This window comes from Argiope bruennichi, chromosome 3 (genome assembly GCF_947563725.1).
Source record: "Argiope bruennichi chromosome 3, qqArgBrue1.1, whole genome shotgun sequence".
Classification (NCBI taxonomy): Eukaryota; Metazoa; Arthropoda; class Arachnida; order Araneae; family Araneidae; genus Argiope; species Argiope bruennichi.
Window position 1 is genome coordinate 8812088 of NC_079153.1, and position 63733 is coordinate 8875820.

General features: G+C 26.6%; 2 protein-coding genes across 2 annotated transcripts; both read left to right on the forward strand.

Moving 5' to 3' along the window:
* Positions 1-22524: 22524 nt before the first annotated feature.
* LOC129964171 (uncharacterized) lies at positions 22525-37967 on the forward strand. Its single transcript, XM_056078883.1, has 6 exons — positions 22525-22663; positions 26999-27057; positions 33034-33138; positions 34208-34249; positions 35737-35775; positions 37867-37967. Exons 1-6 carry the CDS (start codon positions 22561-22563, stop codon positions 37912-37914), a joined length of 396 nt encoding a protein of 131 aa, XP_055934858.1. The 5' UTR covers positions 22525-22560; the 3' UTR covers positions 37915-37967.
* Positions 37968-48908: 10941 nt separating this feature from the next.
* Positions 48909-60658, forward strand: LOC129964175 (uncharacterized). The gene is made up of 6 exons (XM_056078888.1): positions 48909-49033; positions 52601-52665; positions 55726-55827; positions 57263-57304; positions 58969-59004; positions 60479-60658. Exons 1-6 carry the CDS (start codon positions 48931-48933, stop codon positions 60512-60514), a joined length of 384 nt encoding a protein of 127 aa, XP_055934863.1. The 5' UTR covers positions 48909-48930; the 3' UTR covers positions 60515-60658.
* Positions 60659-63733: the final 3075 nt, after the last annotated feature.

Below are 63733 nucleotides of genomic sequence, written 5' to 3' on the forward strand. Positions count from 1 at the left end.
CAAAATTAAACACCCAATCTGATTAAATCGATTTTCATTCTGTCTTCTGTATTTTTTAGTGTTGGTTTCAAACCTTTCAGTCCCACGCATTTTTCCCCACAGCATTTAGAATTTTTAAAATTTTTTTAGGAATGTTTATTACTTTCAAATTATTTTGAATTGAAATAATTCAAATATAGTATTTAACTCCGTGAGGTTGCTTATAAAATCCAAGACGGTTTTTTTTATTATTATTGCAATTTTTGCCTAAATGGTAAAATTCAGTAGAAATAGGTTCACAGACAAAGTATTAAAAATATCTAAATTACCAAAGTCATTATCATCTTAAAAAAAATCTGAAGCAAGATTTTAAATTTGAAAGGATACATCGAAACTGAAAACAACGATTCTTTAAAAATCTTAGAGTTGATTTCCCTTCTAACAATATGATGGTCAGGTTATCAATCTAAATGCATCTAAAAAAACATTTTCGATTTGTGATCAAAACAATCTGTTTCATGCGTTTTCCTCTTAATTATTCTCCAATACATAAAATTCTTTTAATTTTAATAAATTATTCCCAGAAAAATATTGCCATATTTAAAACGAAAATTCTCTGCAGTTGCCTATATTAGATTTTATCACGAACTTCGTCAGAAAGGAAACATATTTCTGGTAATTATACTGCAGATGCAATAAAAAATAATACTGTGAAGTTAACGAAGCAATTTTGTTGCAAAAATTCTTTTTATAAACGACAAAACAATTTTATTTTATTCTCTGAAAGAGGATAGTTTTAATTAGGAACTTTAAAAATTTTCCCTAAATCTTCTGAAATACGATATTTTTTTTAACGTCACCCTGTGCATTTTAAGATTAAGAGTACTTTAGGATTTTTAATGGTTGAATTGTCATAATTTATATTTCTTAAGTTTAAAATAAAATAATTTATGTGAACGGTAATATAAGAAAACATTCGTATTAATTTATATTGCCTTTAAAAAACCTCTTCACCAAATGTTTGATCAATATTTTTTTCCGATAATTTATCAATTCTCCAATATAATTTATTTATTTTTTTTAAAAAAAATTACATTAATGTGAAATTAAAATATTTATTGCGATCTTATTTTGAAAGTTGACATAATTTGAGCAATGTACTGTAATTGCTTTAATTTTCTCCTAGGATTTGTTACATTATTGTAGCTACAAGTAAAGGCATATATAATCCTCAAGGCATTTAAAAATAATAAAACTATCAAGTTTCTAAATCCCTTAAATTGGATATTGATTTGAACTTAACTATTAAATAATCTACCTGTAAAACACATTCTAGTTTAATAGCGATAAAAAAATTATTTAGTGAATTTTAGATAACTGAGATTCTTAAGAAAAGCTAATGTTACTTCATAATGATCAGAACAGTTGTTTAAGAATCAATACAATTCATAAACTAAAAAAAAATTAACTAAAATTGAAATTCATGCTTAATTTTTTAAAAAATACATCGAAATATAACCTCGTATTAAATTGCAGGAAATTCACTACTGTCTTTTTTTTTTCACTTTAATCTGCTCAAATCAGTGCATTGTTTTGAAAAATTATGCGTTATCTGAATACATAATTAATCAAATATTACTTTCCTCTTTTATGAGTTAATGAACACGGCTCCTACTTTTTATCTGGTTCTTTCATCTCAGATTACAAACGCTCTGAATTTTTAAGCCAATCCCTCTCTCATTTCTTCCTTTATATTAAACGACGGAATCTTCCTTATGAAAAGGTTACAACAAACATGATGAAGGATATCATGGAAAAATAGTTGCATAGGCGTACCAACTTCTACTTTCAAACATGAGAAAGCGTTCTTTAGAAAGCGTGAAAGAACAAGCTATTATTAGAAGAAAAAAAGAAGAAAAAGAATGTTTTCTGAGTCAAATTTTGAAACAACTTTGTATCTAAATTTTAATTTTTCTTTACCGAATTGTTAAAAAGATAAATATCATATTGCATAAAAAGTAGCAATCTAAACCAAGAAAAGATTGAGCATTTCAAAGAAGTTTTAACTTTAAAACTAGTGTAACTCCAATAGCGATTTACATATGAATGTCCCACAAAATAAGTAATAATTACAAGTCAAGAAGCTTGTTATGATTTTAATTTCTTGAATTCAAAGGAAATGAATTTCTTTTTTAAATAAAATGAATTATAATTTTTGCAATTAAAAATAACATTTTAATTACATATTTCAGATACATTTTATATAATGACATCAGTTACAATTAGAGGCGAAGTAATTTGCAATGAAATTACTGCAACATGAAATGTTATGTTTTAATGAAATACTGATTATTTATTCATTGTATATCTTTTAAAATGAACTGAATTATTTCGGTTCTGTTTTTTTCTATATAATAAATTCACTAAATATTTTTTATGCATCTTTTATGTGTGAACTATGTAAAAATTTCAGACATACAATCTTCTTTAAAATAATAAATTTCTTTCATGTGCCTGAGAAATAAATAAATTTAATTTAATTTAAATAAAAAACTATAATTATTATTGTATACTATTCTTATTACTATTGTGTGTGTATGTTTTTTTATATTCGTAATCCATTTTTACCTAAAAAAACAAACTAAATTAGTGAAAATCATGTGCTTGATTTAATGTAACGAATTATATGTTTGTGTTAGTAAAACTTTTTCTGAATATTAGATGCATCCAAATATATTATCCATATAATGCAGAAAAATGGATAACGTAATTTTAGTTACATACAGAGATACAATATGTTCTTTTTTTTTTACTTCCTGGAGCATAAGCACAAATTAGTGTAATCGACGTCGTATTAAACTTCAATATTTTGATGAATGTTTAATTTCAGATCTTCCTGGATTCAGAAATTTCCTTTTTGGAATAATATCCGTTAGCCAATCTGTATGTAAAAACGGTTGTTGAAAGAAGCTAGGCAGATGAAATTTTGTACATAATCTTCTATCAAACCAAATTATAAGAAAAATTCATTAAACGTTTTACTCTCTGTCAACTATATTCGCCATATGAGTAATCAATATGTCAAAAATGGAACAATTTAAATCAATATTCTCATTTATTTTCTTGCTCAAATATGAATAATATATCAAATTTTGATCAGTCTCCTTAAAATAAAAGTCGATCTATCATGCAGGCATCTTTATTCTGCTATGAAGTACAAAGAGCGAAACTTCTGTGATAATATATGAGAAAGTGATGGGGAAAGCTAAAAACGTATTTTTTCAGTTTGAGAATGTAAGCAATTTTTGTGTTGTGAGTGTTTTGATACTCATATCTTTTATAGAAATATATCTAAAATTGTAATTCTCAACGTTTTAATTAATTACAATGAAAAAAACTTACCATAAAATATTTGCAGCAACAATAAGAGTGATTTATTTTTATAACTCAATTAAAAGTATTCTAAAATATTTTTTAAAGTTTATTAAAATTAAATAATGCACAGAGGATATCACTAAGGATAATATTCTTAAATTTTAAGGTGGTATATGTTATATTTTGTGGTTTTATATATTTCGTAAGTTATTCAAGACAAAAACCATAAAAGTTTTTATTAAATTTGATTACAATTCTGGCTAATTAATTAATTAGTTTAATTTTGTCTATATTAATTATTTAAAATTTTGGTTAAAAGTTTTTTTTAATTACTCTAGGGTACTTAATTCTCCGCTTCAAGATATGTTTATGCCATATTTAGTTATTCTTGATCCAACGATCTGATTTGCAAAGTGCCAAAACGCACAGAGAGGAATTCATTTTCTTTTATTACATTTAAAAATATAAACAACATTTTCATTCAAATGGCAAAAGTAGACAGAATCAAAATAAAAAAAAAATTCAGAAATTCAGAAAATTTATAAAAATTTGAAAGAAAAGGAAACTTTTCTGAAGGAAAGGCAGCCAAGAAGATTTTGCTGATCCTGTTTTGTTATTCACTGACATTAAACTGATGTGGAATTTTGATTACTAAAATAATAAAAATAATTCCTCCCTCCTTTTTTAACTAATATGTAAATCCCCTTTCCCTCTTTTATGTTATTCTGAGTTTATTGCTATTTGGCTATATAAGATAGAACAATCACAATTCTTTTTTTACAATAGGAAGGAAAGAATAAATTCTTTTTTAGATTAAAATTCTCAGATAGATTTCACGTGTTTCGATTTCATAATTTCTTTCAGTTCCACTATTTATGAGTAGAAATGCACTTTGATGATCATGTTGTGGATCATTGAGGAAAATAATTTGTTTGTTTCACGTCAAAAGGAAATAAATAGATTTTGATAAAAATTTTTATCGCGATTGAATAGTTAAAAATATAAATAAATGCTGTAAAAAAGTTAGTATAAATAAAAATAAAAATAACTTTTTGAAATACAATTGTCAGATTAATTTTAGCTCAAGCACATATTTCCTTCATCTGCCTGTAACAATTATTAGTACAAATTGGTAAGAAAACAATTATTAGTACAAGTATTTGATTATTTAAATGGCAAGGCAACAATTATTAGAAAAAGTTCCGACTACTTAAATGGCAAGACTCCCCCCAAAATTTGATAGCATTACTGTATACATGTGTATTTAGGCCTTTGTTGGTCCTTCTCTTCTTAGAAATGAAATTAATTTTGACCGACAACCATTGGTAGGATTTATATTTTTCAGCATAATCATTAATCAAACGGCTTATGAAAACTGGACATGAAACACTAAAATTCAATCTATGTTCATGTGATGATTATGCTTAGTGAAAAATATATAATATTTACTTGATTTTTTGTTTCGTGTACTTTTATTTAAAAAAAATTTCCTAAATAAAAGAGCAACCTGAAATTGCTCATTATTTTGAGATTTTTGTAGTCTAGTCGCGAAAGTCGTAAAAAGATAGGCGCATATAAATATCAAAACTTGCTTTGGTGGTCTCACAAAAAGGTAATAATAATAATAATGAAACGAATGAATGTGCTTTCTTTATATTTTATATATAATAAAAATTTTAACAAATCTTTCGGGAAAGATCAGTTTTTCCGAAGTTTATTAGAGAAATCAATTAATCATTATGTACAGCATTATTTTTGTTTTGCGCTACATGAATCATACTAGAGGATAAAAAAAGTTATCAGATATTGTAAAAGAAAGACATTTGGGGGGTGGGGAATTTAATAATGATCAGTTCAAACAGACGAAAGTAATGATGATCGGTTTATCAGTTAATAAAAGATGCGGTTTTTTGACGGTGTTTATGCCATTTTTATCTTCTCTAAGCAATATCTGACAATATACATATTAGGGCTAAACTTGGTATTGTGATTACCGTTAATGGGAACTAATTGCTTAAAAAAAACTATTTTGTAATGCAAAATGATTTTTAAATGTAATAATTTTTATTTTATAATGCAAAATAATTTTTAAATTATATTTAATATTAAATGGTGAATTCGACTGATTTTTTTATATATATTTCACATTTTTAGCATATATTCCCATCGGAAAATATATTTCTGAATAGTGATGTCCAGAAATCTCCTTTCTAATAAGCCTGATTTGATGCTACTGTTTAACGCTCTTGATGTTTTTATATTTTATAACAATAATTGAAATTTCTACTTTTATTTCGTTAATTTCTCCTAAGTATCTTTCTTTTACAACATGTGATAGTTTTTTTTTTCTTTTTTGTCTTTCAATATTATTCACATTGTGCAAAACGAAAGTAGTGATGATCATAATGATTATAGTAACTCGAAATATCATGTGTTATTGTTTTATTTTATTAGTTTTTACGTTTGATTTTTTGCGATGTTTTATATTGCAAAGTTTTATGTCACACTTCTTTCCATATTTTTCACATATATTTGGTAAATTCTAAAAAAAAAATTATATTAATATTTTTAATTAGATCAAATACATTCTTATCCTGGAGTTAGCAATATTCCGTCAGACTTTTTGCACCTACACACGTAAAAGAAAATATAATTTTGAACTATTCTTGTCAGAAAGATACTATAAAAAAAGTTGCTACTTTTAGTAAATCTTTTTACTAAAAGTAACTAAGTCTACTTTTAAAAATCAATTATCTAAAGAAATCGGAATGTTAAAAGGAATTGCTGTTAGCTGATACATTAAGGAAATTAAAATTTAATTTCAATTAGGTTTTATAAGATTAAATATTAGATTATTTTTTAACATTATTAGTAACTGTCATAATTAATTTTTAATAGTTTGATAAAACTGACAATTATCTGCAACGCCCTCACATATTAATTAAAAATATGATAAGTAACAAAGCAATTTGAGTTTTTTTTATCTAAATCTATCAACATTTTTCTAAAATGGATGGAATTTTTAAGAAAAATATTATCAACTCTCTGTAAGATTGATCTATCTGGGCTCAAAGAAATAATAAAACATGAGTTTTCTGCAAATTATAAAAAAAAGTTATTATTTTTACAGTAAATAAGTCCTTATTTACTACAATTTAGAAGCGCTCGTGATTGACATTTCATTGGCTAATATTTAAAATGATATCCAGTTCTTAAAGTGCAGTTATTTTTTAGTTAGTTCGTTAAATAATGTTTGAACCTAGTTTTTTCCTACAAACTTTATTGTCAGATTCATGTAACAGTGACCAATAATTGTGCATGATTGTGTAAAAGGAATAAATTTATTTGTTACATCCGTGAATTAAATCGATGTCGAAACGACTCGAAAAATAAAAATAGCCATTCTTCCGTCTGTTAATGCTACTATTTTAGGCAGCATTGATAAATTTTCACAGTAATTTCCATCAATTCATCATCAAACATCCCCAACTCTCATGTTCCGCTTTTTATGTGGTGATTAACATTGTCTTGTATTGCAAAATAATGAGTTAACCTTTCATTTTTTCCCTCTATTTTACCTTAAAGGAATTCAAAATAGTTAGAAACATGGGGGACAAATTCCCGTGTTACAAAACACGCTTCTCCTATTATGTCATCTATGGTGAAAGTTCCAGGCTCATCTTTCTACAGGACGTTGCACCTTCATCGCCATCGTTATAATTTAGTTTCATTTTCCGATTGTAAATCACTTTCTGTTAAGGCCTCTGTCCCACATATAATGGAGACCAACCAGGTAGCAATTTTTTTTCTTGACCACCTAGAGAAATTACATCACTATAATTTAGTATTGCAATAAAAAAAAAACTCACATGGATTTTCCAGTGGGGCCCAAAGAGGATATCTGAAGGTCGTTTAGGGGGTACCTTTGAGGGAATCGAGTGGACTTTCACCTACTTAGAGATCAGATTTCCTTTATCTGTGTAGGTAAAATCTGACCCGGTAACGAAAAATTCGAAATCGAGGATTGTTCGAGCTGAAAATTACAGTTAAACGGTATTGACTGAATGGAAAACTAGCAGAATCAAAATAGAGCTTCAGTCAATACTTTTCCTCAAGAATCTTCTTGAATTAAAAGATATCAAAAAGACTGAAGAAAGTTCTTAAAGCTTAGATAGAGTGGGAAAAAAAAAACTGTAAATCATTTAAGATAACGGGGCGAAAAAAAACAGGATGCGTGTGTACGTAAAAAATTATTTTAAGTGAGGGGTTGTTTTTTAAACCTAAATAAAAAAAAAAATCAGTTCATGTTCTTTCTGAGAATTTACGAAAAAAGTTTTGATACAAATCTATGTTCTATTCCCAAAAATCTAATGGAGAGCCTTGTTATTGAATATAAGGTATAAAAAATGAAAAGATCGCTTCTAACGATTGATGTCAGCCGATCTTCTCACAATATATTTTAGATTAAAACTATATTCATAGTAAATATCTACACTTTTGAAGGATAATAAGCCTCACTTCAAATGTTAGAAACACAATATATATATATATATATATATATATATATATATATATATATATATATATATATATATATATATATATATATATATATATATATATATATATATATATATATATATATATATATAATGGGTTTTTAATAATTAAATATCGTTTGAAGCTTTCTATAACTTTAAAGAGAGAAACACGTATTTTTATTACTTCTGTAAGTCTTCAAAAATGCATCAAATGTCACAAATGCATTGAAATAAAATCTTGTTGAATTTAATTGCACTTTATCAAAAAAATTTAGGAAATTGAAAGCAAACAAATTTTATATTTCTTTTCACTATAAACACAGAAAGATAGAAACTGATGAAAACAAACAGTTTTTAAAAGTCATAATTTCAATGAAAAATGATTTCTGGACGATATACAACCGCGGAATTAGAGATGATGAAATTGCCTATTTATTTAAATATGTAGACCACAAACTATAAATTGATGCAATAAATAATTTAAGTTCTAGTAAAAGCAGTGCAGTGGAAATAATAATAAAATAAGTTTTATTGATGGTACTCAGAATGCAAATGGCTAATTATGTAACAAATTCTTCTCAATATCATCTTGTGCTTAAGATGTGTGAATACTTTTTCTCTGGTAAACTTCAAAATAATGTAAGATTAACTGTAAGTATTAATGTTAGAGCAAGTATTAATATAAATGCTTAAATATCCTTATGACGTATTTTAATTAATTAAATTTTCAATTCAAATAAGATGAGTTCTTTTATAGATTGAATTTACCTTTTCTAAAATTATGTTTTCCTGTTTTGGTTTCAAGAAGCATATAAAGCACCAATTAAAATTTTATTTTCAAACCTGTGCTATTTCATTGCAGGAAAGGATGGTTTGATGACTATAAAATGTAAATCGGTTGAATTGATTTATTATTAAATGCTCAGTAAATTATTCTTGACACATAAAGTTTCTACGAAGTTAAATCACTACAATGTGTAAATGAGTAAAAACAGAAAAAGTAATGAAAAAAAAAGATATAGGTATAAAAAATCGTATGTGATATATGAGCTTTAAAAATAAATGTAACCATTATGTACTCTGACAATTGTGCTAGTTTACTATTATAAAGAGTGACTTGATTAGATATTTTTACGTGGAATTATTCGAGAAAAGACAAGAAATATTACAATAAAAAATATTATTTATCAAGATTCTGAAAGCGTTAAATATTTGAAATTAAAAAGGGACTTTCAGATTAAAACTTTCATTATTGTACAGATTTCGTTAAATCTAAAATTAAAGGCAAGTGCAACCTTAAAAATATTTATATTGTTAAAAGCGTTATAATCGCTATCAACATCTGAAAATAATTTTATTTGTAGATATGATTGACATAAAATTTTCCTGAATTAAGAAATGAGAAAACCACCAAATAGTTATTTTAGAACTTAGCAAAAATAATATGAGAAAATATGTATTACAGAGAAATTCTAATCCCTTCTGTGCAACAAAGCTTAGCTTTGTTGGTTTAGTAAATATTTGGATTCTAGTTATACAAAATTTAAATTTCAGTATTGAGAGTACTGTTAGAAAAAAATAGAGCTTAATCCTCTTATTTTTTTTTCTTTCTTACAAACATCAGGTTGGGTTGAAAATAGATATTTTGATTCAAAAGTTCAATTAATTCCGAAAATTAAAAAAAAAGAGTTTAGATAGACTTTTACATATGAACTTAGAAATTCAAGAGATTCAGAAAAGTACAACGAAGTTATTATATCTTGAAAATCATAGTACAGATGATAATCTTTTTCTGAAGATGCGATGTTAAATAAATAATTATACACGATTTATTATGCAAAGGAAATGGATATTTATTTAGGATTCAAAACTAGTCACACATTTTGAATAAAAGATATAAAAGTGATTTTGGCATTAACAGGATTTATAATAAAAAAATAATGAATAAATTTTACGATCTCTCTAAATGCTCTATTTTTACTTCCATAAATATTAGAAATAAGATATTTTTAAATTATCATCATCAAAACAACAAATGAGTGCACCTAATTTTCTCTCCAATTTGCAACACAAAACCACATAACCGTAACTGAATCCAGTAATAAATACAAATAACCTTATAGTTTTTTTCGAATGAGAACATAAAAGTTTGAATTATCTTTAAACGTCACAAGAAACTTATAATTCGATAATACCTGATAGTAATTATTTGATAATTTCTGTTTTTTCATAAACTGACGATGTAAGTAAAATAAAAATCCTTCATTTTACCAATTAATTTTTGTATTGTCCACATTAAAATCATTAAAATTATTTTACACTAAAATGAAATGCTCTATGAGAGTGGACAATCATTATTATCTGAATTATTTCGTACGTTTAATTAAAATAATATTACGTAATAATGTAAAAAAGATTAATAATATTTTTTCTAACATCTAAATGAGTTCACTTACCGGTGTGGATGAAGAATAATAGTACTTAATTTTTTTTAAATATGTCGCTAGCTCTGGATTAAATTTAACATTTTTGTTTTTACTTAGGATCTTTGTTCAATATGAACAAAACTCCTAGGTAGTTATTTTCAAAAGGGAATAAATATTTCAATATTTTTTTATATAATTCCTCCTTTTGCACCGAAAAATGATCCGACTACAGTATGTTTGAATTATTTTTCATTACACTGTATGGTCTACAATGCAACTCTCTCGAACTGTATTTAGATTTTAACTAGGCCATACTGCCTTTTTATTCATTTGCTCTCTTTTAATTCAGCATTAAAAATGATTCGTTCAACATGCGATTTTTATTATAACATTTTACATTTTAAAGTCTTAATAGGATGATTCAAAATATATTTTATTCTTCAAAAAATTTTTAATTAAAAATTAATCTTAAATTTCATTGGACTTTTGAATAAATATACATATATACATGAAAAATGCTTCTTAGCTTATCTGCTACAAGGAATATGTTATAAAATAAAGCTTTCTAAGTTGTTAAATGTTATATTTATAAGCAAACATAAAAGATCTCTCAAGTTTGATGAAGTTGAAACTTTAAACCAAGTGCTTTCTACCAAGTGAAACTTAATGCAGAAATTATTAAATTACTCTAAAGCAAGTTTACTTATATAAGGTATTATTTCCTTCAAGGTATTTTCTTTCTTAAAGAGTTTGATTTTTTGCTCGGGAATAACAAAATATTAAAATATAATTACTAATAAGACAGGAAATAATTCTCACATACTTGCGACTTTGACTAAAAATCAATCAATCACAGAGTATTTAAATTATTATGCAAGATCAGTTATGAATTCCATTTTACGATATATATAATTATTTTTTAAAACATCTTATTATTTTAATTTCTTTCAAGAAAACTTCTTAACTATTTTTAACACTTTCAAAGTTTCGTATATTTTTCTACATAGACTAGAAAATATAAAAATATGCCTGCACTAGAATTATATTTTTAAAAAATCAAGAGGTGAGTGATATTTATTTCGGAATTCTCAACATATCAGTAAAATAATAATAATAACAGTAATAATTTCGAATTTTAAGCCTTAATCTTGAAATTTCTAGTTAATATAATTCCACGTACATTTTGTAATGCATCTCCATGGTAAGTTTTGTCTCAAATATCTGCCACGTTTTGGCGGAAACTACATCATCAAATCGGATGAAAAATTTCCAGAATTGGCAAACCGTTTTCTTACATCTAAGTTCAAAATCATATTTTCTTTTGGTATCTTCAAACACATCAGAACGAATAGTTTGAAGTTTTTTCAGCTAATTTTGCAATTATATGTTAATATCTTTCCATCAACTTTTTACAACGAGTAGCCAAGATAAGATTTTGTTATTTGTAACTGTCACATTTTCGTTGGAAAAGTATATCGAAATCAGACAAAGAACTGGCTAATCCGAAGGTTGGTAACTTTCTAACTTAAACACCGTTCATTAACGTAAAAATATATATATCAAAAATATAGAATCGTCGTTCCAGGAGGGAGGAAAGTGAAGAGAAAGGTGGTATTTCCTTAGATGGATGATTGCACCATCGACTTGGCTCGTCGACCCTCGGGCTACCAGATAAGGTGGGGGTCAGGCGGGGTATGAAATACCATTAGGAAAAGAGAGATGGATCTAGTCAATTATTTCGACACAGGGTGTAGACATTTTTTTATAACCCAGATAAAATCTGTTCACAAAAAATGGCAGGTGATTGCAGACTGGAAGGTATTTCTCACTGCCGAAATGAGAAAGGGTCTTCACCCCAATGACATACTTTTGATCCCCTGGACATGGGGGAAAGCTTTAAAAAAAACAGCTACACGTGAGCTGGCGCAGAAGAAAAATTCCGTCAAATTTGCTGTTCTTTGAAATAAAGATTAATTTTGAATTCTTAAAGAAAAGGTAGAAATTATAGCAAAATCACTAATTTTGATTAATTAATGGGGCCATCATTAATTTTGTGAGAAACGTGGAAGAAAACCTCTGTTATTGGCGAAGTAATCAATCAATTAGAGTACCATAAACTAAATATAATATACAAATGATTAGGACATTTTTTGTCAATGTTAAAACGTGAAGCGAGTAGCGAACGGTCCGACGTTGACAGAAAAAGTGTCTTAATTATTTTGCGCTAAAAGAAATTTGAAAGAAAAAGAATATAAATATTCACTAAATATAAAGGTTCATATTTCAATATTAATGCAGATTAAAATAGCCTAGAAAGAAATTTTATTTTAAAAAGTATCAGAAAAACAACAATATTTATTTGTTGTGTCTTCCTGTTAATAATTATTATACTTTAATTTACGTTTTAATAATTTACTTGTTATCTGAATAAGAACTTTTCTAAAATAATCTAAATTTGTTAATTTATTATATTTATCATTGAGCGTTCACTTTTAATTTCCTGTTCATACTTAAAATACAAAAAAAAAAATGTATTTTTTTAAACTTAATCTAATTTCTAAAGAAATGTTAAAATTAATTTATGTTGCTTTTCATTCTTGTACTTCGAAAAGGATGCTAGCTTAGTTATCTTTTAGTTATATCTTTTATATATTAAAAGTTTTAAAAATTATATCTATATTTCGCCGATGATTATGATTTATTTTTTCGGTGAACCCTATTTATTTTCTCTTGTTAATATGCTGTATCATTATGTATATAGCTTTAAAAAAATTATTGGTCTAATGCGAAATCAATTGTAAAAGAATTTCTTATTATTTAAGCTAAACCAGTTTTAAAAACTTTTCAAGCACAATCGATGAAATTAAGCAATTTTATATGGTAAATTCAAAGCGAAAAGTATAATTACAGAGCAACTTGTTATATAATTTTTTTAAATTTAAGTATTAAATAGATTCATATGGTCCGACATGAAACATTATCTTTGTTTGATAAATATATCGACTTTGTTGTAAGAAAAAAGTGATGCTTCGATACAAAATTCAAGTTTAAAAATACTTCTGAGCACTCAAGATGCAAAAGAAAGATGGTCGCAACTTTAAAGAACAGTATAATTCGACAAAAATAAAACTCTTTTCAATTAAAGTTTATGATGGAAAGTAAAATAATTAGCGCAGACACTAATATTTTGAAAGAGCTTAGAAAACGAAAGAGCATAGCAAACAGACATTTGATCACATTTGTTTAAAAATAATGAACTTAGTATTTTGAAAGAATATTTAAATCAGTGATTACCATCCCCAATGCATGAGTCACACCATCCATAGAAAGTATGTGTGGCCTTGAGTAAACGTTCATAATCGTTTGTGCAAGCGAAGCCTCTGACAAAGCACATGACAAAAAGTGTTTTTTTTTTTCAAGTTTTTGACGGGTGAGTAATGGAAAGGAGGATTTAAATATACCAGGCAATTCCACAGCAGCAGTTTTTGAGTATATTTTACACTTTTAATAATATATGCCAACGATTGAGATGGAAAAGGACAAATATTAAGTATTGCATCCTTGGTGCTGTTCGTCTTATTACGCCATTGTATATTTTAAAAGGTAATTGAAATATACAGACTATAAAATAAATTGAAATCCAGGTTCCTGGATTTAACTTTTTGAAATCAACGAACGATTCGGCTTACGATGCCGAATTATAAACATTCCAGTTTCTTCCTCCCAATATGTTCGACTTGGGCTTTCGAAAAAAAAAAGGGGGGGGGGGGGAGAGAGTAATCGTTCTCTATTTGTCTTTCATTTCCTTTCTGGATTAGCTCTGTTATGTGTGAAGGTCAAAATAGAAGAAGAGAAAAGTCACACATGTGAATCCGTGGAAGTGCGAAACAATCTTGAGTAATCTTTGGAATGTTCCAGTCCGTGTAAACTGTCGGTCAATATGTCACCTTAAATGGAAGTTCGGCTGTTTCCTCAGATTGGAAATGGAGGAAAAATCTTGCAGAAATCCGATTCCGAGATTGACCTCTTAGATAAACATTTCTGGAAAGCTAATAAAGTTGTCATTACTTTGGCGATTTATTCTTCCAACTAAGATTTCGAGAACAGAAAAAATGATCGTTAAATAAATCACTGCATACAAGTAGGCATTGAAACCTATCTTATAATGTGTTATAAAATGCATTTATTGTAAATCAGAAGTGCTAATCTTATTACGTAAAAATCACGTTTAGTAAATAATTGTAATTTTGTATAATAAACTACTTCCTTTCTGATTTCCATTTATATGATGTCCGTTCTAATCATGACTCTATAATTGAATAATATATAACCATACAGTTCCAGTAAAACAATGTTTTAAATAATTTAAAGACTTGCACTTTTTTGGTATTTTAATCAGTAAATTTACTGCAGAAAAATTACAAAATCAAAAGTTTAATGCAATCATCTGGACTTTATAATTATTTTTAAAATTGCATCCACAAATTAACCTTTTTTTAAAAAAAGTTCCCTATTTTAGAATGCATTAAAGTTTTGCATTTATTATATTACACAAATCAATGGCTGTATTGAGAAAACAGAATTCGATATGACCTTTTTTGCCATTGAAACATTCTAAAATCGAGATATCCAGTTTTACTAATTGATTTGCTTTGTTCTTTGAAAAGTAGAACTTGTTCTGTTCAAGATGTCAAAATGTAAAAAAAATATTTAAGTTAACATGACTAATAAAACAGATGGATGCATAAAAGTATAAAATTTTTATTTTTATGTTTGAAACAATAAATTCATGGATTTAAAAAATATAAAATATAATTACTTACTTTGATTGACATATTTACCCATCTCGAATTACCAGCTCTGACCCTTACCCATCTCTGCTTTACTTTTCTCAACTCATTTTCGAACAGTTCTTTCTATATTCTTTTAAAAACGGCTTTTTCTTCTTTTAAAGAACTAATGTTAAAACTAAGTTAATTTAACTTTTAAAACTGCTACTTTAAAAAATTGTTTATTATTTATATTAATAATAGTTCGTAATAGTTAATTAAATATGACTAATAAGATAGAGGGAGAAATATATAAAAATTTTAGACTTTGGTATTTTTGCAGTTGTTAGTTGAATCAGCATAAAGAATAATTCTTCATTCCTTTTAAAGTATTTATCCAGCATAATTCTATGCTTATCTTTAACAATTAAATAATACCTACTGGGCCACAATTAGAGTGGATATCTTTAATTCTGCGTTTCGATTTTTCTTTGAAATTTATAATTTTCACTTTCTTTTTACCTGCATGTATGTTTCCATTTTTCAATAATGTATTCTACATTCTTTTAAAAACCAGTTTTGTTCTTTTGTATTTAAAAATTGTTATTTACATAAAATGATTTGAAGATTCAAATGAAGTAAAAATTAGTAAAATTTAAACAAAGAAATAATTTTACAAGTCAATGTAATAATGAGATATCGCGTGAAATTATATAATTAGGTGTAGCTCTTTTTAACCTCTCACGCTCACAAGCGGTTCGCAACAACAACAAAAAAAATTAGATCTGGAAATTTCTAACTGAGGCTTTTTTCCCCCCAGACTTTAATAGTAGTAAGGAAAAATAATTTTATTAAAATTTTTCTAAAAACTTATACTTAAATTATCTTCATGAACTTATTATTAAGAATGGTTTAATTTTTTGCGTATTTTCTAATTTTAGGATGGAAGCAAATTTTTTTCTGACGGAAAAAAAGTTTAAAAGTTTTAATCACAACGAATACGAAAGAATTCTTGAATTTTGAAAATCATATTGTTCTATAAAAAGTTGAAATAACATTCTAACTTATTTTATTAATAAGAATTGTTTAATTTTTTGAGTATTTCCTAATTTTAAGATGGAAGCAAATTTTTTTCTGACGGAAATTTTTTTTAAAAAAATTTTAATTACGGAACAGGAATGCGAAAGAATTTTTGAGTTAGGAAAAGCAAATTGTTCCATAAAAAGTTGAAATAACATTCTAATTTATTTTATGTTAGATGCAATGCATGATAATTAAATATTTACGAATTTCAAACGTATTATTAAGTTACCTTCTAATTATATTATATTGGATTTCTGTTAAAATTAAGTGGTTACGACCATTTACCAATTTCTTGGTATATTCATCTATGGAAATGGTAGGATGTTACTATATGCCAATGCCGTTGAAATTGAAAGATAAAAGGAACATAAAGCAGTGAACAGGAATGAAATAATGTTGATACTTGGGTATCGAATCCATATCTATAATAATTAAACTTGAAAAGCCATCAGATATTAAATTCAACAAATCTTTGCCACGATTCGTGCTTCATTTCTGTTCCACCATCTTCTATATACAAATTATGTTGCGTGAAGGCATAGATGTGAAACAGTAATGGAATTAATGAAATGCTTCGCTCTTTAAAAAATTCATATGATTATTTCTGAAGGTTTTTCTAAAAGACAATAGATGGCGCAATGAACGTATTTTATTCAAAACCATTTTTCCCCCTTTTTTGACTCTTTAATATACTTGGACTATTTAAAGTACAAAATGGAATGCTGTGGGCGTTTGTAATATGTGTATCGGGGCCGTATCCCAAATAAATTCTACATACTATTGTGAAGGCATTAACCCTATAACACCACCATCTTTATGATGTTCACACCTAAAACACAATCATATAAATCAGTTATAAATATCGGGTTCGAAAAACAGATAAGTCGTGCATTGTTACGTTTTTTATATGCTTAAGTCTTGCTAAAATGATGAAATCTTACATTCAGGTACAAATTAATTATTAGAATCTGTTCAACTTAATTCATGATCCTCAGATAATTAATTCGTAAACTAAATCTAAAGTAACAATTTCCACTTTTTTGTGTGCACTTACCACAATAAAAATCATGCAACATATATTGCTTCTAATACATTTTCATTGAGCAATGCAAGCAAAAACTGAAGGTTGCTGATAGAAATTTTCTGAAAATATCCATCTCTGGAACTTTTAAAATGATATATTGGTGTTTATTTTTACTTCATACTTGAGAGCATACTGTATATGGAATTTCAATCATCTGTATATTGTTGCAGCAGCTATGAGCTTGTATATAGGTTGATCTATTTAATGACCATCTTATATGAATATTCTTTCTATTTAAAATTAAGGAAGTATAAACTATATACAATATTTATTATTTAAAAAAAATTTAGGAAGTCTCAGAAAATAAGAAAAGAAGGGAATCCAAAAGTTGCTAAATGCAAATTATAGTAATTTAACTTATATCAGCAATCATGATTCCTTTCATCCAAATTTAACGACACATTTTTTCGGGAAGTTATTTTTTATTGCTGAGAAAAGTTGATCCATAAAAGTCGTTAACTCATGATTTTTATTTATCTAGGCTTGAAACTGTAAACTAATATTTAACTAGTAATAAAATATTAAATGCACTATTATTTACCTGATGAATGGTTTCGTTTTAAATAATGATAAAATACAATTTTTCTGTAAATTAAAATAGATTCTAGATATTCATAGTCAAGTTATAAGCTAAGGTGATTAGGATCTGATATTCTTTAAATCACAGAATAATTTTATTTAAAGATTAATAACTATTAAAACGTTTAACATAATAAAAGAGGAATTAAATTTAAAAAAAAAATCTCGTTTGTAACAATCTGACGTAAGGTATAAATTTTTATTAACTTTAATGAGCTTATAAAATCTTCACGTTCTTAAGATTTGTATGGCATGATGAATAAATGACGTAATTTTAGGTTAGAATTATGTCATTTATTATTGACTAATCATCGTATCTGTAATCAAAATTACAGTTATCTAATACATTTAAATGAAATGCTAACTCTTTACACTTACGTACAAACTCATCTTTCCTTTACATGTTACGATGATTGGTCAATCTAAATAGTTTCAATTTGAAATGAGTAGAGGAAAGGGTACATAGCAATGATGAAAGATTTTCGTAAACTGTTTTCATAGCATTAAACATCATAGCGTCATCATCATAGCGTTTCATGCTATATGTATTTAGAATATCCAACAGTGAAAATTGCTGAAAATTGCAGTTGCTATCACTTTACCTCATGCTGAACAAAAAAGGAAGAAGAAGAAAAAGTAAATAAGTGACAAACAAAATATTAAAAAAAAACTAAATTCTTTTCGTTGGAGCTTTAGTGCTTTGAATTTAATAGGTTTATTATTCTTAGGGATTGCATATTGCTTAACAATGCAGTTCAATTATTATATATTTTAAATGCACATTATAATTGCATTTTTACTGCAGAAAGAAGAATACCAGGCATTACAATAGAGCTTTTTTTTTCCTCTTTCTTTTTTTCATTTCCATTTCAAAACTGTTCCTAACTTAAAACTACAATTATAAAACAAAATACTCCCTCACCTACTCATTTAGGAAGTTCAAAAACCTAAACTTCATAGGTAAAAAAAATAGATGTTAATCTGTACTTTTTTGGAGAATGATAGTTAAAAAATCATTAAAAATACATTTACCTTCAATAATTGAATGTGTAAAAACTTCAATCATTTCATCAGTGTAAGAAAAGGAAGACCTGAGATAGAGTAATAAATTTGTTATATTATTATAAAGTCCGTAATATTATTTATAATTATAATTTACAACAGCGTGGTTTTTATATTTGAAGTAACACATGCATTCACAATAGAAAACCGAGAAGTGATACGAGTGTTTCTGATTAAGATTCATTTTCATGATTTTAAATTACTAATATAATATATTTATCTCACCTGAAACGTATCAATTGTATATTGCCAGTTTATTAGCGAACATGACATGAAAGCATATGTATTACATAAAGGTACGTTTGTCATATGATAGTGACTTAATATTAATGGATGTCAAGTGTTATAATAAAGATGAAATGGACAGGAACCAAAAATAAATAAAGTTGCGAGGCATGTCTTTATTTTATTCACCGGAAGAAATTGCCTTAAAAATAATATTCATTTATTCAATTCTCTTATATCTGACTTATATCACTAAAAATATACTAAAATATTTTGTAAATGCAGTAAATAGCTATCCTACATTAATATATAATTATTTACATTAATATGTATTAATGTAAATAATTAATCAAAAACAATTAAAGTAATAAAAGTTTATTTTTAAGGACTATTTAAATAAAAATGGAAAATTCTTATAATTCTGAGCATGCAATTTTTACTTGATTTGCAAAATTATTATAGATTATAAGGTATCGTCTTGAATCTTTTCAAAATCGGGACATCTTATCATTTTATATGAAGTTAATGTTTTAATAAAGATGTCTAAATAATATATAAACTTATTAAAATATGTAAAAATTATTAATTAAAAAAACGGGTTTACTTGATAACGAATACAAGAAAATCCCTAAGTAGTTTTATTTATTTATTTATCATTATTATTTTGAGAATAAACAAGTGTACAAAATAGATTTACCACATCAAAAAATGAGTGAAAAATTAATAATAAATCACCATATTTACAAATAAAAAATAGGTCAAATTAAATAAAATAGGTAAACCTTCTGTTTATTCAACATATTTTGTTTACATATTCGATTGGATTTTCTATAATCTATACCTTTTCGTAACTGAGCAACATATTAGATTGCAGAAAGCTTTGAAGATACAAATTTCTTATTCCAATTGTTTATGCTCTCAATTTTCATACAGATAACTTGAAAATCTTACGGATATGACTTGCATAAATGATAAAAAAATGCTTGAAAATGCAAACGGAACAATACAATTATATATAATAAAAATAATATTCGTAGTTCTTAAAGAACTCGTACATAATGGTCAGTTTTTAACACTTCGATGATTTAATATTTTAATTTTTTCTCCCATGTATTATGTATTTTTTTCTCAAACTTGTAAGTTGAAATGACATTATTTACCGAGCAGGAATGGTCTTCCAACTTTCTAGCATATTTTCTTATACACTTTCATATAAGAGAACGCTTTGCATAGCACTTGCATACAATAATAACGAAATATTAACTTTTAGCTTGAATTTAGCACTTTTACTGAATCTATTTTCTCATTCTTGATAAGCAATTTGGTGATTAACTCCTGACATGCTTTAATAGTATCCAAAAATCGAATTTGCCTTTCAAAAAGTGTTCTCATTCGATTAAAACCAAAATTTGACACAAAACTGCACTTATAATCACAAAATCCCATACGAAATTTGATATATTTAAGTCATTGCGTTTTGAAGTAACGTATCAATATGCTTCTGAAAGTACAGACGGACAGACAGTCAACCTGTAGATTGATTTGGCTCAAAATTTGACAGGTGTCTGCACTATAGATATTAAATCTGTGCATCGAATTTTATGCATCTAACCCTCTTCGTTTTGAAATTATCGTGTTAAATTATATTTCAAAAGTTCAAGATAGACTTCCTCCAAACAAATTTTATTCCAAATTTGATGGAAATTTGTAAATTTGGTATAAAGACCGATTAAAAAATTCCAACCATCTAGTTTAAAGCGTTTTTGAGTTATCTTTGTCACGGGCAAACTGCAGACAGACATTTACCAGAAATGAGCTTTTCGAGCTCAGAGACGTCTAAAAGTGGAGATTCGTTAACATCTTGAATTCGAATTTCTTGACAATTACTATACCTTCTCTATACTACGTAAACAAGGAAGTAAAAACGCTATTATTTGACATCAAAATTGCACTTTAACCACAAACACCTCATGTATTCTGTGGATTCTTAATTAGTTAGGCAACCCTTTCCCGTAACAAAAGGTATAATTTAATTGTAATTTAAAATAAAAGCAAAAGTGCTAAAGTGTTAAATCGAACTATTTCTAACAATTAAAATAATTGCTGAACCATGCTTGAATCAGAAATAGTTTTAGTTAAAGATCGATACTAATACCAAGTAAATAAAGAATAATTAAACTATAAGTAAAAAAAAAAAGAATATTAACGAATACTGATAAATTATGAAACAATCTACTAAGAATCAACCAAATATTTAGGTTTTTAATAGCAGTCTCACATCTGAGTCATGGTGTTTTTTTTTAAATCTACACCTAGTTCATTGTCATTTTTTTCTCTATATTTAATTTATGCCGAGTATTTCACCAATATATAATTTACCTGTTTAATGTCTCATACTTTTCATGCATGGGGATGCTTTAATCAAGATGAAAGGTCCCTTGAATTGAGATCTTTAGTTACACTTCGAAGGATTGACATTAGCTATTTTCGAAAAATGCGGTTGTCTAGCTTTGATCCTACACTGGAAATTTTAGAATCTGATGCTTCATTTTTCAGTACGAGTAGCAACAGTAAGCAAAATCTCGAATTTGGATTTAAGCTATGGCTATTTACTGTTTGTAATTGGACAAAATAAACAATATGAAAGTATATTACACAAAAGGCTAAAGTTAAATCTAGATAGTTAAAGCATGATGTTTAGAAATCACTACATTCATATTTTTATTTACTGATTTTTATTAAAATATATTTAGAATAATAGAAACCCTCACAAATACTTGAATAACATTCACTTGGACTGATTGAAATCATTTTGAAATATTTTCTGCTGCGATACAAACATATGTACATCTTCACACCTTGTAACCAACTTTCATTTGCAGGAAAGGAACAGATATCTGAATTGGAATATACAAATTTATTTACAAAAGAATGATCAATCAATCAACTAAACAACCATTGAAAGATACCAACATCATTCAAATTGGCCTTGATTGAAAATCTTTGTTAAAGCCATCGATTCAATTGAGGAATAAAATGTTTGTTCACGAATAACAATGAAGGTTTAAAGTTTATTTCACAGCACAGAAATGATAATGTCAATAAAATTTTTCTTTAAATTTCAGAATGTCACTGATTGTCAGAGTAAATTCAGTGTGAGTCAGATACTTAAAACTTTCAATAAAATATACTTGGAAGAGAAAAATTCAAAATGCTATCACAAAGAAGAGGAAAGTCCGTGTAAAAAAAGAGGCCGGATATCAACGTGAATTCTAAAAAGTTAAATTGAACAGTAAACAATAATAAAAAAAGACACCATTTTGTTAAATAGCAGTATACAGCCCTATAAATTGTACCAGTTTGCTCTGAACATATTCAACAATATCGTTCTACCATATTTTTTTTAATAAGACGGTCCTTTAAGTTAGTTTATCAAGATGCGTTTCATCTTGTTAGTTGCTTTGCAGATATTGCTAGTATTTGTATTTGCTTTTGCCGATGTGGAAAAACAAGCCAAAGAAATGAGAGAGCTACTTTGTGGTACGTATTTTCTATCTCCCTTTTTAAGCCTATTTTTTGTTAAATGAATATTTATCACCCTGAATGTTGAAATTGCAATAATTATAAATGTAATAATTTGGTAGCAACCTTACATTGAATTTTGATGTATTTAATACAGCATAAGTGTACTCGCCTTACTAAACAATTAAACAATATATTAAAAAAAGATCCAGATATAGCGAATGAATAATTAACGGACACATTATTTAATAATAACAGTAATAAATTCACACAAAATTTTCATTAATTAAATTTTCTATACATTTGAAATGAGTGATGAATCTATTCACTGTTGATTGCCTTTCTATCTTTTTCTGGGTTCTTGGAAATGTATTAATTATATTGTGAATGCTAGCAAATTCTTCTTTCGTTTTGTGAGCTACTTATTATCAAAACTTTAATTCGTAATCTAGGAAAAGATGAATTTTAACTGTTTCTTTATTGGGCCGATTTGCTTAGAAACTAATTATCCAATGTGATTTTATTTAAAAGAGAAATACTCAGAATTACAACTTATATACGAATGTTAAATCTTTTTCCGTATCCAAACTTGTTCCCTTTGGAGTTTTTATATGCATTCAAGAATGCAGCACAGATGCTTCTGAATTCTTTTTTTAATTTTAAGGACAGTTTGTCCTTTATGATTTAATGTTTGTGTTTTGAATAATAACCATCATCTTATTAATAATAAACAGTGTAAATAAAAGAAGAAATGCTGGGTAGAACGCCAAAATTTAATAAAAAAAGAAAAATTTTCTTAGGTTTTTTTTAATAAACTGTATCTTAAATCTGCAAAAAACAGTTAATTTCCAAATACGCATCTGTTTTCTTTTAGCGATGAAACTTAGATTTTTTTTTTTTAACGAAATCACTATAATTTCATGGAATAAGCTATAAATATGTTCTAAATAATTACAAAATGATTTTTTTCAAAGTGGCGAGGGGCAAACGTGTGACAGTAATCATTAATCAAATCTTTTTTTTTTCTTCAGGTAAATGAGTTTTTGTTAATCGCCGATCTTCCTTCTACAATTTCTAGTAAAGTGCTTTAAATCAAATCAAATTAACTAAAAAGATAAGTGAATATATTTAGTTTCTTTTATCAGCCTATAATTCAATGAAAACACCAATTCCGTTGAATTAACGTCCAGAAATGAATAGTGTTACAAATACAATAAAAAGAGAATTGAGATTTTCTTGAGAAAAAATATTATTAGAATTTAAGTAGTAAAGGATAGGCATTTTCTAGCAAGTTAATTTAATATAAAATACCAGACTTACTATATATACAAAGAATAAACCATTATCATTATAAAACAGCTGAAACAGTTTTTACTTACTAATTGGTTTGCTCAAAAATATCCTTGGACAAAATACCTTAAAAATTTGCATAACACGTGACTAATTGCAAGTAGACTGGATTGCTTTTTATTATATTCTCAAAGAAAGATTATATATATATATATATATAATTTTAAAATATAAATAAGCATGATATCTTCCATCATATATAACCTCAAAAAATGTATAACTGCATAAAAATTTCATTAATAAATTCACAATCTTTTAAATATTGAAGTATGAATTCCATACAATTACAATTGCAATACTTAACGAAATTTGAGAAAAAAGCAAAAAACTTCATTTTTTTTTATCATAGAAGCTCTTATTAATTATATTTTTAAAAGTTAATTTATGAACTTTTGGCTTTTTAAATCTATATACATTGTGCTTTTCTATTATTAGGGAAAGGTTTCATACTTCAAGAAAATAAAATTGGAAAATTGATTTTTTTTTAAAAAATACAAATTTTCCCTTCAATTTTGAAAACATAGATATTGTCCCTTGACATGAATTTTTTTTTCATCAAATAATTTATTGGAGTAAGAAATAAGGGTCTCTATATGCGACTTACTCTTGATAAATATTTCAAAAACGAATAATTTATTTGTATTAAATTTTAATAAAATGTGGTTTACATTTTCCAAAATCATTAGGAATAACTATTGCTAAATGGCTTTTATCTTTGTATGCAAATGTATTGGGAGATCATTCCTAGAAATCACCCATGCTAGCCACTCCTTCAAATGAAGAACCGTCACCACAAACATTTTAGCAAATTTCGTTTTAGTTTTCTTTAATTTGTTCTGATTTCATATTTTGAAAATTTTTCATTATATAATAGAAAATATGAAAAAGAGTCAAAAAGACCAAAGAGAAAATTTGAAAATAACTTTTGTTTAGAATTCAGTTATCATTTGAATGTAAAAACAGTAAACAAAAAAAAAATTCCTTTCAACAGTTCGTTCAATATAATTTAAGCGTATTTTATTTTCAATAAAAATTTGTATTTTTATGATATGTTATATTTTTAGAAGAATTTCTTCATTAGTACTTTAAAAAATAACACTCCGATTTGGAGTAAATTCTGAGATTTTTACGAAGATTTTAAGATAATCAAGAAATGCAGTTCTTTTAATTTTTTGATAGAAAATAATTTTCATACTTGATAAGAAATTTCTCGATGTCTCCATATTGATATTCTTATAAGTGATAACTCTGTTTCGAGATCAAAAATTAGCAAATAGTCATTTTCTCTAAAAGTCACGCACTGTAACTAAATTATGTCTAATGATTATTTGAAATTTATTAACAGTTTATTACAATTTAAAGTAAATATTCATATATGTGTAAAAGTATCATAATTAATCTGCCTTGAATTTCGGATTGAAATAGCGGGATATAATGTCGTGACTACATTGAGCTAATAATTCTAAATACTCTGAAATATGATTCAAAATCATGACAAGAAATCTAAGTTGATCCAAATTAAATTAATTGGTCTTTAGAATTAAAGATAATATTTTTTGTCTGTCACTGAAGAAAACTGAAAGGCATTTCAATTATTTTCAAAAAACGTGAGATTTATGTTAATTAAAAACTGTTGAATTAATTTAAAATGGGTTTCTTCATTATTTCAAAAAATGCAACAAAGTAAATCGTTGGAAATAACCGTGTCTAAAAATAATGAAGTTTTCTTCCTTATTTGCTTTATTATATCTGTTTTATCTTGTTATGTTATGTCTGAAGTCATGAAGAAATGAATTGATAATATGCAAACCCCATTAATTTACATAAATACTATACTATCTTTAAAAAACACTATTATATTTTCTTCGAAATAGAATGACAAGCAAAAGCTCATGCAATTACTTTTTTTTTACCAGAAAGAAAATAATCGGTTCTTTTCTCTGTCCAGCCTTTATTTGTCTTAGTTAAGAGTTTTTAATCCATTACTAGCATTGAAGATGCTGTTAAAATTATCTTTACTTGAGGTGATGAGTATGAAACTGATGATAAAGAGCAATCGATTTCTTAAATAGATGCATTTAAAATGTTTCTTTTTAATAAAACAAGATGCTATTTTGGAATCATAGATGAATGCTCCAACTCGCCTGAAGACACACGGAAATTTTGTAAGATCGAAATGCCAAGACAGCATAGGCGGAAACTATGGTGGTGTGCAAAGGGCCATCACCTGCCTTAGGAAAACTCCCCCAAGGAGTCACCTCCGTCATTGGTAGGGAGTATGCAACCCAATAGAGTGTTTGTATATATCAAGCCGATGAGAACCATCCACCATATCAGGAGCTTCTCATTCTAAGCGCTCCAAGAGGGAGGGAGAGGGCACTATTTTGGAATCACATTTTTAAAAATCTAGATGGAAAAAGCTATCACAAATCAAACTCATTGTTTGATTTCTTTGGAATCATGTTCAAATTTTAAAACATAATGCAACTATATTATACTATTCATACATTAAGTATTATAATTTAATTGACAACCCACGCTTAACCTTACACATCTGACAACGACGTCAAATGTAACGTCATTAGATTAACAAATACCAAATACTTCCTGAGATCGAATCTCGAACATACGATCATTCTGTCCAGGAAAAATCTTATGCCGGAACTTGTTGTATCACCTTCAACATTTTAAGATTTTGATTTAAAAAATTATTTACTGACTAGAAATTTAAACAAAAGTCTGATGACCTCCTAAATTTGAAGATTTTTATGATTTCTCAATGCGTATTTTTCCTTGTACTGGTCTGGAATCCATTCCCAGTAGAAGTTGAAATTCTTTGGATGACAGGTCCGATGATGACGAAGTTTAATAAATATTGCAAATATTCTTAGATAATTAACTTTCATCTTTTGATTTGTTAGTAGAGACTATTAAAATTTAAAGATTAAAAAAAAGATTTTAATCTGTCTGCTTAAAAGCGTTTTAATTGTCCATTCATTTCAGAAGGAGGACCGGTAGCAGATGTAATTGTTGGATGCTTGGATGAATTGAATTATACATCGGTAAGTACAGTCAAATTTATCCCTTATGTCAAAAGTGAAGACAGGAAATTTTTGAATGAGCTTAAATGAATTTTGAAGCTACATGCATGCTTTAACCCTTTAGGTATAATAAATTATTGAGTCACACAAATGTTAATTAATTTATCTAATGATAAAATTATGGAAAAGCTCAAGCCTAAGTAAAATATTAAGAAAAATTGTAAAAACAAAATTTGATTGAAGAAGAAACAAAAGCATCTTTTAATGACGATTCTGAAATATCTTTATTATTCTAAATACATCAATTAAAGAGAAAAAGGTTTGCAATCATTTGAATATATATTAAAGACTGAAATGGAAGAAGAATTTATTTAATAAAGTAAACTTATTTCAAAATCTGTGGGGTTTATCTAAAAAATATTTAGTCAGCCAAATCATTTAAGTTCTTTGTAAAATCATCAAAAAAAAAATAATAATAATAATTTTCAAATATATCGTAAATATTTTAATTATCTGCATTTAAATCCAATTGTCTTTCAACGTCACATGTTTTAGGTAGTCTTTTAAAAATGAGTAAATATTGTTTATATTTTTATAGAAATCAAAATAGAGAGAAAAAGTTGTTAGAGATGGAATGCAGGATGTATAAATATAACGTACAACACTTATATACTTATAATTTATGCTAGTAGCAAAAAAAAAAAAAAAAAAAAAATATGAATGATCTTATTTTGATAGTAAGAAGTAAAATTTTAAACTGAAATATGAAAGTGGTTCGAATATTTTGCAACGTTTATTTTCAAATAGCAAACGCGGAAAATTTTTAGCATAATTATCTACTGAATTATTGAGTAAATAATTTCAAAAAATAAAGGTTTCAGATCATGCAGAAAACATGGATTTTATTATTATAAAAATATTTTTTTGTTTTAGAGTAGTAAACATGAGTTTTACTTCTGCTCAGTTAGCATATCATAAAATATTATAGCAGAATTATAGACAGTATCAATCCCAGTTTATTTCAAGTAAAGCAAACTGGATAATTTAAAATAAAAAGATGGTATATATGCTGACTAGGGCAGGGAATTACTGATGATTTTTTAAAACAGTAGTGAACAAAAATTTATTTACGTTTCTATTTCCATCTAATAAATATTTTCGTCATGTTTATTTTACAATTGTTTTGGCAATAAAAGAAGAAAAAAATTGCACTTCGTAAAAAGATTAAAATCTAAATAAAATATGCCATAATGAATAATGCTAAGTTAACCACTTTATTTTTTCACTCCGTTAATAATTCTGTTATTTAATGTTTTTCTTTCTCCTTTTCAGTGGTAATAGCATTTTAAATCGTCTTTTGATGCATTCTCACAATCTTTATTCTCGGGAAAGGATATGAGCAGCACATTGTACTTTAAACAAGCGACATCATTTATCTCAATTTTCAAAATTCCGTAAGAGAAATGAAGTTAAATTAAACATTTTAAAACGAATAGCGAATATACCTAGTTTTTTGTTGTATGAAAAAAAAATCTTAATCATTCTTTAATGGCTGCGAAAAGATTCATTTTTTTCTTTTTTCTGTAAAATTTGAAGCTGAATACTGTTTTTCATTAAGTGACGATATTAGTTTCGTATCCTATTATGGAATATTATTCTCTCTACTTCTTTGTTTACTATTCATTTCCTTTGAAAAAACGTTTTAAATTATATCTTTTAATTAAAAACACTATCTGTTATTACATCATTAATTTTAATTATTTGTTAAAATACTTTTAGAACGTTTTTTGAGCTGGTGTTCATCTATTTGAGTTTCTATAGATTTATGAATTTTATGCCGCTTTTGGTCACAAACAGTTAAAACTCAATCAAAATACTTACTTATATATGAATAAATATTCCTTAACATGTATATAAAAGAATTTACTTTTTTGTGGCAATTTCTAGATAAATGATATAATAGTAATAAGTTGTAAGTGTATATAATATATAATAGATAGGAATTAATCGTAAACAACATTTTTTTTATCTTGAAATTCTGAGGGAGAAAATTTGGAACTAGTTTTTAATGCATTTTTTTTAAGAGAATCACAGTAAGTCAGATGGATGTGTGATTGCATATATGTTAAATATATATTTTGTTTCAGTACATGTATGCTTTCTTAAATGAAAGTTAATTATAAATGTGGATTGTCATTATTTTTTATTTTCTGATACTTATTTTCAAACCTTGCCTATAAACAGGCAAATAAATAATAAATACGCACGCACACACACAAAAAAAACCTTCAATAATACTCTTATGTATGTATAAAGTAAAAAATGAAGTATTAAAAGATAATGACTGATTTGAAAGATAATGATTGATAATATTTCAGCATAGATTTTATTTAGTCGTTCTATCTATATAAAATTTAATATATATAAAACTGAACATTGTTTGTTTATTCTTTTACCTTTATAAACTCCACACTTTTTGACAGATTTAAAAGAAATCCCGTAAACATATTTCTAGCACCAGGAAATATTAAATGTGCTATTAAATGTGCTGTTCCTTTGTTTTGTAACCTAAATTATATGTCCCATAATATCGAAACATATCATTCTTTTAATATCTGTTCCCTCTCATATAGTTTTTTTAAAAATTTTTATTCCATTTTTTAAAGCTAATTTGAACAAATGTTCTGTCACTTTTATTTTTTATCGAAATAGAAGCGATAGATGTTACTATCATGAACTATTTCAATGTTAGATTACATATATCTGCTGTGCGAATTTAAGTCAAAATTAAGTTCTTTCTTCAGACATTTTAATTTTTATTGAGTAGAATAAAAGCAACATTTTTTATACGCGAGTGCAATAATTTACATTTAACAGTACTATTTTTTAAAAAAATTTTACAATTTTTTTTTTTAACTGCTTAGGTGAATTTTGTCTCATATGTTAGCAATCTTAAAATTTCCAATTGCTTTCCAAAATTACCAGTTTTAAAACTCAAAATTGGTAAAACATAAATCTTAAAACCTTTTTAAAGAATTGGATATAAAAAGTACCGGAAAAGTACATGAATTTTTCTTATCAACATATGAAACAGATAAATGCAGACTGAACCAAGGTAAAGCAGCTAAAATTTTTATAAAATTGGTATTTTTTAGATTGGAGAATCGAAAAAGTATCAGATCATATTTAAATATAATGCTCTGATGAATTGTATCCAAAATTAATTATAATTTTCTTAGACTCGCTTATCTAAATGTATAAATTATATGACAAATTTCAAAACTATTCATTATATTTTTAGAAAAAAAAAACTATATATGAATTGTTGAAAACTCTGGAAATGAATGGCACATTCTGAGAGAATATTATTTTTACTGAGATGGTATTTTTCAGTAAATAAAAATACAAAAAATATCGCGCAGCATCCATTCTTTGACTTAAAAGCCAATAGTAACAATGGTATGAAGCAAAAAAAAACGACCAAGAAGTGAGCAAGTACTAAAAACTCAATAAGGTAGTATGAAAAAGTTGTACTGTGGTTGTAAAAGTTGGTCATAAAACTGAGTTTTAAAATAAAAATTCAACAGCTCATTTTAGTAGATATTCATTCAATTCATCATTATGAATTGTAAACAGGGCTGCCATCTGAGAAGTAAATTTAGAAATATTCAATTTCATGAAAAATTTGTATTTAAAAAAAAGAAGAAAAATTAAAACAAAACAAATGTCTTAAAAATCTCTGATTAAAATATTGTTTATTATTTATTTTATGAAAAGCCTGCGATTATCAAGAATTGTAAGGTATAAATGTTTTTAATGAATTAGAAAATATCATCAATTTAAAATATAATTGATAACTCGTGCTGCCATCTATTAACCAAATGAAAAATTGACATAACAAGTTCCAAAAGGAGAAAAAAAAATAATAACAAATAAATAAAAAGCTGATATTTTATTAAATATAAAAAAATAGCTTTCTCTTTAAGTGATTAAAATTTAAGCTCTAATTTGATAAATAAAACTTGAAATAACTCACTTTAAAAATATTTCTCTACACCAAAGAAGAAGGGAGGAAAAAATCAGTCATTTTATAGATAACTAGCCGCCTTTGGCGACCAGCCGGTTTGCCAATCTTAATGTTCGTTAAAATTTTAATAATTAAATATTTTATGCAATTCCAACTTTAATAGATTCTTCAGCTAAATATTTTAAAACTTCAAATTTTGATAGTCATATAATTCACTCATAATATTATAAAGGCCTTCAGTCATAACGTGATATGTATCTCTCTAATTTTCTGTTACCCCTCGTAGAATGTATGCTTTAAATTAAAGTGTAAAGGATTAATCTGCAATTAATATAATAATATTTTTTACTGAAACAAAGCATTTTTTTTAATAATATGATTACTGATAAGAGTCACTGAGCGTTTAAACTTTATGGGCACTAAAGAATATCTTTCTTAATTTGTATAATATCTCAAGAATTTGTCAACAAAATTTTCTCAGATTCATCATGAACGGATCGATTCATTAACAATGTTTCATTTTAAATGCATCAAACACTAAGAAAATAAAATGAATCGTTTAAAATAATCGGTCGAAAACAGATTTTAAAAAACTACTTAAAAAACGATGTACTTAAAACTATAAGCATATACAAAAAATATATAACTAACATAAATACAATTTACTTACAAAAGCATACAACTAACCTAAAAGTAATTTAAATCGTCCGTTGATAATGGTTGCCATGCCAACAATCAGAACACAGTGCGCATGCGTGAATTTTCTTCGCCTTTTACGGTAACGCAAATGCGTGAATTTTTCTACTCCAGTTGGGGTAACGCTATGCAGATTAGACATTTTTAATTTCCTTTATTCTGTGTTATTTTAATTCAAAAGTACTTCAGAATGAATCTGAAAATGGATTAATTAACAATGTTTAATTTTAAATGCATAAAACATTAAGAAAATAAACAGAATCGTTTGAAATAATCCGCCGAAAAATCTTAACCCTAGCCTCATTACTGTTAGGAGAAAAAAAGAACTAAAATCTAAATCATTTGGCGTTGGGAAAAATGGAAGATTTTTTTGGCGGAAAAGTTGGCGGTGGGGAAAATGGAAGATTTTTTTGGCGGGAAAGTTAGTTTTTAATTAATAATTAAAATTCTAATTAAAATTTCAAAAAACGGGACCCCAGGTGCACATTCCCGACCTCTAAGGTATACATGTACCAAATTTGGTAGCTGTATGTCAAATGACCTGGCCTGTAGAGCGCCAACACACACACACACACACACACACACATTGAGCTTTATTATAAGTATAGATAAACATAACGCACTACGGAACAAAATTTATACATATTTATGCAATATACGTTTTTTTTTCATCGAAATCGTGTATAAAATGTGCATACAAACTTGAAAACTATATTTGAGGGGCATTTTTTCTGCGTAATTCATTTATTGTGATTTTTATAAATTACATGATTTATCAATTTAATCTCTGCAAAAAACAATTGAGATAATTTAATTTTTAGATTGAAACCAATATACTTTCAAATGAAGTTGATGGATGTCTTTATATTTTCTTTCTAACAAAAGCTTTCAAATTTGCTTCATCTTCGTTGTATGAATGACAAAGAATCAAATACGTAATACTATTTGTTATAAAACGTATACAGTAACATCTCTAAAAAAACTCATTGTTTTTTTAGTTAGATGTAAAAATAATTTATATAATATATATTATCATCTTCATAAAGGAGTTTTCAGAAATGCATAAAAATGCATTTCTGTATGCATAACAAAAGATAGAGGGGGAAAAAAATCCATGACTGTTTCTATCATAATCGAAATTATTAAGCAAAAACAGATTTATAGATATTTTAGGCAAATGAATGATATGAAAAAGGTAATTAGTAAAGAAATATTATTTATTGGCTTTACGTGGTGATTTTGTGCATATACATAATTCTTTTTTTCTTTTGCAGTCTGAAGATACAATCCAAAAATGTTACAAAGGATTTGATGAGAAAATAAATGGTGCAAATATGAAGAATTGGTATTGCAATAATACAATGGAAACTCTCATTGAAGTATATTCCTCAATTTTAAATTTTCTTTAACAATAAATGAATATGAAAATTTTTTTTAAGGATTTGTGTAATTTCAGGTGGTTAAACATTCAAAATATTATGTGTCCAAAAATTACTTTTTTAAATAAACATAATGTATTCATTTCTCAGGAACAGTTCATTCAGTACTAGGCAAAAACTAAATTAAATACATTTAATAGAATATTCATTACCTGCTTTAAAACAAGTTAAAAACAAACAGCAAAACTTAAACAGCTTACAGTTTCGTCTGACATGTATTCTTTTCATTAAATTATCTAAAAAACTTTAAAAAATAAAAGAAGTCAGCACGTTTTGGGACAGAAGAGTTCTTAAAAAGCATATTACATTGGAATATCTTAAATAATTAGATGTGTCACTCAAAATATATTAATACAATTGATACAATAAAAGTAATAATAATGCTTAATTTTGTTACATATTTCGTTCATTGTAATTTTCCAATTTCCAATTTTTATTTTTAAAAATGCACATTTATTAGCGTTATTTTTTTCCTGAATTTCTTAAAAACGAAATGCTAAAGATTAAAAAAACAACAACATATTTTTAACTTTTTATCACAATGAGAAACTGGTAGTCTGTCTTTGAAATGCCATCATGTGTATGAAGTGCTGATTTGATATAAACCTTTAAATGTTTGTATTTAAAGAAAAGAAAAAAAAAGTAAAACTAAATTAGGTTACGAGGGTTTTTAGATTTATAAAATCAATATTTATTTCGAAAAAGGTTCGAAAGAAATTACATTTCATTGCTTATTATTAATATTCTTATTGATACGCAAACAGATTAATGTTTGATTAATTCAAGGAATTTTTCTACTCAAAAACACGCCAAAAAATTGCTTCACTGTATGCAACAACCCTTAACTGTCTATTGCTTTCTGCTATCAAATTAGATGACATTTTCTGTTTTGTAATATTGATTCTGCTTTTCAAAGGAAGAGCTGACAGGGCAGTCTGCATATTAACGTTTTCCATTTTTATATTATCAGTATTTTATTTTAAAGAAGCTTATTTTTTTTCATTAATAGGGAGATGAATGTATCGAAAAAACTTTGAAGGAGAAAGACAACGTAAGTAAAACCAAAACGGCTTTTTAAAAATATATTTAATTGCCAAAGAACTTATGTAACATTTGTAAAGATCAAAGTTTTAAACTGCTTTCACTGAGTATATTTAATGAGAGAAATTACCTATCTGAAAATTGGCTTTTTATTAATGGCTGTATATCCATTAGGAACCTTTTTCCATTCAACATTACTTTCCCCACTCCAAAAACAAACAAATCAAAAACAGATTTAAAATAAAATACGATTTCCTGGAATATTTGTTAAATATTTTAAAAAAAAATATCACATCACAATGTCTATGATATCATAATTTTTCCTTTTATTTAATACATTTATTCGACAATTTTATTACATTTAACCAATAATGGTTTTTTTCCTGTGATTAGCATTCTGCGCCATAGTCAGTAAATTTTTTTTATCTTCTTATATTTTAGTTCAAACAACTGTATTCATACTAGTATTTCAGACATTCAGTAAAAGGAAGGTTTACAGTAGAAATAATATTTAGGATACTTGATTATCAACACTTAACACTTGATTATCAACATGAAATTATTCAAATTATTTTTTTTAATGCACCGAAGATGAACGACGTGTAAAATAAGTTTTCAACCGCAGGAATGAATGATTCTTCATTTGAAAAATATCAACATTTTTCACTCTAGCAAAAATGTTCATTAGAATCAAGAATATTACAAGCAAAATAATTTCAATAATAGAAAATTATATATATGAAAAAAGAATCTGGATGAAAGCAGGTATAATACTCAACAAACTAGGGAATATTGACGAAGAGTTGAATAACTTAATTTAAACTGAAACATAAATTACTTTTTCACTAGTCTTCAATCATGTTTTCAATAATTTTTCCATTTTTTAAATAATAACTATATTTTTTTAATTGTCTCTTTAAAATTGAACATGCATATATTATACTTAACACTATCTAAGAAATGGCATGAAATATTAGCATAATTTTGATCTATTATATACTTATGCATCTTTTTTATATTTTAAATAAAACTTTAATTCCAAAAAATTTATTTCGTTCTAAAATTTAAATAAGTTACTAAGTAATCATATAAGTTTAACATATTTCTTTGGTCCTATCCATGACCAGTTCTAAAGTGATTCAGCATACATAGAAAAAGAACAAATTTAGATTGAGAAGGATTCAAAACTTTCTTTAAAAAATAAACCATGGTTTTTTTGTCTGTTTTATTAGGTTTGAACATAAATATCATTTAAAAACACGAAGTTATTACTCCAAAATAAACAAGTACACAAAGTACTTGGTTTTCCTATTTTGGTGTTATGAATTAGAAAATCGAAATATTCGCTTGTACCAAGAATTCGCTGTACTTGTTGAATAAGATTGATTGCATTTTATCTTAATATTCCACTTTTGTCTTGCTATGCATTTACTACGATTTGAAAATGACAATAATAGGATATTTAATGTATTTGTAATATTTTTCTTTTATTTATAGGCTGAAACTGTTAAAGCAGAGCTGTTAGATCAGTTGAAGGTAATTGCATTTTTGAATGTTAATTTATTGCTCGATTCTATTTTCATCTTATATACATTAAATGCTTCAGATTTTTCATTCTAAATTATTAAAACATCTACTAATTAAGTTATGAGATAAATTAACTAAATTAAGTCATGTAATTATCAATTAATTTTATTCAATTCTTTTAAAAGAAGTGTCGTGAAACTTAAGGACGTATTTTAATGCCATGAAATTATTGTTTGTTATTTGTTTTTCTATAAAAATATTTTTTTCTTTGAATGGTAACTGAAAAATTTATTTTGTCTTTATATTTTCGTATAAGAAATGAAGCATTCTTTAAGATTAATATAGATAATTAATTCTTTTTCTGTTCAAGTTATGGAAGTTTCTTCATAATTTGGAGATTCTTAAACTGCAAAATCCTTAAACAAAATTATTATTTAGAAAATAAATAAAATTATTATTTAATAAAATCAATTTTCGACGGTAAAATAAAGGATTTTTATAATGAACAAATATGCGAAATTGCGCTGCTCGATAACTTGTTGAAAATCAGATATCTTATTATTTTTATGTAAAAAAAAACATTTTAAACATCCGCTTTAAAATAATTTAGCCCAATGTTATTATGTAATGAGCTGAAAAGCTATTTTTTGCAAGTTACATTCAGTTTTGAATATTGAAACTGAATAATGTGTTCAATGCTGATAATGTCTTTTGAAATATGAAACTGAAAAATGTACACAGATTAGAATAATTCCACCCATTTCTTATCATTAATATTAAAAAGTTATTTTTTCAAAATCATAGGGTTCATTCACTGTAAAAAATAAAGCAACTTCATAAGTTTTAAGTCGAACTGTAACTTTTCAAAAGACTACGCTTTTAAAACTATTTCTTAACAGCCACAATGCACGTTCAATTCCATATAATGATATACAGATGCATCATAATATCCTTCTTTAACCTATATTTATTCATTTCCAGTATAGCTCAAATTCCTTGACATAATTTAATTTAATATGGTATATCAGATATCGTAACTATTTTGTTTGAAATAGTTTTGCTACACAGTCGCAATTGATCTAGTCAATACTCCAGCTCATGGACATAATAGTTACTTTCAAAAAATAATTCTATCTTAATTCAATGATGCTTTATAAAAATTAAGTTGCATGCATTTTTCGTATGCATCTTCTAGCTCTTTTAGTAAATAGTATTATTTATTTTTTAATAACCAATCAAAATGTATTAATAAAAGAGCTTAATTTTATAAATATTAAGAAATACAGAACAATTACCAAACATGTTTTTTTCTTCAGATAATGTAATTTAAAGGACTGAAATTAAATTCATCAATGCCTGAACGGTGGTGAAAAAGCAGAAGTTAAATCTTTATTTCCGTACTTTTCTTTTACCACCTCAGCCGCCAGATGGCGATAGCATTAAAGGAAAGTTAATTCGCCGCACAGAACATTACAAAATGGCGATTAATGAATAGAGGACACTGATGTTTAGAACATGCGAAATTTTTATTTCATAATACTAGCATTCTAAATCATATATAGAACAGTTTTATCGGGCCACTAGAAAGTTAGGCCATTAACTCTGTCTACACATAGGTAGTAATTTTACTTATAAAAGAAAAAAAAAGACCGAAAAGATCAGATAGTATTGAATTAAGTCATTCACAGATATCAAAATTTTAAGCTATTTGAGAACTGAAAATTTTAAGTTCAAGTAACAAGATTTTATGTAGCAAATTACGCGTGAAAACGTAACACCTAGTTGCTACAAGTTATTAATAGAATCCTACTGTTCTGAGAGAATTGAACCACCATGTAATGAAACGAGGACACTACTATGGGTAAAAAATTATTATATTTCCATTTTCAGTGGATTTTATTTTATTTTCATAATTGTAATACTTTTAGAATTAAGTGAGTTTAACGCTGTAGATGAATTTGTAAACATTCTGAATATTTATAACATTTGGGGGAAAAAAGAAATATGTCAAGTTAGCAACATTGTGAATACTGCCAGAATCAAATTCTGCATAAACTTTACTTAATTTCTGCAGAAATCTAATTGTAATTTTTTTTTCAGAGATGCGTCGAGACGAGCTTAGTTGGTGGAGAAGGATACAGAAAATGATGGATTTTCTTCCACTTCCACTCTACTCTACTAGAATATTTGAATATTATTCCTCAGTAATAAAATTTATTTTTCAATCACATGAAGTCCATATACTGTAATGAAGAGAAATAAATTGCTTGTTTAATTAATGGTTTTATTTTCATTCATTTCTAAAACTTTCTAAACAGCGAAAAATATGTTAGAAATATTTATATTTAACTTGCATGTTAAAGGCCGACTCTTATGTGTCCATATTTATTTCATAGGAATAATTTCTACTTTTGTAAGTTCGTACGAAACGTATTCATTCATAATCACTTTTTTGCTATTGCAGTAAAGCATAGATTACCGCATTTTTATTTTCCAAGTCTGAAAATAATTTATTTTGGATTCATACGACTATTTTATTAAAAAAATTTCCATACCAAGATTGAATTTTAAAATCATTTGAATTGGATTATTTTAAACAGTTTTTCATCTATATCATTTAAAATTCATGTTAGTAAACTAAATTTTATATAGTTAAAAATTATTCTTTGGATTTATTGAAACATTTTCTTTCGATACATGACATTTGTTTTATAAATTTTGAGTATGTCAAAACACAATTAACTATTCAATTTAATTCTGAATGCCAGAGTTAAAATGTTTTTGATTTTTAACTTATGAATTTCTAGCTTAAACCTTTTTAATATTTTTAAAGCCCATAAATACTTTCTTATTAAAATAAGCAAGTAAAACGTTTTGAACTATTTTTATTTAGAAGAATAATTATTTAATGGTATTAAATAATTATTTTATTAATGAATTAATTAATAATTATTAATTAATTTATGGCTTCATAATTGTTAAGCCATATAAAATTGACTTATCTTTTGATTTATGTCCAAATTTAAGTTTGTTGATTAAATTATTTAAAAATTTTAAACTCTTATCAAAATTTTCTTCGTATATTAAAATTTGATTTTTAATGATAAATGATATTTAAAATGTATATAAAAAGGTATGTTTTCATAACCCAAAGAATTTAGGCTAATTACTGCATAATTTTTATTTCTATATTATGTCTATACTTTATTAAAACAAGCAAGTAAAAATTTAAACGAACTTTTATTTAGAAGAATAATTATATCAGCGAGACCAATTATTAATCATATAAAATGGCCTTATCTTTTGATTTATGCCCAAATTTAAGTCTGTTGATTAAATAATTTAAAAATTTTTAAACTCTTATCAAAATTTTTTTCGCATCTAAAAATGTGCTTTTTAATAATAAATAGTATGTAAAATGTGTAGGAAAAGGTATGTGTTCATAACTTAAAGATCTTAGGATAAGAAAAATGTATATTTTTTAAAAATGTTATTAAAAGATGACCCATTTAATTTTAACATTAGAATGTCAAAATTTTATTAGATCGAAATTTCAACCTAAATTAATAAAAGTGGTTAATGTCAATAACTTTGAATTTAGTTTTACAATTTAATGAGGAAAAGCGTTGTTGCTATTCGAAGTTTCGTTCCTATATTAATATATAGAAGGACCATTATGAAAATTTTAATTTTAAAATCGTAAAGAGTACTATAATTCTTTTCAAATCATACCATTTCTATGAATTCACGATGAACGATGCAATGATAAAGTATGCCGTATATCTTTAATTTTGAGGTGAAAAAAAGAGAGTTTATAAAATCTAAATGAAAATTTTAAAAGCAAAAACGATTAATAATTTGTATTAGAAAATTTTAAAAGCAAAAACGATTAATAATTTGTATTAGAAAATTTTTGACTTCGTTTATTTTCAAGTTTTTAGCAAAAGAAAAATCAACTATTTAATTAACTGCCTCTTAAAATACTCTTTAAATCTATTTTATATTTCAAGATTTGGGAGAACAATGTAAAAGCATTAATATAATAAACATATTTATGCTTTCACAAAAGCATTAATATAATAAATATACTAATGCTTGTACACAAATATTAATATAATAAATATATTAATGCTTGTGCATAAGCATTAATATAATAAATAATTCAAACTTATACTGAAAATCAGCTAACGTCCGTTTTTAAAAATCATTTGCTTCCACTGATATTTTAATTACAAGAAATTTTTATCAATGAAAGTTTTATATTAATATTGCAAATAGACAGATACTATACTTCAAACAGTCTGAACTGCAAAAGATAAAATGGTTATATTATAACAGTGATTTTGAAGTTAAAAATTTAAGGATGAAGTAGTCTTAAACACAGACAAGTCAGCAAATATCATTTGATTAATTTAATAAAATTTGGTAATGAAAGAGATAGCAAATGTTAACGAATTTCAGGAAAATAAATTTGGTAATGTGGCTTTAGCAATCAGGAATGCTTGATTAAATACTAAAATCTAGCAAAACACCAAGACAAGAATAAATAAATAAAATTGAAGCTAAATAATAATTAAAAGATAACCGATTTCCACTCAAGGGATACGTTGCATGGAATGCATTACCACTTTAGCAAAATTTACAGGCGAGGTTCCTCAGTAAGTATGCCTTTCTATTCAAAGACATAAAAATAAAATATAGAGGGACTAGGAAATTAATTCAATTCCATAGATTTTGAAGGCGATTAAACGCTTCAGTACTAATTAGAAGCGAAAAAAATATTTTTCAAAAGTCTTAGGTGATCTTTTTTTTCTTTTTTTTTTAAATTCTTGAGTGTAATTAAACCCTTGAATGATAAAATTTTTTCCTGTTTTGATATATTTCATAAATTTTGCAAAAATCAGGAAAAATTCCAAAATTCATATTCTAATAAGTTTAATGAAGCACTTATCAAATTATTTTTCCTGTGGCGCATTGCTGCGGTAAAAGAAATAATTTTGGAAAATAAATAATTTGAAAAAGCTATCTTAATTAGGAATGATATTTATTTTCTTGTCGACAATGAATACATTCATTGAAATTGAATTACATATAAAAGAGAAGTATAAATAATTTATATTCTATTTTTTGACTTTATTATTTAAATTCTATACGGTAGATATTTTTTATCCGTCTTCAGTAAAAACACATAAATTTCTTGGCTATCCGACTCGTGAGCAAACCATACAATTAGCCATATGAAAAACATCCATTTTCCAGGTTCAATTCGTATACTTGAAGTGATTAACCTCGTGTCTTGTTGATGGTCATCGAGAATGCAAGTCGAATGAGGAACTACAGTAGTTTGAAATCAGAAGGCATGTCGGTGGCAAAAATGCTTGGAATGAGCACATCTTCTAAATTCAGTTTTCCGTTAAGAATAGTTGCCTCGATTCTGGCCGCATATTGGTCTTCTGATTCTGATGCGCGTGATCAGATAGCACCTAAACGTTGTCATTTGCCGCTTGTTGATCTTGAGATTCTAAATCAGGTAAATTCGCAATTCTTAAACGATCTACTTCAATGCTCACTTGTCGTTTCTCGTTAGTTTGAGGAACTCGAAATCACTTATTCTTACGTGCTGCGCTGGTAGATCTAAAGTGAAGAATGTTTGGGAAAATAATTTGTCACAACGGAATCAACACGATATACGCTTATATAACCGAAATATCATTTGTCGATTCACTGAATAAATAGAAAAAATTCTGTTTGCACCGGAAGTTTTCCATTATATACATATAACTTACTTCGGCGTATATAATAATAATTCAATTTTGTACGTGTGAGATAAACTCTGAATAATATTTGGGTTAGCCTCAGCCAAAATATTGTTCAGAATTCATTAGCGAAAAGAAAAAATATAACGCTTGCACTAAATATTTCCTATTTTATTTCATTTACACTGATTGGCACTGATGATAATAATTTTATTTTGTTTGATATATATGCGATTAACTCCGAATGACTTGTGCATTTTGCCGTTTATTGTTTGTCTTATGTCAATTATCAATTTTAAAATAATGTTGATTAATCGAAATGCATGAAACGATTTGTTTGAAATGACCATAACATGTAAGCTTTTTTTAAATTTACTTTTAATGTTTCACTGCAAAATACTCTTATTGCTTTAAACAATATGAATATGCATCAACAATATATTATAATAACCTTAACAATAACTCAACCTTAAAACAGATAAACAATATATGCTTCATTTTGTGTTTGTTTCGTCAGTATAATAACTGTTTAATGACATTGTTTAAGTTTCAAACATTGTTACCATCGAAACAAACAGATGGAAATATTTGTTCTCCGTCATTCATTCATCTGATTTCGTCCGCTTAGCAAGAACAAGAAATGTTTTTGAAATTTTAAAGGCTAAGAGACTGAAAACTGAATGTTTTAGAAAAAGTTCGTAAATAAATTTTAATTTTTAAAAACATAATATATCGCTTGTATTTACTAAAATCATAATTTATTGTAAACTATTTTTAGCAATATTACTTCGTTTAATAAGTGTTTCAGCAATGTCAGTTCCCTTATTTTCTGAAATTTCCTTCATTTGTTCTTTTTTCACTGAATGTTGAGTTCAAAAGAATCTGGATTGATAAATAACCTCAAATGAGAATCAAACGGTTGTTCATGGCGAATTACTATGACAGACATTTAACATGACTTGAAGCTTCTACACCTCCTCACATTTTACACGCAATTTGGCTGTTGCTCAGCTGGCGGAAATGAGTTCCAATAAAATATAATATAAATGAAATTCCAAACAGATGTTTCTGACACGAAATGCATAGGTTGAAAAATTTTTAAAAATAAATTAGCCTTTTATTTATTAAATTATTTTACCATCAATTTTTTAACTTTATTTTTGAACATTAATTAAATTTCCTTGCAGAATAATCTCAGAGAAAAATTTTTAATTGATTGAAATGTATTAATTAATTTCATAATTTAGTTTATATTATATATTAACTACTTGTTAACTGAGTTACGCTGATTACGTACTTTTGAATACCGTCAAGAAAAAAAAATAGATATATTACGAAGTTATTAGCCGGATTTAAATGGTACCTTTAAATACCATCTGTAAATAACGAGTTAAAATAAAACTAATTCCTAAAAATTATCTGTTCTACTAAATTTAAAAATCTTCTAGCAAACGTTTCGTCAATTTGAAGAAATTTAAGTTTCTAGTGTGAAAAAAAAAAAAATGGAATTTTATGCGCAGTTCGTTAAATCTGTTACAGTTCTTTACAAAAATTCAGACGCTTCACCAAGATAATAATTTTCTTTGCTTACGGTTTTGAACATTTATGGTACTTCAAGTCATCAAGGTGCTTACTCACTTTAAAATAGTACAAAAATGATCATTTTGGTTTCCAATAGCGTTCTTGATAGTTTTAGCTTCATTGCTGTATGATCCTGTTTTTATATGGCAAGGATTATTGGCTAGCCACAGATCTTAATTTTCAGATGCATCAAATATACAAAGAAAATCGTTGTTATTATAAACATTTTTGACCTCGAGTTTTTGCAAAAACTCCAAAATCTGAGACCTCGAAAATAGTTTGGAATTGCAATCAAATGTTTAGAATGAAAGAAGGGTATGAGATATTGATATGCAAATTCAAACAGTATAAAGTGTTTGATGAAATATTTTTGTTGGATATTTGTCTGTCTATCTGTATTTATGTACCTTTTAAAAACAGTGGAATAATTGGGTGAAATTTGCTTGATATATGCCTTTTTTCGTCAGAACTGTGGATCAATATGAAATTTTAGAGGCAATCTGACAAAAGATTCACTGCCTCTACTATTTATCCATGTATTAGCAAATACAATAACACAAAAAATAAGAAGGTATCTGAAAGCAAGACAGATGACATATTGAAAAGGCGAGATAGATGGAATTTGGTACCTGGTGTTGACGACAAAGTTGCCTATCTGTGCCCCTAAAATCGATTGAGCATTCTTTCTAGTCTTAAATAGAAAAAAAAAATGAACATTCAAATATTCATTTCAAACATTCAAAAGAAATTTCACTAAGTAGAAGCGATAACACTCGAGATATTAATCGCATTTAAAATGCAGAGTTTAGCACAGAATAGGTATGATAGTTTGTCTAATCATTTCGTAAATATAATATTTTTAAAGATATGTTGAAACTTTCTATTTTCTTAATACATCGGTTTTGTGATATGTCACAAATTGTAATTGATAGGGAAAATCTCTTCAGAAAGGTAAGATTGAGGCCAGTTATGCTTTGATGTGTTCTATGTTTCGAAGTTTATCTTATATCATATTATCGTCGTCGAGGACAAAGAAAAAAAAATGTCAGAAGTTTAACATTGCAGAGAACAGCTTTAGTATGACTAAATATTTGTGCATTTCTATTCATTTTCTATTTGCTTCTGACTTTTTAATGACATAGATTTATGGTGAATATAACTGATATATATAATATCATTTTTGAGATAATTATAATATATTTTAAAACTGGATTATTTCTTATTTCTTTTGCAAGATATACGAAAACAAATATAATCAAATTAGTCCTCCATTCAAGAAATTGCTCTTTTTCTGACAATTATCTGAATGTAATATATGAGACACAGAAGAAATAGAAATTGTTTATTTTCTGAATTATCATCGCCTACTTAACATAAAAGAGGAATATTTGTTTTCGTTTGAATTATCGAATGCATCTATAGTTTCTTGCATATTTAGATGAATAATGCAGGTGGAAATAACTTTTTGAAATTTTTATTATTTGTAAAATATTAAAAATCAATGAAAACAATCGCTTGCACTACTTATTAAAAATGTAGAGGTAGAAATTTTGCTATAGTTTTCTATTATTGGTTTCAGAGGTCTTTTTCATGAAATATCTGTCATCTATACCTATTGCGTGCACGAAATTTCTGTCATGAAATTATCAAATATCTTTATATTGGATTAATGAAAAAAAATTGTAGAGCGGGATATTAAAATACATATTGACCGTTTAATGTTGCAGGGATTGATTTTTCAAATTTTTTTTACCGAAATAGAATTCATTTTTTTGACTTATGAAAAATAAACAAAAAAAAATTTAACATTAATGTTTATAAAAATATAAATAAATAAAATGAAAAATGTCGATTACAATCCACTTGCGCGCTTCTTCACGATATCGTTAACAAAGCATATAAAGAGAAAGTAAAATCATCTAAAGAATCATCGAAAAATTTGATTCTCATGTTTTGAAGAATCTATAAATTTGGGGCCTTTATGACTCAGTCTAAAATAATCATTTATTGTGTTTTGTCTGTTTCTCTATTCGTTTATAGGCAAATGCAAATGATAAATAAAAACGCAAGGAGACAGAAAAAACATTTAGCATATGATTTCATAATCGGTATTGTTGCTGCATAAATTTGGATTACTGCCGTCCACATATTTACCCTTTGTTGGTCTATATATTTTATTTACCCTTTGTTGGTCTATATATTATATTTACCCTTTGATGGTATGTATTTAATACTGTAATTAAAAGTATCAGAAGCAATAAAAAAAGTATATCGTCTTGTGGTCAAAAGTTTGAACCTGTGTCATTTTTGGCAACAGAAAGAAAGAAAGCTTTCAAAACGCATACTTTCTATTTCTTCTTTACATTCTGATAAAGAAAAAAGATAATTAAAGCACAGATATTGTAATGTTCGTATATGCTGCATATATGATATGTTATCTCGTAACATGCTATCAATTTTAGGGCTTTAGCTTATGCTCCTAAATGCTGGTCGGGTCATGTCCTCTTATAAAGAAAAAAGAATTGAATGCAACATTTTATTTTGAAGATGAGCAAATAGAGAAGGGATTATTAACACGTTAAACGCTGATTAAATAATTTTTTTGTAAAATATTATAATCATTTAAACCCGAAATATTTTGTATCTTCACAGCAGATAACATTATTTATAAAAAATTTTTAAATATTGCGTTGTTCTATTAAGAAAATAGAATTCTTATTTATGGTTACTGAATAACCAATGATAAGGGACATATACAATAGTTCCTTAGAATACTAATTTCTGTCTGGATATGCTGATATTAAAAGATAAAAGCATGAAACCACATTTATATGCAATGATCTATTGATAAAAAATTGGCCTAGAATAAAATCGTATAAAGATTTGAGAGATATCATTGGATTTCTAGATGACACTAAGACATATAGTAAGTGCAAACGTATTTAGTCTCAATAACATAGTGTCAAACTTGTAATTGATGTCGTTGATTTGATGAATATTATGTCATAGCACTTTCCAAAGAAGACAATAAGTGAATAATATATATTAAATTTTGAGAACCAAATAGATGCTGGTATTCTTCAAATATATATATATATATATATATATATATATATATATATATATATATATATATATATATATATATATATATATATATATATATATATATATATATATATATATATATATATATATATATATATATATATATACTGGCATGGGATAAAACCCTGTAAACCATGAGTGTTGGTCACTGGCATGGGATAAAACCCTGTAAACCATGAGTATTGGCACTGGCATGAGATAAAACCCTGTAAACCATGAGTGTTGGTCACTGGCATGGGATAAATACCTGTAAACCTAGAATGCAGGTCATTTGGCATGGGGTGAAACCCTGTAAATTTGTATGAAAATCAAAATATTTTGAGCATGTGTGTGAAAATATGATGGTCACTGGCATGGAATAAAACCCTGTAAACCATGAGTGTTGGTCACTGGCATGGGATAAAACCCTGTAAACCATGAGTATTGGTCACTAGTATGGGATGAAACTCTGTAAACCATGAGCGTTGGTCATTGGCAAGGGATAAAGCCCTGTAAAACATGAATGTTGGTCAATGGCATGGGATAAAATCCTAATAATAATAAATGTTAATTTTTAAGATTTTCGTTCTCTGGCTATTCATATTTATATAATATTGTGTCAGTAAGTTCCAAACACTTTTCTGTTTTAAAAAATTACAGATGTTAACTTTTCAGACAGTTCTTTTTCAGAATATATATTTTTATTTATTCTTACTAGTTTAATATCACATAAACTTTCCTAATAACGAGTTCTTTTTTTAATATTCCAAACGATTTGTGTTCCATATTTTGTATTTTTTTTGTTTATAATGCCCTTTTAGTCAGTCATGTCTGTTAGTAATGTGTTTGGTTTTGTTACTATTTTTCAATCGGTATTTTTTTTTATTTCAATAGTCTCAATCTTTCCAATTTTAGATTTTCATACGTTTCTCTTTCAATTATCATTTATTTTATTTGCTTACCAAAGTCTTGATGATTTGCTTCATCAAAACATCATCGTCTCGTTTCATTAATTTTATTATAATTTGGATTGCGGAAGTTTTCTTCTCAAAATATCAAATATATCTTAGAAGAAGTATTCTTATTATAGTAGTTAAGGAACTGTGAAGAATAAAAAAAATATCACAAAGCCACTTGAGAAATTTTGCTTTTTATTCGAATTATCGAAAGAAATAGCCTTCAAATTCTACGGTATGGGATCAAATTGTGTGAAACTCTTTATTTCTGTTTATGAATAGTTCTTTCATGTTTAATTTTTCTCTTTTTTCTTCATTTAGGTGTATACAGGGTGTTCCAAAAATATGAAACAAGCTTTTATTTCCTTTAATGCTGCATTGAGACGTAGTTTCACAATTAAAATTTTTTCCTTAAATAAGGTAGAAACATTTAAATAAGGTATAAAAACATTTATTTCTGTGGAGTTGATGAAATAAGTTTACAAAATCAAATTTTTGTATATACCTCATAATACAAAACTGTCTATTAGTAAAATATTTTTCTTACATCCATCCATGCATACACAACGTTTGAAATTTTTATCTACTGGCTTTTCAGAAATTTGTTTTGTTTATTTCTGCATTCCGAAGTAAACAAATATTTTTGTTATTTTCTGTATTTATCACAAACAAATGGTATCAAATATTTCTTAAATAAGTATTAACTCAGTACAGAAAAACTTACATAAGCAAGCATTTGTTATTTAGAACATATTTTAGTTATTATGACTTTGAAGAAATTCGTTATTTTATGTAAACAATTCTAACTAGATTTAATGAAGTTAGTTCCGATCAAGAAAAGAAAATATTTGTCGTATCTGTATGCATGATTTTCAAATTCCATAAAAATGTACGTATTTCAGTAACAAGGAATGTTTTGAAATGCCCATAATTTATTCTGTATACAATCGTAATACAGCTGCACAAGTATGCTAGTTTTGTAGGAGGAAAACAATTTTGTTTTAATATAGAAAATGCTCCTTTTTAATAAAGTCTGTAATGAAATTTTTAATAAAGCTTAGCAATTGGAAACACATGTCCAGATGCAATATTTAAGGAAATAGATGTTTGTGTTCACTTTTTTGGACTCTTTGTATACAAAGGGAGATACCTCCTGGGGAACCTGCCCTGCAAATTTTGCTAAAGTGATAATGCATTCCAAGCCCCGTACCCCTTGGGTGATGTGGAAAGTGGTTGCATTTTAATTCTTTTAATTTCGAATCATATATTTTTTCTATTACTTCATATTTCTTTTATAGTTTAAAAGCAATTCCAATATAGTATTAAATTTTCATAAGGAAGCAAATTTCAAGGTCTTTAAATCTTCGAATGTGTCAATAAAGCAGATTATTGACGAACAAACACAATTCGCGTGCTAGATCCAGAACAGAAATCAGGGTCTGTAAAAGATTTCAAAACATGACCTTCACTTCTCATTGTTTTAGTGAAATGCGTAACATGTGTCGTTATTTCTGTCCTTTTTATCAAAAAATAATAGTTATGAAAAATGATAGTAAGGACAAACCTCCCTTGATGAATGAAAGTTCTCGTTGGAATGGAATATTACCCGCGTGGTTTATTGTTAATCTCTCTGGAAAAAGTTATTCCATCTTCAGGAAAAACTGAATAATAGAAGGCACAACATGCAATCTAATGCTATTGTGGAAACACATATATAAATACAAGTAGATATTGGAAATCATCATATATTCATTTAGTTCTGGAAAAGACGATCCTTGTTCAAGATGCATTTCATCTTGTTTCTTGCTCTGCAACTTCTGCTGGGAACTACTTTGGTGTTCGCCGAAGAAGAAATGAGCATGCAGGAAGTTCAAAAGCTTATGTGTGGTAAGTACAATCTTTAACAATAACAACAGCAAAAGAATGTCACCTCTAAAACTCGAATATTTACTATCGCATCTTCACAAAACTGGTGTCGATGGAAAAGGCTTTAGGAGACAGGCTTTATTAGATAGAAAAATGGATGATTTGAATAATTAACATTGTTAATTAATTAGTATCACAGAATTCGTGTCGATGGAAACGGCATAAAGGGATGCGCTTGTTGAGATGGGAAATTTGGTTATCTAGATAAGTAACATAATTAATTAATTAATATTTCGAATTTTTCACTATTCTTATGAATTTTTGCTAATTAATCGATTGCTCATATGAAAGAAAATCACAGTTTTTCTTTTTGTAAACTTTTGAAAAATAACACTTACAATGTTAAATGAACCACGAAAATTTTTAATAATATCTCAGAACTATTACTCATACCTGGAATATTTTCGGCTTTTTAAATGAACATTTTATTAAAGAAAGTGATGAAATAAATTCAGAACTTCCTCCAATATATATATTCCTTTCTCCAATATATATAAAAATGATGAAATATAAAATTTTTAAATTATTAAATATTAAAAATTTTATGAAAGTGCGTTAAAAATACTACACACGTGCACCATCCTTTTATTGTCAACTGTACATTAAGGTGTACCATAAAAATTAATGTGATTAAAATTTAATGTGATTAAACTCGATAAAAAGTTGACACTATGTTTACATCTTTAACAAAAACAAAAAAAAAGTCAAACTGAAAAATGTTTAAATATTCTTGAATGGGATTAAAATGTGATTTTTTTTATTAAAAACATTATGAAATTAATTAATTTAAAAATTTATTTTTTCGTTAAACAGCAAAAAAATTAAATACTTATAAAAATAAATTTAAAAAGTATAAACAAAAATCGTATTTTTGTTCCTAAAAATTTATAAAATGTAAATTTTGGGATGCTATTTAAGAGTAGGTAACTATCTTTATTTAGACTAAAAATGAACTAAATCAACCACTAAATTTGACTGATTTATAAAAAGTTGAATATCGCTATTCTATAAAAATGTCCAATTTTAGACTTCATCGACCGTCTCAAAGAATATATGCCAGTCATCTTTCAGTGTTTCTCAAAAGTGTACAACCGCGGTCTTCAATACCGAATCGAAAAGCAGACACAGTGTCAATCCATTTACGTATTGGGCATACTAGATTCACTCATCTCCACTTGTTGCTAGATGAACAACCACCCCTATATTCTCAGTGTGACTGTCTAATGTCTGTCCAACACATATTGTCAGAATGCCCAAATTTCAATGCTCAGCATTTGCTACTTTTTCAAAGCACGAACGCTCATTGCGTTTCTTACTTGGTAATACACCACATAATCAGATTTTTGCATTTTAAAAGTTTTTAAAAATTTATGAAGTCATTTAAACTTGTTTGTTTTTGGATACTTTTAAACACTATCCGTTTTTGATTATTGAACATTCATATGATTTTAACCTTAATTTGGCGCACCATAATCAAAACCATGGCTCTTGCGTCTGAAAAATCCAAACAAAATAAAAAACAAAAACACAAAATAAAGATATATTTTTGAAGGTGATTTCATGAGCTTATAGTCTCTTCGAATTAATCAACAAATTTAATAAGTTAAAAATATTTTAAAAGGTTTTTTCCTGATTGATTAAAAATAATAGCAATGCAAAACTGCATCTCAGGTATCGTCGTATAATAATTTGAGTTTGCTTGGTAATGAAGGGTAACTGAATCATAATTATAGCTGAAACTCGTTTTTTTTTTTTTTTTTTTTTTTTAATTTCTATAACTGATAAATTATGAGGTCTGCAAAACGTGCTCACTATCTTTATAAAATTTTGTTTTGACATGTATATATAATTCGTAATGTAATTTGAAGTTCAAGCCACAAATCAATTTTGTCCAAAAAATTGGTGTATGCTTTTTTTTGTATTGTATGCAGCTAGAAAATGCCATAACTACAATCTATGTACTAAAGAAAGTGAACAATGGATGACAACAATCGGAAATTTGAAAAAACGATTTTCCTTAAATATTGAAGATAGCATTAATAAAGCTAATTAAGATATTTTGGCAATTTTAGTGATAAAAGAATAGTATAAATTTAACACTGTCCAGAATATGTTTCGATATGATGAGGCTTGTATAAGATTAACGATTATTTTATAAAATGTAGGGAAACGAAAATAAAATGGGAAATTTATGCATAAGAATAGATCATGCATAAATTAATTTGAAATTTCTATAAAACCTTTTTTAAAAATTTTTATTGTAAAATAATTTTTTAACTTTACTATTGTAAATTACATGCATGTTTAGATGTTTATAAATGCACTTCCTGATTAATTCAAAATTTTATCAGGTACCTGATAATTCTGAAATATTTTGCGAATACACCTAGATAAAAAGATGACCAAAAATATTTCTTTTTATAATTTCTTCACTAACAAAAAGAAGAAGTGTGCACATGTGCGTTGACACTTTGAAAGACAGACAGTTAGATCTAGAGTACCAAATTTGGCAAAATTATAATATGAAGATAAGAGGATGTATTTTGTTGCAATTTTTTAGAAATTTCAATTAATTAAAAATTAAGCAAAATTGTGGAATTTCTTCGTAATAACTTCCAAACATATTATAGCATATTAAAAGTTTTTCATGTACTTAAAATTAAAAAAAACATATTTTCAATGAAGCAAATTTAATTGCTTTATAGCACTTTCTTTCATCTATTTAAAATTAATTTTTATATTATTTTACAACAATATATGTTTTTTATTTCGTAAAGAATTTCAAAATAAGTCATATTATTGCTAAAATATTTGATCTTGAATTTTTCTTATATGAAAATGTTGATAAGGAAGTATGAAGTTATGATTTTTTTTTTATAAGTAGGTTTCTATTTCATATAAATATTAAAATAGGAATACTTTTAAAGTTTGTTTTATTTATAATCAAAGATTAATTTCACAACGAAACATGATGAATTTTTTTAAATGTGCACCTATTTTTACATAATATATATAATATAAATAGAAGTAGAAAAAAATATTTTTCTTATGTATTAAAAATTGCTTTCTTATTGAATTGCAATTATTTTTTTTAGTGCGAGAAATTTATATTGAATTTTATTACTTAAAATTTCAATCCGAATAATTCTACTTTCTATCCTAAATAAATTTTTTAATAAAGACATTAAATTTCTTCCAGAAGGTTTTTTTTTGTATTGGTTGAATTTTAACCATTTTTGTTTTTCGATTTAAAATTCAAGTTTTAGAAGAAATGACAGAAAATTAGAAAGATGAATTGCAAAATGAACAAAACATTCTAAAGAAATTAAAATAGGTTGGTTACATGTTTATTGAAATTCAAAACTAAAAAAAAAAAAAAATGCTGAAGAAACTATTATTAACAAACTGTAGAAATATTTAATTGAAAATTTAAACAATCTTTAATTCTGCAATACCAACTGATCTCAAAAGGCGACTAGTTAACGATAAGTTAATTATAAAATTGATAACACATATTTTGTCTTTCAGATGAAGAAAATAAAGAAATTTCTGATGTAGTAATGGGATGTATAGAAGAAGTGGATTGGGCCTCGGTAAGCTATATAATAATCAACGCATAAATGTCAATCTTTTTTTTTTCTAAACATACATAGGATCTTGAACTGGAATAATTTTATCTTTAGGAAGCTTTTGCTGAAGAGGATCTTGAAAATATCGGTTACTTAAAAGCTCATGAAAACAGCTTTTTTTCTAAAAAGAATTTGAAAAAATTCATGACATTTGAAGCTGTTAAGCGTGTTTCTAGATAGGAGGCAGATGCATATTTCCTTTAAAAAGATAGAAGTCACTGCTGTTATTATTAATAGAGTATCGTTTATATTAATAACGTAAGGCATCGTTTTATAATGTTTTAGCAGTTTTACATCCATTTTATCACAAAATTTTCATTTGGTTAGAATGGATCAATCTATCTATTTTAGAATATTGTCCATAAGACATAGGGTGAAAACTACAACTTGAAAACATTTATTTGCGCACATATTTTTCTTGCTAATTTTGGAAAAAGTTGTTGAATTTTAACTTATTGGCTTTAAGTTTCACATAAGGGTACGGCAAGTCTCCATGTTTGCATTCTGATTATGCTTTTTCAATGTGGTTTATTGCTGATTTCCTTCTTGGCTCTTTTTCTTTGAAAGATTACTCCTATAGAACTTATATGGTGCCGTTTAAAAATATCTTTAATCCAAATTTCTTCAGAAAAAAATTATTCCTGTCTTACAAGAAAAGGAATGAATATTTATTAGTGTTTCTATACAAGATCGTGCAACAATCTTTAAGTCGTTGAATTTTCCGAATTTCCCAATGCTTCCTTGATATCCGACTGCCACTGTAGTCCACTTCGTAAATGAGGATGGGAAACTCCCGGTATGGTGGTTAGTTCTCCTCACCGTGGTAGGTACAGAAAAAGGTGGGGGTCGACTCCTCCTATCAATGACGGGACGTACTACCCAAGGAAAGAGTTGTACCGTGGCCTGTGATGGCCCTTAGTACTCAACCATAGTTCCTGCCAGTGTTGTTGTTACGGCGGTCCGGTCATTCAAATTTTTCAAAGTGTCTTCGGGTAGGTCGGTTTAAGGTTCCTTGATAGGTGGAATCGACATCCAAAGATATCTGGACGAATTCACAATACGCAATGCAACAGAAGTTCTCCAATAAGGTCTTAACGTTACTTTTCAACATGTTATGAACTAAGAGCCTATGCGTCATTCAAATCGTATGAGCATTAAGTAAAGGTTTTGATTAAATAAATTTATGCAAAAATAAAAATAAATTTAGAAGCCAAAATTAATTTATTGTTTTTAATGCATCTCAATTTACCCGTGTCAGTAATTTGATCTATGTTTTTTTGTTACATGTCTCTTTCTTCAACAATCCTTAAAACATACTGACATATTTTGCTTAAACTAAAATGAAGTCTGCAAAGACGTCTTCATTACATTCGTTATAATCATTTTGTATTTAAATTTTTTGATATCAATGCAATTCCCATTATATTTAAGGTTGCAATCTTCATTAAAATCTTTCATGCACATCATACCTTTAGAAAAAAAGCTAAATAATAGTAAAATGTGAAATTAAAACAGTTACAGCAGTTAACACATAGAAGTACTAGATTATGCACACAGATTTTAACAACGTCAAAAATTGCAGTTGCTTTAAATCTGCTTTTTAATTACATTACGGATAATTCGCAAATTAGATAATGTGTATTACAGTAGATCATTTCAATACATTGATAAATTTTTACTGTCATTTCTCTTCATAATATCATCTGCTTAATTCAAACAGAAGAATAAACTATAATTTGGGAATGAGCTCACGAATCTTGGCATTCTTCTTCAACCAAAATATGAATCTATATAGATGGTTTTCCTAGCTATTTAGTTGAAAGAGAAGTAAAGTCCTAAGATCTCTTACTTTATACAATAAAGAAGTACTAGCCACCTTTGGCTACCAGTTCGTTCACGCAGTTTATAAATATATATATATATATATATATATATATATATATATATATATATATTACGAAATAAAAATACTGTTACTGAATTAATGACTGGTAAAAACACACGGCTAAATGCTTTGATATATAGTTTGAATTCTTTCAAAGCATTTTAAAACATTTTTTCAGATAATTTAACAGAGTGAAGGGAAAATATATTTGTTTTAAAGAGAAAATTATGCAGAAATGAAATTGACATCATTAAAAAGATAATTTTTTAAATCTTAAGATAATTGTTTCAGAAAATATGAGCATCAGTTTCCATAAGGAAGTCATAACGATACTGCTAGACTTAAAAGTAATGCATGGTCGCTAAAATTGAATTTTGAGGCGATTTGGCACCATTTTTTTTTTTCAATCTCTAAAAGCCATTTGTTACCATTTCTGATATCCATTCAGAATAGCAGATTTTAGTCGAGTTTTTGGATGATTCGCAAGATTTCGATGTGCTTGTTGAAAAACTATTAAAAAGTATTACTATCGAGATGGCTAAGCCTGTGTTTGCACTAGATTAAACTTTTTGTAGGTCTATGTTTTATTTCATTTATATCTTCTTTTCTTTGACTAAATGCACTTTTTGGTAGTTGGTGAAACATCTCCAGAATATTTCTAATAATATTTGTCAGCGCCATTAATAAGCTGAGAGAAGCGTTTCGATTTAATGCATCTTTAAAAATATTCAATGAATGAAGCAGTCTGAAATTTGTAAGATGGTTTGTTGATATTTGAATGTTGCCCTTCTACAATAACTAATAAGCGTGATTTTTGTGCAAGTCCGCTAGCGTTATATATATATAGATTATATTTTTATTTATCCAGAGTTTATGGTGAATTAGTTTATTGATAAAAAAAGGATCAAATCTGTCAAATTTGAAAGATTAAAAAAAAAAGATGTATCTGCCTTAAAAATAATATATCAATATAATTAGAGTTATTATTAATATTTGTTTAGTGGATACAGAACAAAAAATTTTAACTAGCTTATTAACTGATGCATAGATCTTCTTTTCTATAATTAAAAATGTGCTGCATTTTCAAAAAAAAAAAAAAATATTAATACTTGTTCAATTTTTTTTTAATTTTCGAACAGGCCCTGGGTGCTGCGAATGAATGCTATCCTGATATGAAAGAAACAAGTGCTGATGAATTGATAAAATATTTTTGTTCGCACACTCCTGAAGAATTGCAAACTGTATGCATAAATTTTTGCTCATTCCTTTCATTTCCTAACATCTTCCCTGATTTTTAATCTGAAACAAAAATAAATATTTTTTAAATTCCTATTTACAAACGAAGGCTTAAAAAACTGTAGCAGAAGCATCATTTTTTTTTTTTTTTTTTACAGAACTTAAAATTGAAAATATTTGTTTTCGTTTTATTTAAAGTCCATATACTAATTTATGAATCATCGTATATTACTGTAGATATTCCTAAAATAGAGATTATCTCTTGATTCTTTTCAATGGAGAAAATTTCAATTTAATAAATTTAAATGTAAAAAACTTCTGTTAGAGGAACTTCAGGGCCGCGGTGGCTTGGTGGTAAGATCTCGTTTTCGGAACCGGAGGGTTTTCGTTCGAGACGGGATTCCATCGAACAAGCGGAGTCTGGTGCTCTTTTAATCCTCCTGTTGTGATGTGGAAGCTCAGAGAGAGGGTTGCCAGCTCACGTTTTATCCTTGTCATCTGACCCCGGTTCAAAATAGCCTTAGAGCATTTGTAAAATGGAACGTTGATATAACTAAACTAGAAGAGTCTCAGTTTCAAAATGTAGGAAGACATTTTCGTTTCTTTTATAAAGAAATTTACTTTTTTCTTAAAGGATATTCAGAAAATTGAGGCCAAAATGGCTACAATGTTATCTCAAATAAATTATTATTAATTAGTATCGCACATAAGCCTTTGTAAGAAATATTTCCAAACACAAATCGTAATACAAATGTATTGTTCGGTATTATACACTGTCCCTTAGATTACGAATTGTGTATTATTTGTTGAAAAACAGAAAATTTCAGCTACAATTTTATAAATTTTTTTTAATAGGTTATATTTCTTCAAAGCTGACGAAAAAGATTGTTGAATGAGTTTTTAAAAAATTTTAATGAATATACTCTATATTTATTTTATGTTTTACAATTTAAATAATATATAATGCATACGAAAGCCTAACATTAAAACAAGTGTCATAACATAATAAATCATTAAAAATAGATTTTATGTTAGTACTGTGAAAATCAAGTAATCCACTATTGCACCTGTTTTTTCTATCATCATTTTCAAGTTACAAAAAATACAACTTCAACCTTCAACAAAAAATAATTTTCTTTTCTTAGAAATAAACGAATAGATCACAGTTGATTATAATAGTCTTACTGTTTTTAGTAATTTTGAAATGATTACTAAATATTTTTCTTAAATGCAGATTACTAATTATTGACTGTTATAAAATATCTTTGCAATTTCTTCATATTTAATATTTATCATACTAAATATTAAATAGGATGTCTTGTGTAGCAAATGAGATTAATCATTTATAAAATTGTTCCGTTATCTTTACTGATAAATGATTCATATTTTTAGTCCTTCGTTACTCAAAAACTTCTTTATATTTTATTTCTTTAATTGTAGAGTGAAGACTGCTCTCGGGAAAAAGTAGAAGAGGAAGGCAAAGTAAGTATTTTCTTTTAACATTTTTCTTTTTTGCACGCTAAGGTCCACGGTGGCCTGGTGGTAAGGAAAAAAAAAAAGCACTGGAAAATTACGAGGTGTATCCCAAAATAATCTTAGTGTTGCTTTAAAACGGGTCGTTAATATAACTAAATTAAATTTTCGTATAATAAGCATTCGTAAAAAAGAAAGGATTCTTTTCAAAAGTTTGAATGAATTTCGACCTTTCTGATCACAAAAAATTTGAAGAAATGCTATGTATCTATGAATCTATATAATTACTATGTATCTAACTTTGTCTGAAGTTGTATCTCTTAGCCGATATGCTTCATTCAGTCTCTATTATTAATTTAATACCTTTGTTTTCATTTTATAGTTGATTCAAAATTTGATTACATGAACTTTTTTCGTAGAAATTAAGTATCAAAAATCAAATTATATATGTAATAAAATACTATATTGCTATTTTTGAATTCTAAATAGTATTCCACCTAAAGTAAAATCTATTCTAAATTATTATTTCTTCAAAAATAAATCGTATTTGCATCTTATTCTTCTACTCGGAATTATAAAAACTTTGCATCGAAAAATAAAAACTCTAGCCACAAAGTTATTAATACGGTTTCGATAAAAATTTTGTGAAATATCAGCCTGTATGATCGATTTTTTTCCTATTTTATTTAATCGATACTTTTAGCTTCATTTCGATACAATCACAGAAGTTAGTGTTTAGAATTATCATCCTTAAAAATAAAATGCTCATATATGATTTTAATAAAATATGAAATGAAATTAAGACATTTTTCAATGTATTTCTTTGCGAAGATAAATTACGATGTGGTTTAGTTTAGAAATCAATTTAAGATATGTTATTTTATATTCAACAGTGCCAAATATAGTTATTATATTGAATGTACGTTTGAATTTAGCTGGTATGGGATTAATAGTATTCGAAAATCGAATTTGTGTTTTAGATGGGTTTTTCCGAACGGATTGGGGAAAAAAATCTGGCACATATCTATACTTATAGTCACAAAATCACACACCAAATTTGATATATTTAATGATATATTGACTTTTTGAATAATCAGGTTTATATATTTTTAACGTAAAGACTGAGAGACAGTCAACGTATTGCTGAATTTGATCCAAATTTTGTTAGGTTATAAATTTTAAATATGTGTGCTGTTTTTTATCTATCTATCTTTCTTCGTTTTTTAGTTAACATTTAATCGAAAAGCCGAAAAGACAGTCGTCTTCTTCAAAATTCTTCAAAGAAATTTCTTCTAGAAAGAAATCTATAAATTTGATGTAAAGGCCTCATTTCAAATTTCATCCTTATAGTTAAAGCGTTTCTAAGTTATCTTTGTCACAGGCAGATCCACAGACGGATAGGCAAATAGACATAATGATGAAAATGTGTTTTCCGAACTTCGGGAGGTCTAAAACGTAGAGAGTTGTTAAAATTCCGCGCTCGAATTTTTGACGATTACAATACTTTCTCTATACTTCGTATAAGAGAAAGTTATTATATATTTTTTTAAATAAAAATTAATAAGAGGTAAAGTAATGTAAACGAAAATGCGTCAATTTGCTATGTAACTCAAAAATAATAATTTAATAATAATAATGTAAAATAATTTCAAACACCCTTTCTTTTTTTTCAGACTGAAGAAATGGAAGAAATGATGCAACAAATAGAGGTAATTATATTTTCATAGTACTTTTATTACAATTATTCTACTCTTAGATTATTACTCAGGGATCCATAATATGTTTAGGGCTAGAAAAAGTTTTTTACAGCTAACTGTGTAACAGTAGGATGCAATTAAAGCTTTTTTTATAATTAAAACAGTTGTATTTTCTATTTAAGTGAAAAAGTCATTTTTTTTTTTTGCTCTATTCTTATTACATTATTATAAAAGATTTTTTTCTCTAACGGTTTTCCGCTCATATAATTTTCCTTGCACAGAAAATTCTTCGAAATTTAAATTCATTTCTTTTTTTTTAAATTTACATGGTATTAGTTCAAAATTATAAATAGACATTTACTTCTTTAGATCCAATCTTCAGAACAAAATTTTCCCAAAGAGAGGCGTGTAAAAAAGGCTGACATTTCCAATTATTGAATTTATCAATTGAAACACCTAATTTTCATGAGGAAACATAATGCCTTCTTTGAAACATTTAATTTTCTTTACAAAAACCTGCTTTAAAAGAGCATGGTCTTTACAAAAAGGAATGAATAGCACCACACAGATTTTTTATATTAAAATCAAGTTGTAATAACTGGTTATAAAAAATAATTTTAAAATATATATAGAATTTTATGATATTGCACCATGATTAGACGACCAGGGAGAAGCTTAAATAAACAGCCTTTCCCCTTCTCCAACAAAAATTATTTTACAATAACTGAAACACTGAAAACATTCATTTAGAGCATTTTCGTTACAATATAGATTTTGTTGCAACAGTATTTCTGTCTATATAATCCTTATAAATAGTTCATTTCCACATTAATATTAAACCCATATTAGATTTAAGCAAAGCCAGTGAAAGTGTACAAAACTAATTAGCCCTACGAGTCGGTGAATGGGATCACAGATGTTATCGCTGAATGATTTCAAAAGCGAAAGGCACTTTTTTTTTCTTCACCAATATCTCTATTTTATATAAATATTTTTAGATTTCATACATTCTAATATAAAGATCAAATTATTACTTTAAAAATAAACATTTAAATTATTACTTTAAATAATAAACATTTTAATTGTCAAAAGCGAAATTATTGAAAAATCTCATAAAAAAATTTATACTTGTCGTAAGAGCGTTTAACTAGCTCTATACATTTTTTGAATTATTTAGAGAACTACCAATAATTTTCATGCTTATCAGATTATTCTCATCATACACTTCTTAATAAAAACAGGTGTTTGCATTTTTTGTTGATTATATTTTATAAATTATAATTACAAATTAAGTCTACAGATTAGTTTTTAGTAAAAATTATTTTAAATATTAAATGTAAATACAAGTAAATATGGTATATCATGTTTCTTTTTAAAGTTTTGACAGATAATTCGGTTTGTTTTGGAGAAAGACTATTAAAGGAAATGAAATTTTATAGTAACAACCAAGTTAATATCAAGATAATGTTTTTATTGTATTTTTCAGACTTGTGTCACAGATAAAATGACTGAAGACAAGTAAAATGAAGAGAGAGGAGATATGATTTTTTTTCTTGTAAACTGATCCCAGACTATAAAGAAAAACTATTTTTGTAGATTATTTTGTAATTTTAAGCTTGTTGATCGTAATTTAATAATAATAATAAAAAAAAAACTTTAAAAGCTTCTTAAGTATTTATTATTTTCAAACAAACAAATCAACATCATATTAACAAAATCAGTAGCATATTTATTCTTTCTTATAATAATTTACTGTTAATATTGTTTTCCTTATGTATTTATATTTTTGTGAATATTTACTAATCCAAAGTAAGATAATAGAGAGTATTAAATGCATAAAAAAGATGACAAGATTCATTGTGTCAAATAGTTGAAAACAATATTCAATATCTTATTAAATTCAGAAATTAAATTAATTATTAAATTCAGAAGTTATGACTGTTGTAATAGTCAAAGCAACTAGCAAACTGATATATAAATATATCAGTAATATATGCCAATTTATCATCATAATATATATTGAATATATATAATATATATATTATAAATATTGTACATTCAATATCTTGGATATACAATTAATTATAATATATATTGAAAAATGCTGATTTGTTTAGTTAGTGTATAGCAAATACATGCAGAACGTAAATGCAAAATATTTAGCAGAATAATGTATTGTTACAGAAAATCTCGGCGCAAAAATTTCCGTGAAATGAACGTGTTTGCTGTTATGTGTTATGGTTATTCAATCAATAGGCCACAATAAGTAGTAAATACACAGCCGTGACGTACACAAGCAATAAGTAGCACTTCAAGTAACAGCAGCGAAAGAACAGCAGTAATTGGCAGTAAACAAGCACAACATGATACAAAGCGGCCAATCAGAACATCGGAGGAAGAGAGAATTCACGTAGCTATTCACTATAGTCTCACCAAGCGGCTTCTTTTCTTCCCTATCTTCTGGTTTTAGCTGTACTCAACTACAGACTTACTACTGTATGACTCGGTGCTGCTACAATATTGTCTCCAAGATTCAGCGTCCGGATGAGTCCACAGTTCAACAATTGCTTGAACTCCACTCAACCGTTGGGCTTCGCTAGGCTGATCCAACAGATTCGTTACTGATTATCCATATGATTCAACATATTTATCATTCATCATAATTTGCTTCCTTTTGGTCCAATCACCAAAATTCTTAAAGATCCAGTTTCATGCAAAAGTAGTCGAATTTGTTGCCAAAGGTCATCATGTTTGTCTTCAATCTCGAGGGTGATTGATCCGACTTCCCTTCAGCAGCCATTAGATATGTATGTGAAACTGTCTTTCTTAAGATGGAGCTAAGAGATCTGGAAAGGAATATTACAGATTCGTAACAGTATAGGAAAAGAACAACAAAATAATTAGGGGCTTTTTTTTTTTTTTTTTTTTTTAAATTTTGCAAATGTCAAGCTGTGATGTATGATGTTTCTTGATAAAAATGATAAAACAATTTAACACAAAGGTGGCACTTCAAATTATAAAAATTGTTTGACACAATTATTTCAAATGACGTATTTAAAAAAAATATCTATTCAATAATAGACAGAAGGTGATAAATTTTCTGATATAGAAATGAGGGTTTTTCTGAATCAATTCATTTATCTTTGTGGAATTAAATAGCATATTTATTCAACATTTCTTATTAAACAAGAAAATTTTAAAGCCTAAAATTCTAAATTCATCAGTGAATGAATTTATTGTAAAGAAAATTGCAAATTCAATGAAATGGTGAATAAAATATTAATGACTACGAAGGTACAGAATGCTCATGAGAATTTCAACTGTATTTGATTCTCTTAAATTCAGCAATTTCAATATAAAAATTCTACATAATCCACAAAGATCTTAATTTTCCGATAAATTTTCTGTTAAATATAGTGTTGAAACAATACATTAAAAGTGTTCATATAGTGTTCAACAATATAGTAAAATATCATATTAAAACATTACATTTATAAAAAATAATGTTTTATTTGATTAATAATAAATATCACTAAACTTTTATGGGGTTATTATTTACATGAAAATAAGGAAGTTGTCAAAGCACTTTTGAAAAATTAAAAGAATTCAGGAGAATTGGATTTAACTTTCCTGATTATATTATATAGATGCTTCGAATTTATTTCTCAGAAACTCTTCAGTAATTAAAAAAGATTTCTTAAAGTGTCTTTTCATTCTGTAAGAAGTAATATATATGTTTTAAGCTCAAGTAATATATATGTTCAAATTCAAGTTATACATGTGTTTTAAGTTCAAGTAATAGATGTGTTTTAAAGTGAGGTAATACATGCGTTCAAGTATTATATTATTTATTAAAATAAAATTGTTTATGTGAATATGCTTACTTGGCTCTAAACAATAATTAAAAATAATCTTTGCAATTAAATTCTGCATAAGTTTAATAATTATTTAAACTTTAAGCAAAGAATCAGCTGTAGTCATTGCTCAGCCACATATTTTGCTCTTTTCTCAGAATACGCTACATTATTCTAAGATCACGTAGACTTCCACTCCGTTGCCAGTATATTCAAATTAGCAATGTAGACTTTAACAACTGGAAGTAAAACTTTCGAATAATGTCAGAAAAAAAGTTAAAAAAAAGCAAGAAAAATAGTAAATGCTAAATCTAAATTTAGAAACCATCTAAATGTTGAGAAAAAAGGTTTTATTTAATTTAATCAATTTTTTTCATTTTCGTAAGCAAATCTTCATTCTTATGGCCACAAACGCATATTCTTCATTTTGAAAATACTTGATAATTATTTCGTATTTTATGCTTTTCAATTTGAAGCACGCATTTTTCATTAAATCAAAATAGTGTTACTATGCATATCATAAATAAGTTGATATTAAACAATTTTAAATTATTTATTAAGAAACAATTTGATTTGATATTTGTCTCTAATTTTACAGTTAAGTAAAGGGTGTTTGTCTTTATTTGTTCAAATACCAAGAAATGTTTAAATATTTATATAATTGAATTTGACAATTAAGTGTGAATCTCAAATAATTGATCAAAATAAAAATGAGCATATATTTACATATTTTTGGAATGCAGTCAAAAATTTCAAAAAAATTCTTAAGCGTAGAAATTTTACATCATAATCCCTCTCAAACACAGTATGCTTCAAAAATATGCATGCTATTAAAAAGTCATTCAGAAGAATACTGCCATAAAATAGCTTATTTCCTAGTAAACAAA

Excerpts from the sequence above, each read along its gene's own strand:
- LOC129964171 (XM_056078883.1), top strand. The coding sequence starts at position 22,561 with ATGCGTTTCATCTTGTTAGTTGCTTTGCAGATATTGCTAGTATTTGTA. Across the intron at positions 33,139-34,207 it reads CAATGGAAACTCTCATTGAA|GGAGATGAATGTATCGAAAA; the intron begins GTATATTCCTCA and ends TTTCATTAATAG. Across the intron at positions 35,776-37,866 it reads AGCTGTTAGATCAGTTGAAG|AGATGCGTCGAGACGAGCTT; the intron begins GTAATTGCATTT and ends TTTTTTTTTCAG.
- LOC129964175 (XM_056078888.1), top strand. The coding sequence starts at position 48,931 with ATGCATTTCATCTTGTTTCTTGCTCTGCAACTTCTGCTGGGAACTACT. Across the intron at positions 52,666-55,725 it reads AAGAAGTGGATTGGGCCTCG|GCCCTGGGTGCTGCGAATGA; the intron begins GTAAGCTATATA and ends ATTTTCGAACAG. Across the intron at positions 59,005-60,478 it reads AAATGATGCAACAAATAGAG|ACTTGTGTCACAGATAAAAT; the intron begins GTAATTATATTT and ends TGTATTTTTCAG.